The 72,089-nt window shown below is 32.4% G+C and overlaps 6 protein-coding genes and 1 non-coding gene across 7 annotated transcripts; 1 reads left to right on the top strand and 6 right to left on the bottom strand.

The window, feature by feature from the left end:
• Positions 1-9,426: 9,426 nt before the first annotated feature.
• On the bottom strand, positions 9,427-10,489 carry SUFE2 (sulfur E2). The gene has a single exon (XM_016326448.3). It carries the CDS (start codon positions 10,351-10,353, stop codon positions 9,649-9,651), a length of 705 nt encoding a protein of 234 aa, XP_016181934.1. The 5' UTR covers positions 10,354-10,489; the 3' UTR covers positions 9,427-9,648.
• A 12,927-nt stretch (positions 10,490-23,416) lies between these two features.
• On the bottom strand, positions 23,417-24,769 carry LOC148579278 (uncharacterized). The gene has a single exon (XM_088489333.1). The coding sequence runs from the start codon at positions 24,767-24,769 to the stop codon at positions 23,417-23,419; it is 1,353 nt and encodes a 450-aa protein (XP_088345459.1).
• A 13,078-nt stretch (positions 24,770-37,847) lies between these two features.
• LOC107624052 (large ribosomal subunit protein P3z) lies at positions 37,848-39,389 on the bottom strand. Its single transcript, XM_016326494.3, has 2 exons — positions 39,093-39,389; positions 37,848-38,179 (listed from the first exon to the last, which is right to left on the bottom strand). Exons 1-2 carry the CDS (start codon positions 39,288-39,290, stop codon positions 38,015-38,017), a joined length of 363 nt encoding a protein of 120 aa, XP_016181980.1. The 5' UTR covers positions 39,291-39,389; the 3' UTR covers positions 37,848-38,014.
• A 74-nt stretch (positions 39,390-39,463) lies between these two features.
• On the bottom strand, positions 39,464-39,535 carry TRNAK-UUU (transfer RNA lysine (anticodon UUU)). Its single transcript has one exon. It is a non-coding gene; the product is annotated as a tRNA-Lys (tRNA).
• A 966-nt stretch (positions 39,536-40,501) lies between these two features.
• On the bottom strand, positions 40,502-46,414 carry LOC107622485 (Melibiase family protein). Its single transcript, XM_016324402.3, has 15 exons — positions 46,023-46,414; positions 45,863-45,950; positions 44,942-45,101; positions 44,581-44,838; positions 44,219-44,393; positions 43,682-43,743; positions 43,434-43,597; positions 43,213-43,310; positions 42,922-42,980; positions 42,683-42,817; positions 42,161-42,408; positions 41,905-42,064; positions 41,537-41,612; positions 41,353-41,403; positions 40,502-40,879 (listed from the first exon to the last, which is right to left on the bottom strand). The coding sequence occupies exons 2-15, from the start codon at positions 45,907-45,909 to the stop codon at positions 40,626-40,628; spliced, it is 1,947 nt and encodes a 648-aa protein (XP_016179888.1). The 5' UTR covers positions 45,910-45,950; positions 46,023-46,414; the 3' UTR covers positions 40,502-40,625.
• A 6,594-nt stretch (positions 46,415-53,008) lies between these two features.
• On the top strand, positions 53,009-54,484 carry LOC107620245 (uncharacterized). The gene has a single exon (XM_016322436.1). It carries the CDS (start codon positions 53,009-53,011, stop codon positions 54,482-54,484), a length of 1,476 nt encoding a protein of 491 aa, XP_016177922.1.
• A 9,654-nt stretch (positions 54,485-64,138) lies between these two features.
• LOC107622486 (O-fucosyltransferase family protein) lies at positions 64,139-69,293 on the bottom strand. The gene is made up of 11 exons (XM_088506480.1): positions 68,676-69,293; positions 68,449-68,499; positions 68,265-68,355; positions 67,622-67,698; positions 66,964-67,052; positions 66,552-66,671; positions 65,959-66,075; positions 65,734-65,877; positions 65,521-65,644; positions 65,222-65,413; positions 64,139-64,948 (listed from the first exon to the last, which is right to left on the bottom strand). The coding sequence occupies exons 1-11, from the start codon at positions 68,988-68,990 to the stop codon at positions 64,589-64,591; spliced, it is 1,680 nt and encodes a 559-aa protein (XP_088362606.1). The 5' UTR covers positions 68,991-69,293; the 3' UTR covers positions 64,139-64,588.
• Positions 69,294-72,089: the final 2,796 nt, after the last annotated feature.

The following is a 72,089-nucleotide window of genomic DNA, read 5'->3' as shown; positions in this document are numbered from 1 at the left end:
AGTTCTCTCTCACGCGTATGCGTGGATGACGCGTGTGCGTGGCCATGAATTCTCTAAATGCTCATTTCTTCATGAATTCTCCACTTTGCATGCTTTTCTCTTCACTTCTTCCATCCAATCCTTGCCTTATGAACCTGAAATCACTCAACAAACATATCAACATCGAATGGAATTAAAGTGAATTAGAGTTAGCTATTTTAAGGCCTAAAAAGCATGTTTTCACTCTTAAGCACAAATTTAGGAAGAATTACAAAAGCATGCTATTTTATTGAATAAATGTGAGATAAGTTGATAAAATCCACCAAATTCAACATAAGATAAACCACAAAATTGGGGTTTATCAAACCTCCCCACACTTAAACTAAGCATGTCCTCATGCTAAACTCAAGAAAGAGACAAAGAGCATCAACATTTATTCAATGCAAACTATCTAAATACACTCTATCTACATGCAATCTATCTAAATTCATGCAATTAGTTGGTCAAAATAAGTCAATTTTCAAGAAAACATATATGAACACAAGAGCTAAAGCAATTACAATAAAATCAAATCCACAATTGAATTGAGTTATTGAAAAGAATTTACAAACTTGCAAGATACGAGATGATCATAGGTGAAAACATGTAATTGAGCAATCGAACCCTCACCGGATGTGTAGTCGCTCTAGTCACTCAAGTGTATAGGATTGATTCACTCAATTCTCCTCTAATCATGTTTTCTAATATTTGTTTTCATCTAACAATCAACAATTATTCAATGCATGCATACAAATATCATGAGTACTTATCCATGGGTTGCAATGGGGCTAGGGTCAAGGTAGGATTGTATTTAGTTAGATGGACTAGAATTTAAATCTTTGATTAACTTAAACTTCCCTCCTAACCTATGACAACCCATTTATTCACTTTTTCACACACTCATACATTCTCTTTCACTTCACAATCCATATGCATTGTTATTATTACTTTACTTTGGGGCATTTTGTCCCCTTTTTATTACTTACTTTTTTTTCGCTTTTCTTTTTTTTATATTTTATATTTTTTTCTTTTTCTACATTTTTTTATTTTATTTTTCTTTTGGTTTTTCTCTTTTTTTTTTTCTTTTTGATGAATTATATACAAAAGTACCAATGCATATGGTTTAAACATTTAATGCATGAGTATGTACCCAATTCCCAAAATTTTAAACAAAAATACAAAAATATACTTTTATCTCACCCAATGTTCCCAAATCTCCCACAATTGAATGATAAACACTCTTACTAGCCTAAGCTAACCAAAGATCCAAATTAAGGACATTTATTGTTTTTCGCTTTAAGGCTAGTAATGTGCTAAATTTAAGAACAAAAGGGTTTAGCATAGGCTCAAAATTGGCTAACAATGATAGATAAAAGGTAGGCTATTTGGGTAAGTGAGCTATTTGAAATAACGGCCTCAATCATATAAATGTATGTATACATAGAATAATGGACATAAAGAATCAAACAAGTCAAAAATTACAATCATAGAAAGAGAATAATACACACAAAGAATAATAAATTCTACCACTACCCAATGCAAGGAAATAACAATAACAACTCAAACAAGCAAGAAAGAAACATAAAACATCAAATTGCATTAATTGAAATTAAAAGTACCAAGAGTGTTTATAAAACTAAAGTGATATAAAAAGAAAAATTAACAAAAAGAACTAAGAGAGCAAAGATGTAATAACAAGAAATTGCAAGAAAAACTAATTGAAAACAAGAATCAAAACCTAAATCTAGAAGGAAATTAAACTAAGAACCCTAATTTCTAGAGAGAAGAGGGAGCTTCTCTCTCTAGAACTAACCTAAGGCATGTTTCCTACACTACCTAATTACTCCCCCCTTTCTCCTTCTTGAATTCTACATCAAATAGCCTCAGAAATGAGTTTGATTTGGGCCTAGAAGGCTCAGAAATCGCCCCCAGCGTATTGCCTTTAATGAGGTCACGTGCCTAACGTCACGTGTGCGCGTCGTTAGCAAATTTTCTCCTCATGCGTACTCGTGGGTGATGCGTGCGCATGGCCTTGACAAAGTTCCCTCTCACGCGTATGCGTAGATGACGCGTGCGCGTGGCCATGAGTCCTCCAAATGCTCATTTCTTCATGAATTCTTCATTTTGCATGCTTTTTTATTCACTTCTTCCATCCAATCCTTGTCTTATGAACCTGAAATCACTCAACAAATATATCAAAGTATCGAATAAATTTAAAGTGAATTAGATTTAGCAATTTTAAGGCCTAAAAAGCATGTTTTCACTCTTAAGCACAAATTTAGGGAGAATTACAAAAGCATGCTATTTCATTGAATAAATATGAGATAAATTGATAAAACCCACCAAATTTAACATAAGATAAACCATAAAATTGGGATTTATCAGGTACTTTACCCTAATTTTTATGCATATAAAAAATATGACAAACAATTCTAGATTAGTATAAAATTGTTTGAAGATAATACTTATAACATATAAACTTCTAGCCAATGAGTTATAACTCAAATGGCATAGTCTTTTCATACTCACCTAAGAGGTTATGGGTTCGAATTTCCTCATCTTCGGTATATATATATTTAAACTTCTAATCTAAGGATTAATTTTTATAATAAACTATATAATTAATAAGTTATTTAATTATATAATATTTTTTTATTAACATCAATGGCATTTGATCCTAGATAATACAAGTAGACATATATTTTTATATAAACTTACATATATAGAAAAATGCTAGTCAGAATTTATACAGGAAATTGTTATTGGGGACCAAAGAAATTAAACGATTAAGGTGGAATATGAGTGAAATTAGGAAGAGAAAAAAATGGCTTGAAAAGACGGCTTAATAACAACCACATGCACCTATTTACACTTTACAGCACCTATTTTTGTGCAATAAGCATCAGAAAACTGACATCTTCCATCTCAATTCTTCACCATCGGTGATGAATCTGTCATAATAGTCATCATTCGACAAAACTCAAACCACATACAAATATAAGAGAAAAAAAATCTTCCGGTTCTACCTTACTCTTAGTACTATTTTTAATTAATTTTTGTTTTAGAGTGAATAGCTTTATTTTATACCTTGCACTTCTAATTCGGAGTTTAATAATTACTCTTTCAAAAAACGTAACTAACCCACCGTGATCATTTGCACAATTAAAAACTACAAGAATCCAACAAGAAGTAGGTCATAGGCATAAGAGAATATTCTTTAGCCAATCGATATACGGAAGTTGCTTTGTTCTTTGATTTCTTTATTGCGCAAACAGCTCTAGTAAGTAATCCATACATGAATATTCTTGTAATTCTCTTGCATGAGATATAATATAACTTAAACATACAAACTAACAATAAATATTTTGTGCTAAGGAGCTGTAGTTCAAATAACATAATTTTTTTATATTCACCTAAAAATCGTAAATTTTAATTTTATTCTTGACTTTAGAAAAATAATAAATGTTTTATTAGTATTGTCTGCAAATGGAATTTAACTTATTTAAAATATATTTTTATTTATATCTAGTTAAAATGAGTCTCCCAATATCTTGTCGCCAGAAACCATAAAACTAAAACTAAAAGTTGAATCTCGCAACTTGAGTAATTGTTGACCATAAAAAAGAAAAGAGAAAAAGGTAAACTGTAATAAGTAGTTGGATATTAAGATCCTCTCAACAACCATTTGAGAAATTGTCAAATGCTTTCCTAACAAGGAAATGCTTTATATAATTTAGAGTATATACCCAAATTGGTCCCTAAGGAATTTTAAAGTGGACGTTTAAGTTCCCAACTAAAATTAATCACTCCGTTAGTCCTTAACATTTTGTGGCGTCAGACAAATTGATCCTTTTTTTCTCATCTCCGTTAACCACTAACGGAGGGAGGTGATGTGTCACGTGACTGTGATGAGTCAGCTGTTAATTCCATGTATTTCATTAGGACAAATTGGTCCCTAGACGGATTGATACAAAACGTTGCGGTTTGGAATAGGGGATGACGTCGTTTTATGAGAGGAAGAGTCTATCAAAACTAAAGAATCTCTTTGCCTTCCCTTTACCAAAACAAAATTACTCTGAACTCCTTCTCTTCTCCTAGGTTTTACTAAGAAAGCCACCACCACGTCAACCTGTAGTCCTCCAACCACCTCCGTTGATATTGTCGACGCTAGGGTTTGAACGAGTCAGAGTTATTACAGAAGAAGGTACTATGAGTGTACCGCTCATCACTGCCACTGCTCGAGGTTAGTATAGTTATTTGTTTATCTATTAAATTGTTGATAGTATAGTTGATCATTGTTGACATTGTTTACCATGCAGTAGCTGTTTCTGTTAGAATACTATTAGTTGCTAGAAATAAAAGTTGTTTTTGATTCTTTGATACTGTTTCACATGGATTACTGATAAGTGTTGTGGTACATACATATATGAGGTTAACATGAAAAAGACACAATATTTCATGATAAACATATCGTATTGATCAATTAATCTGATTATGAAATTTTATCCAAATAAGAGAAGTTAGGGTAATGTTTATTATTGATGAAATTTTATCCAAATTTCATCTGATTAAGGGTAACGTTTAGTATTCTGATATTGATAGTGCTATTCCATATTTGTAAATTACAGATGACTGAGTGGGTTACTCCTGTGTTTCAACATGGGGGGAGCTTTGTGAAAGATAACAAAGGATTTCTTCCAATGGATCTGGACTTAGTGAATTATTTTGACTTGAAGAAATTATTTGAAGAGCTCGGCTACCATGAATTCAAGAAGATGTATTAGTATGATCCAAACATGGAAGCATGCTTACACCCTATTTATGGAGATAAAGAAATTAGAGAGATGTGTGATGCAAAGAGGGAGAACAGAGAAACTAATGAGCTATACTTATTTTTTGACCACCTAATTATGGAAGATGTTGAATGATCGAAAGAAGATGAGATGAATCTTGATCAGAAAGATGATGGTAATAACAATATGAATGAAGAACACACTGATGACGATAGAGAGACCAAGATCTTTTTTGATGATCTATTGCTGAAAACAACCCCCACAATTCCTGGTTTACTGCCCTTGTTTAGCAAACTATATATTTGTTTGGATAGGTGTAAAAGAGGATTTAAGGCTGGTTGCAGACCACCGATTAAATTGTTAGTAATTAATGCTACTTCTCTTATTTCAATGTCATTTGTTATATTTAAATTTCTTCATCAAAATTAACTTTCCCACTTTATTTTTTGCGGATAGTCATGTCTCAAGCTACTCTTTATATTGTTGCATATTTATTGGATGCGGAAGCATTCCATGCCAAAAAGTGTGTTACTATTCATGTGATATTATTGGCAAATATAAAGAGCATGTTACACTTCACCTAATAATATCATGTCTATTGTTGCATAATATAATATTCAATTGTGATATTATTGGCAGATATAATAGCATGTTAGCCTTCACCTAATAATATCATGTCTAGTGTGCCTAAATTTATGTTATGTATAGGAAACACGTTCAAAGGAAATGTACCGAAATGTGTGATACTTGAATTAGTGTAATTGATTATACAAGTCTCTTATGCTCTTGTCTTTTATTTGAATTGAACTGAGGTGAAGTTAATATATAGTAGTGTTCTAATAAGGTTTCGGGTGGATGGAAAGAATTAATCTGTCTGATAAATGATTTACTTAGGGGTCTATGTGTCTGATAAATAAATTTTTTGGGGACTTTACTGCCTGATCTATGATTTTATTAAAGAAGTCTGTATATGTGTTTGTTCATTTTGATGTTTTCTGCAAAGTTTTGCTACCTGCTTTACATGAGGTGATGCCGAATACACACCATAGAAATTATGTAAGACACATTTGGAAGAATTTTTTGGAACATTATTTTTGTGAATGCATATGATTCTAATTTTGGGTAAAGAAAATTTTATTAGACAATTTTGATAGACTATAATATTCGCAGTTACACTTTGATCAATTGTTCAATTACAATATATCCATACACTATAAGCACCTAATTCCCTTCTTTTCCTACCTAGCTATATCTTTCCTACAAAAATACAAACCAAAAAACCTTGCATAAAAAAGAACACACTTTTACATTGACTGCTCTATTCCCTCCTTTTACTTACAATTTTAGTCTTTTTTAATTCATCTACCAAATCTTTTAACTTCTTCATTCTCTCTTCCAGTACAACATTATGCTGGCTACTTTGCATTTCATGGGAAAAAATTTTGTCAAACCATATAAAAAATTCACAGTGTGAAAGATTCTAACTTTGTCTGTGGAAATTGAAGGGAAAAATGCACAAAATCAGAGTTAACCGATGAATTTTGCAATGCAAAAAGAAGATACTATACCCAATGTTCCTTACCCTATAATAAGGATATCCAAAGAAAGGTCTTCTTAGGTTCTTATCTGTTCCAAACTCCACAACAATGGCATAAGCTCCGCAGTGGCATCTTGAATTCTCCCCTCTTGCAATTCCAAATTTGAGGCCACTTGAAGCACTGCTAGCACTACCATCTCCGCTATCTCTAACTCGTCGACGATAAGAGCTTGACGAATTTTCTCCACTTGCCATGGTTACATGTTTTCAGAGTAGCACACGAAGATGATGATGACCTTCACGCCGTTGTTTTAGGATTTAGGGTATCATACAAAAGTGTTCTTAGTAAAACCTAGGAGAAGAGAAGGAGTTTAGACAAATTTTGTTTTGGTGGAGGGAAGGCAAAGAGATGCTTCAGTTTTGATAGACTCTTCCTCTCACAAAACCTATTCCAAAACGCAGCGTTTTGTATCAATCCGTCCAGGGACCAATTTGTCCTAATGAAACACGTGGAACTTAACGGCTGACTCATTACAATCACGTGACACATCACCTCCTTCCGTTAGTGATTAACGGAGATGAGAAAAAAAGGATCAATTTGTCTGACGCCAAAAAATATTAAGGACTAACGGAGTGATTAATTTTAGTTAGGGACTTAAACGTACACTTTAGAATTCCTTAAGGACCAATTTGGGTATATACTCTATAATTTAAAATATTGATTTAGAGGGTGTGTTTAATTATTGTTATATATTGATGGCTATACATTCCGTTAAAAATGGTGTGGTGTCAGATAGACTTTCAAATTTCAATCAATTGTCCTGATTATTTTTTTAAGTATTCTGAGAGTAAAACAAAAAGTTTTATTATGTCACGCACATATATCAAAATAAATTTGTTACAAATACTCATTAGTAATTTTTTATTTAATTAATACATTAGTACCAAAGTTATAATTTGTACAGGGAGGACTTAATAATTTTTCTAATAATAATAAGCACTTTTGCTTACTATAATTTCTAATTAATTAATAAATACTAGATTAAAAATCTTAGGCTGGACAGAGGTGATTTGATGTCCATATTTTTTTAAAATATATTTTTCACATTTTAAAATAAGTAATTTTAATGTAGTAAAAATATAAAGTTATACAATAATTTAACGAAATCAATTACCTGGTCTTTTCTTTTAAAAGAAATGTGAGCATAAAACTTCTTTCACTACACTATGGTATGCATCAAATTTGAATCTATTCGAATACCAAATTGTGGTCGGTATGCAGATTTAATAAAACAATTAATGTAATCCACTAAAATATATTAAAAATTGATGTAGGTCTATCCAATGAGAAATGGCAAGAAAGAAAAGGATAGATATTTTTTCAAGAAAAGTATTCGTTTCAATCTCGCTATAATTCGTACTTGCATGGATCATCAATTAATTCATTTTTCTAATTTCAAATGATAATCTTCATGCCTAATCTCTACTTCTTCTTCATTTAACGGAAAAACATAAGAGAAAAGATAAGAGTTAATAAATTTATTATAAAAAATAAATTTAACAAAATTTTAACACCAAATAACCATGCAAGTACCATAGTAATTAGCTCATAATTCATTGGTCTAAAAACTAATAACACAATACACTTATCCCGATTCCAGAAAGCTTTTCATTTGCAAGAACACCACCAACATGGCCATCATTATTATCAACCACCATTGACGAACGAAAAGCCTCTTCCTTCAGTTTTAAAGGTAGCAATGAATAAAGTAGGATATAAAGTCTAAATCCAATTCTAACTTTATTAGTGGATTAAAAACATGTCAATTCTAACTTTATTCGTACTTAATTCGTGAATATCCAATCTTATTTGCGAATTAGCAAAAAATACAATATTATTATATAACCCAATGAATATACAAATTAAAAATTTAACACAAATAATATTATCATCCCACAAACAATACAATTATAATACAAATATAATATCAATAGTCTTTTCTTAAGATTAGGATTCTTGTAGTTTGAAAAGACTTGGTTGAACATTAGTGGCTATAAGTTCTTTTTCTCAAGAATATGATTCATTGGAGACATCTTAGACAATCCTAAAACATTCAAATTAAAACTTATTTAATACAATATTAAAACATTTAAAGATAATAGAATCACAACAATTTTACAAAATTACAGTAATAAACATTAATTTCACAAAACCATAGTAACAAATATCAATTTTACAATAAAGCAAAGAAAATTCTAAAGAGAATTTTAAACCATAGAAGTTAAATCCTAAACTCAATTTCATAGTAATCAATTCCAAACTCTAAAGTAACAAAATTCTAATCCTAAACCCAATTTTACAATAATCAATTTCAAATTCTAAATCCAATTTCACAGTAACAAAATTCAAATCCTAAACCCCAACTTCTAAGCAATTTCATCAAATTGAAATTAAAATATATATTAAAAACAATTTCACAACAAAATTCAAACATTAATTTCAAAAAAATCTAATAATAGAAATGGCAAACTTACTTGCAATGGAGGAGGTGGCCAACTACATAGGAGATTCCTCATCGTGGAGCAGAAGCAGTGCAGATTTTTCGCGGAGCAAAGGTGCAGCTGGATCAATGTCATGTTGTGATGCAAAGACGTGGTTTGAGCGAATTCGTCATCGCAGAAAAGAGGCGGAGGTGCAGTTGGGGAGGCAACGTTGGTGCAGGCGACATAGACACTGTGAGCAGCAAGCAGCAAGTGACGACATTGAGAGAGAAAGGAGAAGGTGAGCATCGGCGAGGGAGGAATGCCAAGGACAACAAGACAAGAAGGTGATGGACGCCGGCGAGGGACGAAAGTGATGGACGCCGAAGGGGGTAGTAGCCTGGACGACTGATGAAGTGACGTGCGACGAATTTTCGACAGAAAATGTTAGCAAGGAGACATTGAGTTGTAGAAAGATTGATAGGAGAGATTAAGGTTCTCGGGGGCTGGTTGCTAGGGACTATGATCTGAGAGAAGAGATTAGAGTTGTGTTATAGTTTGATATTTATATATCATTGGATAGAATTGGTTAGTAACTTTTTACTCCAAATAAGAAGTCTTTGATTCAACTCTTATTTGTAACATAATTTTATACAACATAATATATATATATATATATATATATAAGATGTGAGTTGATCAAGTAGGATTAAGACTCAACTCATACTCTATTTAATCTACACAAGAACTCATTCCGCACTCAATCCTATCCTCTCATACCCTATTTAATCTATACAAGAACTCATTCCACACTCAATCCTATCCTCTCAAATTGGATTGGATTGAATATTCACGGATAGGATATATACAACCACCTTTATCCAATTCTGTCCTAAATAACAAATCTTTAGTGGCCTTCTGCATTCCGAGAAAGAGATTATGCCACGTGTTTATCCTCGACTGGGCTTTTAGACCCGATCCCAAGAGATCCATGTGGCACAAATCTTTCTCGGTAACATGCAACACTTCGACGGGATACGTCCCATTGAGGGCCGACACGAGACACCAACAGAATCCCTTCGAAATCTCAGAGTCACTGTCAGCACGAAACCACATCTTGCCATCGTTGTCCATGGCAGAAACAATCCACACCTGCGTTGTGCAGCCCAAAATCCGGTTCTCTGGAACTCGATCCGAATTGTCGAATGGTGGAAGCAGTGATGCGTAATGTAGAAGTCTCTTCACGCGTTCTATGGGTTCTGTTAGGGTGTTGAATTCCGAGGCCAGACGGTTAAGTTTGACGGTGATGGAAGACGGCGAGGATGATGAGGTTACCGGTAGTGACGGCGCCGTTAGGATGGGGTGGGTTTGACTTTGAATTTTTATTGAGGAGGAAGATATGATTGGTGGTTTGAGTTGTTGATGTGTTTTTCTGGTGTTATGTTTTGAGGAAAGAGAGGGATTATCATTTGATGGTTGAGTGAATGAGGTGTGAGATGCGGTCATAAACGTCGAAGAGAGCATTATTTTTGTTTTGTGTATTGGTTTTGGCTTTGTATTATTGAATTAATTTGAGATTGTGGAGAATGAAGAAGAGAAAAAGGGAAAAAATGGAGGGAAATTAAACGGTGATGAGAGTGAAAATGAGATCCAAGAAGAGGGGAAAAATAGAGTGCATGTTGGGGGGTTCATGAGGAAGATGGAGATATATAAGCAGGGAGCAAAGCAGAAAGCACAGAGGAATCTATGTTATGTGTGTTCGAAAGAAATAAGAATTAATATCTTCTTTAATTCTTATAAAAATGAAAAAGGAAAAAGAAACTGAAGAGAATAAAATATTCATTTTTCGCAACGCACTCAGCAGCCTCCACAGTGTATTTGGTTATTAGGTCATTCTCACTTCGGTTGAGAAGGTTATTAGGTTACGACTCACATGTATGATAAATTTTTAAAAAGTTTAATTTTGATAAATTTTTAGTAATTTTTTGTTGTTACCAATACTCATGTGTAGTTGTCTTAATGTAAAATTAATAATTAAAAATTATTAAATAATTTAATAAATTTAATTAAATTATATTTAATAGTTTTTAATATCAATTTCATATTATAATTTGACAACTGAATATAAATTTTCATCAATTTTTTAAAGTTATCAAATATTTTTTTAAATAAATATGTGGTAGATAAAAAAAATATTTTTTAAATATAACAATACAAAATTAGATAAACATTCAAATATTTTTTATTTTGTATATTTTTCTATAGGTAACCGAAAAATATAAAAAAAAAGCCATACATATTCTAAATAATCATTTAAATATATTTTCATAAAAATTCATATTAAATACATAAGTTATTTGTTAGAATAAAAGTTGATTATCACTTATAAAAAATAATATATTTTTTTAATTTATCTTTATAGTAATAAATTAATGTAAAGAAAAAATCAAGATTCTTTCTTCAGTGGTATAATATAAAGTAAGTCACGGTATAGTTGTTAACAAGGCTATGAAATATTGATCACATGATACTATATAACATACGTAAATTTTAATTTTTTTTATAAGGTATTACACACAATATATATATATATATATATATATATATATAATATAAAGTATTTTAGATAAATTAAAATAATATTTTAATATTTTTAATTATATAACATATTTAAAATAATTTTTTATATTAATAAATAATAATATATAATTTTTAAATTTTTTAAAAATATAAATTAAAAATAAAATTAAACACAATTAAAATATAATAATATTTAAATATATCCAAAAATAAATAAAAAATATAAATATTTTTTTATTAAAATACAATTAAACATAAAAAAATATATCTAATGAATATCAAATAAATACACACATAGCAACTCATAAAAAAAGTATACCTGCTTCACAGTCAAGTGGTAACAAAAATGTTACACGCCCCACATCGAGAGCCAAATAATAATAATAATAATAATAATAATAATAATAATAATAATAATAATAATAATATATTACTTAAATCCAAGATATATATTTCCCAGCCCCACTGCTAGTTGACTAGTTCTATACGGGTGACATTTTTTCTTTAAAATTAATTTGTGGTGACATTTTTTCTTTATATACGGGGATTTTTCTTTTTGAAATTTAAAAATATTGAATTTTTCTTATTTTACCAAAATATGAGGGAAAAATTATAAAACTGAGAAATGTCTGCGATCGGTGTGTTTTTAAATATTAAAAAAGTGAAATCTCTAGAGCAATTTGTTTATTTTTTTAATATAAATAAAAAATTTTAAGCGTGATTTGTCTTTTTTTAAAATGAAAAAAATGAAATCTTTCAAAATAATTTGTGTTTTTTTAAAAAAAATAAAATAAAAAAATTTTTAGAGCCAATTTTTTCTTTATTTTTAAGGAATTAATAAAACAAAATATAGAAAAATAGAGGGCGCTCATTAAATTTTTTTCTCTAATTTTGGATAGAAAATAAAAAAAAATGTACCAACTTATTATATTTTAGTATTATCTTTTCTTTTTTAAAAATATATTTTAAAATATATAAAAATAAAATTATCATTTATATTATGAATTCAAAACATATATATATATATATCACTAACATATATGTCAATAAAATAAATAAAATAATCAGAATCAAAGTGGCTGGATATTTTCAATTTTTCATGAATCATCAGTTCTCGGAAAATTTCAAGATCCTGAGCACGCCACTAGATTATACATTAAAGGAAATTACGTGTTATATTATTCTTCTCATTATTTACATTTATTTTATTTATCATGTTAAATTACATATCTATGGGTATCTTAACGGCCTATATCCGCTTTGCCTCGGACATAATATATATCTTTTGTCTTTTTCATAAATTTTTTTTTTTTGGTCTAAAATATGATTTATAACATACGAAAGTAATTCAGTTAAAAAAACTGAAAAGATTATATTTAAATTCTAAATAATTTAAGAAAAAAATTCATCAAACTAAATTCATCAGATTCAATGATCTATCTCGAATATTTATTTATATATGTTTAGAATGAATACAAAACGAATAAAGATGACGATTATCCATATCTATTCTATACTTAAATAATTATCATTAGATATTATTTATATCCGTTTTAAAATCTAACCCACAGTTTAAAAAATAGATATTGTCCAAGGCATAATATCTCAAATCAAGTTAAGTAAGATCAAATTGTCATTTATGGTAAAGTAAGAGAATGAATGCAGCTCAGAAACTGTTTTGTTTTCAACTTCTTATGCCTTCATGAAATTCAGATATAGAGGAATTCTTAAAATAAATTATGGGTGAAAATTTAAAGATCAATTTGAGTAGCTCATAATGATAATATATGGGTAATATGTAGATAAATTATATTGTAACACATGATATTAAACTAACACGTAAACAAAGTGTATTATAATATGTGTGATTATCGTTCATGTCAATATATCATATGTAATTAATAGACATTTTCTTATTTCATTTCACATGGCCAAACCTTATATCCAAACACTTGGCACCTGTTTACTTCAGCATATCACATTAAAATGACATTAACGGACATCACTCCGGAAATTAACATGAGTTATAAAGTGAAAATCTAAGGTTCAAAATTGAGATAATTAAAAATTTAAAAGTCCATTTGAGACTCTAAACTAATTTTAGAGATCCATTTAAATATTAACTCTTATAAAATATATAATATTTCATTTATTCAGACTTTTTCAAGTAGTCACTCCTTTATTAGATTTTTCCTTTTTTAATAATGTATTAGCTTTTCAATGAAATAAACTATTTTTTAGACTCAAACTAAAAAATAACCAACTGATGAAAAGATTTAATATTCATTTGGACTGTTTTCTTTTTATTTAAGAACTTTTATTATATGAGAAAAATAACAAAAATGTCCCCAAAAATTTATACACTAACAAAAATATTCTAAAAATATTAAAATATGATAAAAAAAAAATAACAAGATATATATCTAATTTGTATTATCAAAAGGGGTTTTAGATATTAGATTAAAATAAAGATTTTTACAAACATGATAATATTTTCTTCTTTAGAATTTAGAAATTTTACGATAAGTGTTTTTTTTTTTTCTTCTTTTGGAATGTTCTTAATGGCCAAGTTTTTTTATACCATAAATTTGTGTAGAATTTTTGCTCCAACTTTTTACATGTATTTTCTAAATGGCTATTCAAATGTTTTAAAAAAAATCTAAATCAAAAGCACAAATCATTTGTCAAATATAAAAATGTTTGTCACTTATAAAAAAATAGGTTTTCTTTGTTATTCTTATTATTTTTTAAAACTTTTGAGATATTTTAATCATTTTAATCTTTTGTAATATATTTGTCAATACCTAAATATTTCAAAGATATTTTTTATAGTTTGCTCTTATTATATTTTGAAAAGCCTATCCAAACTCTTGCGAGAATCCGATGTGTTTCACAAAAAAAAAAAAAAAAAGTAAGGAGTTAGTATAATAAAAATTATTTTTAATGACAAATTTTTAGTAACAATAACATAATGGTCACTATTTATCTTATTTAATTTGTTTTTTGGCCGCAATTGTATATTTATTGTTATTACTATATCTTATAATGATAATTATATATTTTTTGCAGTCACTAAAATGGTTTTTATCGGCAATTGCATAATTTTTGCTATAATCTTTTCGCGACAAAGCATAAGACGACCAACCTTTAATTTCAGTAAATATATTAACGATTAATTTTATTGCTGCTAAAAGTGATGTTTCTAGTAATAAGTGTAGCGGTTTTTAAAGTCTAAAGCCTAAATTCTAAATCATAAAGTCTAAAGCTTAAATTGATCCGGAAAAAAAATATAAACCTTAAATCTCTGAATTCTAAATTATAAATTTTAAACTCCAAATCTAAACTATTTATGTAAAGTATAATAAACAAAGAGTTAATATTTTTTTAATTAATATGAAGCATGAGAGTAATTGCAATGGAATACATTTTAAGTATCACTAATTAAAACTTCTATTGAATACAATATTTAAAATAATATTGGTATAAAAAATGATAGACCGTATCATTTTAAAGAAAGACAAGTTAAATGCTACCACATCTATAACCCATTAAACGAATATTTGAATGTTGTCATTGTAACATTGTGACAAAAGCTCAATCAAAATATACTCAAATAAATAAAATGTACTTAGTTGTATTAGCAAGAGTTACGAATAGAAAATAAATGAAGATCATAGTTTTCTATTAGTGAAAGTTCTAAAAAGACAAAAACAAATATTTTTGGAGTATACTCTTCATCATCAAGTCCAAAAAAAGAAGAAACTAATGAAGTTGACATAGATTCTCCAGTTCGTCCAATAAGCACTAAAGCGATGAAGAAGAAGGATAAGAAAAAACTAAAAGTGTAAGAGAATAACTCCAATTTACTGTCATAACTTGGTGAAATTAAGTTTAATACTTCTAGAAAATTAGAATTTATGGGAAACTTTAAGATTATTGAGGAAAGGAAAATAGTGGCAAGAAAAAAAATTAGTAGCTGCAAAGGAGATGGAAGTAGAAATACAAATCCTTAATGCGGATACATTTTAAATAACTAAAGAATGTTGAGCCATTCATGGTAAGATAGTGGAAAGAATTCGTGCAAATTATTTTTAGGTTACTGCGTTTACTAGCTTATTTTTAACTCTCATGTTTACTTTTTCTGTTCAGGTATTATTTATCTTGTTGTTTGAGTGTCGTTGTAATTTTTAATTTATTTTAATATTTTAATATTTTAATTATATAATGTTGGTGATAATTTGTTAAGTTATTTTGTTAAATTTTTTCTATTTAAAAATTATCTATTTGAAATATTTGTTAAGTACTAGCCGTTTGATATTAGCCGTTAAATACTAGTTGTTTGAAACAAATCATTAAAAAGCGGTTATTGAAAACTAGTTAAAACTAGCCATTACAAACACCAATATAAATATGAGATAAGTTCTCTATATGTGCTCACACTTCTTTTTCTGACTTTTATAATTCTTTGGTCATATCTACTCCTATTATCTCCTTTCAAAATATTCTTTTATTTTCTATATTCATTCAAGTTTCTGTCGTTAACCATGGATGGGAAATATAATGATTTCGATGACAAATCTTTGGATGACTTGGCTGAGGAAATTGTGTTCAGTGACTCAGACGACTCTGATTGAATGAATATGAGTGATTAGATTAGGAAATTTTAGTTTGATGACTCAAATGAATGCCAACTTGAAATTGTTTTGTAATTGTATGAGGAAGGGTTCTTTGCTAAAAACTCGTAGAAGGATAGATAGAGGTCGTGAAGATGGACATGAACGACTTTTCAATGATTACTTTGCACCTAACCTGGTATACTCTGTTAATATATTTCTACGAAGACTTCGAATGGAAAAATATGTCTTACTTCACATTGTGGAAGCCCTTTCTAAGGTAGATCTATATTTCCTTCAAAGAGTCTCATATGATATTGTTGACGACTACGTGTGAATAGGTGAAAGCACTGCAATTGAATGCTTGAAAAAGTTTGTTGAAGATGTAGTTTCAGTTTTCGAGTGTGAATACTTATGTACCTCAAACTCGAATGATGTATAACGCCCTCTAAAGATAAGAGAGTACTATGGCTTTCTGGGCATGATGGGAAGCATTGACTGCATGCATTGGAAGTGAAAAAATTTATCCAAAAACTTGGAAAGGTATGTTTTTAAGTGGTTACCGTGAAGTTTTCACTGTTGTACTTGAAGTTGTTGCATCTTCTAACCTTTGGATATTACATACTTTCTTTGGAGTAGCTGGTTCCAATAATGATATCAATATGTTAAATCGTTCACCGGTATTTCACGATATTTTACAAGGTCGCGTTCCAGAAATAAATTACACTAGAACCAGTAACTTGTACAATATGGGATACTATTTATCAGATAGTATATATCCTAAATGGGCAATGTTTGTTAAAACAGTATCCCGATCACAAGGAAATAAATGAAAATTGTTTGCACAATATTAAGAAAGGCAATAGAAGGATGTACAATGAGCATTTGGAGTGTTGCAAGCTCGTTTCGTAATCATTTGTGGCCTAGCAAGATTTTGGGATAAAGAAAAGCTTAGAAAGATAATGAGAGCTTGCATCATATTGCTTAAACAGAGGGGTAGTTCCACTTAAGATTCTCTCAAACTCCTCCCAAGGGTAGAGAAGCACCACTTGATGGAGTTGTAACCTTATCGTCATCTTTGCCATGGTGTCCGCCACAATGTTTGCATCTATCATAATCAAACAAAATTCAACACGCCAATTCCAATACATGATATCTCTTATTTTGAACATCAATTGATCAATAAACCCAAATCCATCTTGATGATTAGCAGCAAGATTAAACACCTCCACACAATCTGTCTCACAAATAATATTTCATTGACCCACATCCGAAGTTAAGAGATAACCTCTCCAAATAGCAAATAATTCTCCTTGAAGAATACTATTACTCTCAATCATTCTCAAACACCCCCTTTGCCAATACCCATTACAATATATGATAACACAAGCAAAACCAACACTATCACCAGAACCAGGATAACTAGCATCACAACTAATCTTGAAAGTACCTATGGATGGAGGATTCAAGAACTACTTATAATAGAGGGAAGGGACATACGTTGTAATTAAAAAACACTCTTAAGCTCTTTTTCTGAAGCTAAAGCCAAACAAATCACCTTTTTTGGAGGCCAAGTCTCATGAGGATTAAAGATGTCATTATTCTTTTCTCACCATATTCACCAAAGTCCCAAAAAGGACATACGTTGTAATTCAAAAACACTCTTAAGCCCTTTTTCTGAAGCTAAAGCCAGACACATCACCTTTTTCGGAGGCCAAGTCTCATGAGAATTAAAGATGTCATTATTCCTTACTTGCCATATCCACCAAAGTCCCGAAAAAAATCTGAACGAATGCTCTCCGCTATGATACAAGAACTAGTTCTTCAAATCCAAAGGATGACAAGAAATATCCAACTTGTGCCATACAAGCTGAGCTTTCGGACAATCCTGAATATAATGTAAAATTGATTTCTAGCTAGAAAGACATCTTGGGTACCTATCCGATGACGACATCCATCTTCTGAAGCGAAAACTTGCAATAGGAAGAGCCTCCCTAAGACACATTCAAGTAAAAATGTGTGCTTTTTCGAAACAAGTTTGCGCCAAAGCCAAGGCCAATTTTTCTGTTCCTCCCATCTAAACAGTTGCTTACACACCCACAATTAACTATTGCGTGAGTTATAAACTTTGGATGTAACCCTAGACCAATACCAACCCACTCCTGAATCTGTTTGCACGTTTGGATTGTAAGAAAGAATGTTACCTTTCAGATTTTAAGATAGAGAGAAATAAAGAGTCTCCAAATGCCACTTATCAACTGATCAAATATGCTGTATCTAGAGGTTCGAATCAGAAATGTGAACATAATCCATCTCATTAGATAGCTACCCTTCTCTCCTCCAGCTAGAAAATAAAAAATTCTAGTTCAAATTCTCAATACACTAAGCAAACCCATCTTTCAACACTTTCTAAACTTACAAAGACTCTTCCAAACGTGAGAGTCCTTGTTCCTAGGATAACCAAAACAATCACTTTGGTTGCGTTTTTTTTTTAAGAACAGGATAGGACAAGACACTGAGAACAGGACAGAACAAGACATTGATGGATAGAGACACAAAATTGTGTTCTTGTATTCTGTTTGGTGATAAACTAGAACAAATTATGAAAATTCAATTTATTCTCATTTTTTTTCATTCAAAAAATTTGAGATGAAAAATATAGCAATAAAAAATATAATTATGAAAAATTAACAAGAATAATAAAAGAAAAAATAAAAAATAAGTTGTGTCCCTTGTTAGTGTCTCCATGTCCTTCCTGTCAGGATGGACACAAAATACACTAATTCAGTGTCTCTGGACACATTGTCTCTGTCCATGTCTCCTCTGCCAAACACGATTTTGTGTCTCAGTGTCTCTGTCTCAATGTCCTGTCTTTGTAAACAAACGCAGCCTTTAAGATGATTGGTATTTGGCATCCAACAATTGGACCCATAACTTGGTTGGATGATGGAAAAAAGTCCAAACTATCTTCCTAAGAAAAGCAATATTCACACAATAAGGATCTCTAATCCCCAAACCTCCATATTTTTTTTGGAGTAACCAGCACCTTTCAACTAACAAGATTCAATCTTCTTTCATCAGCCTGTCCTTTCAAAAGAAAATTCCTATCATAGACTCCAGTTTACTAATGATCCCTTTGGAAAAAATAGAGTCTTGCATCTGTTACGTGAGAATAGCGGCTACAACGAAATTGGCCATGTAGACTCTACCTGTCCACTTGAGCAAACTCTATTTCTAACTTGCTAGCCTACCCCGAATCTTATTCAGAACACCATTGAAAGTTGAACGGGTCACCCTAGAATGGTTGAGGGTAACCCCAAGATACTTGCCCAAGTCCTGGCCAAATTTGATGGAGAACACCCCGTGAAGATCTCTTCTCTTGTCGCAGAGACATTCTTGAGTGAAGTGCTTTAAACTTCTCCACATTAATCTTCATCCCAGATGCTTTGCAAAAATTCTCCAAAACTACCATTACATTTCACACTTGTCTCTTTGTAGCTTAACAGAATAAAAGCAAATCATTCGCAAACATTAAGTGGGATATTCTTGGTCCCCCTCTAGAAACAGCAACCGACTTCCACAAGCCCAGATCAACCTAATGACTAATATAGTATGCCAATCTCTTATACACAACAAAAAAAGATAAGGTGATATAGGGTCTCCTTACCTAAGACTCCGACTAAGAGTCAAATCATTCAGACGATTTCCATTCCAAAGAATAGACAAGCAGAAAGTAGTGACACAATTCATAATCAAATTAATTGTAGGACTGAAAAAACTAAAGTTCTGAAGGGTATGAGCCAAAAATTTTCAGTCAACTCTGTCATAAGTTTTCTCCAAATCAATCTTAAAGGTCAAGGTGCCTTTCTTGGATTTAGTCTTCTTTATAAAGTGGAGAACTTCTTGTGCAATAATGATGTTGTCAGGAGTTCCTCGTCCCGGAATAAACCCGTCTTGAAGCGGGCCAACAATCTCCGTAAGATGAGGACGTAGCTTATTAACATGGACCTTCATGATGATCTTGTAAACCACATTGCAGACACTAATCTGCCTGAAGTCCTTCGTAGATACTGACTTTTTAACCTTCGAAATAAGAACCAGTAGAGTCTCTATCATCCTTGTATCAAGAACAATATCGAAAAATGCCTGCTTAATCATATTCCAAACATCAGGACCAATGATCTCCCAATATTCTTTGAAGACAAAAGCTTGAAACCTGTCAGGACTCTGAGCTTCAAAAGAATTCATGTGAAAGCACAATATGATTGTTAAAGAGAAAAGCGACACATATTTTAGTAACTTTACTGAATTCCCTGCTAATGATGATGTCAAAAATGACATTTTACAACTGGAGTTAGGCGAAGATCTTTTTACTCCTGAGAAGTTCATTCAAAAAAATGTCGAACTTCGTAATAGATAAAAATATCATAACTACAAGCAGATTTGGTTGAGCATATCTCGCAGTTCACAATGCTTAATAAGTTAAGTTTAGGGTTTTATTATATATTATATTGTATTTGTTATTATTTTATTTATGTAATATCTCAAATATGCTATGTGTTTTTTAATGTTGTTATGCTTAATTAGATAATATTTTAAAGTTTATTTTATTAGTGTGTAATATCTTTTATATATGATATATAATTATTAATTCTATAATTTTATATTTTTATTTTAGTTAAATTTTCGTAATTTAATTAAAATTATTTGAAATAATTAAAAATAATATAATTTTTAAATTGAAATAAGATCGAGCATTAGAATGACAAATCTTATATTGAGTCTAAAATTAATTTTTATAATATATAATTTTACAAATATTTGTGTAATATTTTATGCGACTTAAAATAAAATTGAACTAAAATTAAACATTAAAAATGTTTTAAGAATGACCTTCAAACTCTGTTTATTCTTCTAATCTTTTTTCATATAGTTTTTTTTTTCTTTAGAGGTTAATGGAAGGTCTAATTATAAGTAAAACACTAAAAGAATACTAAAAGTAAAAGAAGTGTGTGGAGGCAGAGAATTTTAGTTTAGTGCAAGATCTACTTATAAGTAAAACGATTAAAAATTAATCGTAAAAGAAGTGTGCGGAGGTGGGGAAAAAAAATCCTTCGTCGCTTAGTTCCATGGAAAGGAAAAAGATATTCTCTTGCGAGCATTATTATTAGGGTCTATCTAGTGTACAGATGTGTTTTGGTACAGATTTACAGATTTTTGTTTTTATTTGGTTGTTTATTGATTTAAAAACGTATCACTAAAAGTGTTGCTTAAAGAGAAAGTGTTACCCTTAATCGTTAACTTTGGCTCTGATACTAATTTTACTCTTTTTACTTCGAATAAGTTTATAATTTGTATAGATTTGAAATAATTTGCAAATTCATAAAAAATGTTGACCATTTCTACTATTATTAGTATTTATAATTCTGATTTCATTTTTATAGTTTTTCAATCTTGTTTTAGTTTATAATATTCTTTTTTGCATGGATTATTGTATATAAAATATTTTATCTGTTTGTCTTTTTCTTTAATATAATTTCTCAAATCTTCAAAAACTTCTTTTATTTCTACACTTTCTGTTGTTTCTAAATATCTTTTTAATTTTTCAACCTCATTCTCCATTTTTTCTTTCAACAGCTTTAATTCTTTTAAGTCATAATATGGTTTTCTAGGCATTTATAAATTTTTTAAGTTTAATTCCAACTTGTTTATATTTATTCTTATTTCTATCCTTTTTATTATAAGGTCATCAATTTCGATCTGAAGATTATTTAATTCCTTTTTATACTCCTTTATTTTACTTTTTAATTTTTTCGCTCTTTTTCTTTTTATTTTATTTTCTGGTCTTTCAATCTTTGTATGCTTCATTATTTATTTTAGAATTTCTGTAAATTCTATCATCGCTTCATCACTATTTTCTAGAGATTCTATTAATTTTTCTAGCTCTTCCACTTCTCTTTTTAAATTGTCATAGATTATTTTTAGAGCTTCAAATGCTCTTTGATTTATTTCAGAAAACTGCAAAAAATTCAAACGATTTTCTCTTTCAAAGAGCTCTTGTTTCTTATTTTAATAAGTTACATATATTTCTTCTTTATTTATTGTCATAATTTAGTATTTAGGGTTTCATTTAATTTTTCGACCTTTTTTGTTAATTCTTTTATTTCAGAATTTTCTTCTTTAATCTTTAACTTAGATAAACTTAAAGGGCTATTAATTCTAGATTCTCTTATTTGAAAATTTGGTGAGACCAATTTTCCTGATGGTTCTTTTAATAATAGAACTGAGTTTTCAATAGCTTTATATTTTGGTATTTCTGTTTTTACAATTTTCTGAAATAATTCATTGACATAAATTCTTTCTCTGTTTTTAAATATTATACTATGATGGCTATTTGTTAAAGCATAATTTATTGCATATGTAATTGAAAATGGTTCATCATCTTGTTCCATTAGATTCTTTCTATGAAATTTATAAGCCAAACTTATAGATCTTCCAAGATTTTCAGTTGATAAAGGTATAGCATATCCAATTACGTTTGCCAAATTTCCATGAACAATTCTAATTATTTGATCTATTGGGTCATCAGTAATTCTTTTGTCACAGATTGCTAAACTTATTGGTGAATTAATTCTTTTCATATATGTAGATTTGATTAAGACTTGTATAGTACTAATATGAATCCATCCAATTTTAGATCTTTTTTGTTGATCCTTAATTTTCTCAATCTGTTTACTCAATTCTTCATTATTTATCAAGGCTATTTCAAGTTCTCCATTAGCAGATTTTATCTTTATAGGAGCTTCAAGTTGAATTTTTCCATAGTATATTATATTTTTTCTATTAAAAACTTCTTTTAAAAGATTTTGTTTATTAAAATTTTCATTTGATTTGAGATTTAATTCTGTTTTTAGAACAGCCTGCTTTTCATTATCTAATAAAGCAGTTAATCTATAATAATCAGATTCTTCTGTTAATTCTAAACTTTCTAAATAATTCATAATTGAAAAAATAGAATGAAGATGTACCTTTCTGGAGAAAAACTTCCTTTATTTAGTATATTTTACATAAGGGGTTTTTATCTACAGAGGGGAGATTGTAGATACTAACTCCAGAGGGGAGTTTAGAACTATTTTTTCCTAAGGGAATTCTTCCTCAGACTATAGAATCGCCTCGACAGCTTCCTCCTTGCTCTCCTAGCATATGAGTACTCTTAGCCTCCTGCTTCCTATTGTCTGATGCCTTTACAATTGCTTAAGCAACCTATTTATAATAGTTGGGTTTGATGGACAATTCCCATCCTTACCCTTCTTATGACGTCATTGCTTACGTCATTATTTGTTCTCTTTTACCAGATACATTGTTGGTGCTCTATGACCTAAGTGCTTACGTCACTATACAATAATGTTGAGAGATGCTTCAGATGCACTGTCCTCTTCTTTTATCATGTGACCGTCAGATGCATTGTCTTCTTCCTTCATCATGTGAGTTGATTCCGTTTCATTATTGCTTTCTTCAGATATCTCTGAGGCACATAGCTGGCACTTGTGGTCTTCTCTGTCTTTTATCAAATAGTAGAGATTCCTCTTTATCCTCTCAGGGAGTTTTTCTAAAAGTCCAGATAAGTTGTAGAATGCTGATTCAAATTCCACCAAGAGTCTAATCTCTCTTTCTTCAATTTCATTTCTTTTACTGGACACAAGCAGAGTATTTCTACTTTTATAATTAATCCTTGTGTGAGATTCCTTCGTTATTTTTTGAGTTCTTTCAAAGACCCTTGCTAATGTGCTGGCTAGCCTTCCTTCATGACTGTAAATTGTTAAATCTTGAATCTGATCAATTGGTTGAAAATTTCCTAGGAAGACGGACATGAATATTACTTGGTGTGCTGGAACTAAGCATTCTTCTTCTTCATTAAAAATAGGTTGACTGTTTGTAAATTTTAGGGATATATCCCTTGGATTTACATTGTCAATCATATTTTTAAATCTCTTTACTGCATCAACGAATCCTGCAGGAAACTCACTAATAATTTTTAGATCATTAAAAATTAAAATTGTATCAATTAATCCATATTGGAAAAACTGATAGGTGTCAGATGGGGAAGCATCTGGAAATATAACCAGCTTTGTTAGCTGTTCTTTGGCAATAGGATAATATCCCAAAATTGCCCTTTTTTCTTCAGTCCAATTCAGGACTATGTTAAGGGTTTCTCTGAGATTTGATCTACAGACCCTTTTCTTTTCCTTGATTTCAGCCCTTGTAGGAATGTTTCTGATTATCCCTCTTCTCTGGATTTGAATTGGAGCTTTATCTGCTCTTTTTAGGGTTTGCTCTGGATGGAAAGCTTCATATTTCCTGAAGGATTCCTTTGCTTCTTCCAGTGTTAGAAACCCTCCTTTATGAATTATCCTTGATTGATGTGTGAATGGTGCTGCTTTTTCCCAGGCATCATATACTCCCTTCATGGGGCCATTATAAATTACATAATATTTTTTATCTTGGGTGGATTTTTTAACGATTTCAGCAATTGTTTTATTTTCTGAAATTTTTTCTTCACCTGATTTGTCCACCATGCTCAGCTGGCTGAACTCTGATGGTTTTGCTTGTTGTGTTAATTTCATTGCTTCAATGGCCTTCTTGAGAGATTGGATCTGTGTCCTTATTTGCTGACAATGCTTGCATTTTTTGAGTTCTTGCTCATATTTTTGAATTTCTTGATCTAATGCGTTGTAGACGAACTCCATTCTCTTGTTAATGTATCTGCAATAACATTTTTGTCATCCTTAATATATTCAATTTTTATTGGATATTGTAACAAAAATAATTGCCATCTTACCAATCGTCCATGATTATAATTAACTTTTAAATTATATCGTATGAAACCTGTTAGGTAACTTGAATCTGTCCTTAATGTAAATTCTCTGGGCAGTAAATCAATTTTCCATGTCTTAAGAGATTTAATTGCTGCTAGAGTTTCCTTTTCATGAGTGGTATATCTCTGTTCTGTTGGAGTAAAAGTCCCTGAAATATACCTGCAAAGTAATTCCTTTGGGGAATATTTAGAATCTAGTGATTCTTTTTCTTGTTCCAAACTTTTTATAGCTTTCTTAGCTTTTTGACATCCTGACCAGGTTATGTCTGAAGCATCTGTTTCTACTATTAAGTAGTCATTTTCTTCTGGAATATAAAGTTCTGGAAGTTTTTCACATAATTCTTTAATTCTTTGAATTTGTATACTATCTTTTTCATCCCATTTTCATTCTTTTTTAGTACTTATTTTTGGAAATAAGCTTTTAGTGTATTCTGTTATATTTTTTAAAAATCCTTGATCAGAAATATAATTTATACACCCTAAAAATCTTTGTAATTGTTTTCTATCTTCTATTTTATTAGGAAATAAATTTACCTTTTCTAGAACATTTGGTTGAAACTTTAGCTTTCCTTGAGTGGATAAAATTAATCCAAGAAACTCTATTTCTTGTTTTGCTATTCTTGCTTTCTTTTTGCTAAGAACTAAACCTTTTTCTTTACATCTCTCTAAAACTATTAATAATTTTTGAAGATGATCTTCTTTATCCTGTTTTGTAAAAATTAGTATATCATCAATGTATACTAAAACAAATTCATTTAACTCTTTTAGATTTTCTTTCATAAATCTTTGGTAAATACCTGGGGCTTGTTTTAATCCGAATGGTAATACATTCCATTCATAGAGCAACATACTTGTTGATTCTTTTGTTGGGCAAGTAAAAGCAGTTAATTTCTTTGTTTCTTCGTCTAAACGAAGTTGCCAATATCCTAACTTTGCATCAAGAGATGAAAACCAACTTGCTCCTTTGATTTTTTCTAAAATAGAATCTTTTCTTGGAAGTTTATGAGCATCACCAATAGTTACTTCATTCATCTTCTTATAGTTAATAACCATTCTTCGTTTTTCCTTTTTAATTTCATTATTGTTTTCGACATAAAAGGCTGGAGCCGCATGAGGACTTTTACTTAATCTTATAATTTCTTTTTCCAAAAGATCTTTACATTCTAATGAGAACTCTTCTCTATCTCTTGCGGAATAAGGAATTTTATTTGGAACATTTATCTCTTTTGTAGGATCTTTTAATTTAATGCTTACTAATTCGTTATTTGTATTTTTAATATCTAAAGGATTTTCAGCACAAATTTCATCCAAAAGTTCTTCTATCTTTATTTTAAGATTATTTTTTGGGATATTTATCTGAAAGTATAAATTTAAATAACATGCCTCTAATATAGAAAATATTTTAAATTTTAAGATCTTATCTATAGTAGTAGTTGGTATTTTTATACATTTTGATTTTTGATTTATTGAAGAATCGTGTGGAGCTTTTAAAACTAGATATGTTAATTCTTGAATGAATGGATGATATAGCTTTAAAAAGTTATTTCCTATGATAAAATTCATTCCAGAATCTAACATATATATAGATGGAACAATGAACCTATAATTTTGAATAAAAATTTCAGCCATCTCTGCTTTTTGGTCAATTTTATGTATTGATTTGTCAGCTATTCTAACTCTTAATGGTTTCTTTAATTTTTTCCAATCAAGTTTTATATTTGTACTAGCAAAGCATTGTGTTGCTCCAGTATCTATGAAAGCATTTATAAACTTTTCTGATATTTTTATAGTAATAAATGTGGCATTATTACTCAGTCTCTGAGTCTGTTTCTGAGACATATTCAAAAATATAGTCTAGGTTATCATCAGATTCTTCTAATGGTTCCATGAAACAGGACTTAGCAATTTCTATTTGTTTGGTAAGATCCTTTTTATCCTTCTTTTTTGGACATTCATTTGCATAGTGTCCTTCTTCTTGACAATACCAACACTTACAATTTTCTTTTTTATTTCGGCAATAGTCATTTTTTGTCTTTTATTTTTATTGTTATTTCTCTTCCTAAAATACCTCTTTTTTCTCCAGTTTGGATAGTATTTTCTTTTTCTAAATTGATATTTTCTTTTTCTTTGAAAATTTTTATTAAGACCATATTTTTGAGGTATCTCTTCATTATCCTGACAACAAATTCTAATTATATTTGCAAATCTTTTTTGAGTTGTTTCTTGCATACAACGTTCTTTTATTTCCTCTCTTATTGCAGAGGTTGCTCCACCAAAATTATTTTCAATTGTCCCTCTATTTATTTCTCTTATAAATCCTCCCATTATAAATTCATTAGCAGGATATGGAAGTTTTGTTATATACATACTAAGATAATAATTTTTATCTTCTTCTTTTAATTTGTAATAATGTATTCTATATTCACATATATAAGACTCCACATTACATAAATCATATATCTGAATATTAGCTAAATGGTTTTTTGCTTCTTGATATTCTTTATTATAGACTTCTTGTCTATGATCTATAATATTTTTTCCAAAAAATTCTTTATATAGAATCATCATTATATATAATATCTTATCGTAAGCTGTTGTTTTTGTTGCTAATTCTTCTATTATTTGGTTTTCTATTGATGTCATATAATATCTTATAGTTCCTTTAGTATGAAACCCTATGTAATTCCAAATGTCTCTTCCAGATAATTCACTAAGTTTTGGATTAGTAAAGGCTTCTAATAAGAAGGAATTCAACCAGTTTTCGAAAATTTCTTTTTCATTCTTTTTACAGTCTAAATCGAGCATTCTTTCTCCTTCCATTTCCTGGATTTTAGGAACGTATTTTGATGGTATTTTTGTATATTTTGAATCTTTATTTATAAACCTTTTTTTAAAAGCATAATTATCAAAACCTGTTTCCCATTTAAATTGAGATTGATTATCCTTAGATGTTCCAGCTTCATTTTTTACTTGTATTGGAATTGCTGGTTCTTCGTCACTTGAATAATCTAGGATGTGTTCTTCATTTTCTATATTTTCAGAATTTACTAATTCTTCTTCTATTTGAAAATCCTGTTCCATAATATTATTTTCTTGAGCCATTTTTAATTGTTTAAAAAGCATTGTAACTTCTTCTAATTTTTTTTCAATATTCATAATTTTAGTGGTGGTTTTACTTTTAAATCTGTTATGTTGATTATGTTTTGAAATTTTTCTTCTTTGGGATTCTCTTTTTTCTTATTTCTTTGAAATTTTATGAATACTAATATTTCTTCAAGCATATCTACTATAGAATTTAATTGTGGGTTAAAAGTATGATAAAGATGTGGGGAATCATTTCCATGGTAACATTTTTTAGAAATTCCGTGTGAAAAATAAATTTTTTCAGGTTTTTGAAGTCCTTCAATAAAATTTATAGTAAAATAAAGATTTTGAGAAAAATCATTTTATATTGATTTTAAGAATTCGGTGTCATTACAGTTAACATTAGTTAAAATCATTAATTTTTGATCTATTAATTTTGATAACTTAATTATTTCTTCTCTTAAATCTTCTAATTTACTTTTTTCCATTAGGTGACGCTTTTCTTTGTGAAGAGCTACGGTTTTAAGTGAAAAGTGTGGCTTTGAAAAGTGTAGTTTAGTAAAAAAATCTTTAAATCTGTATGACTTTTGCTCTGTACCCTATAATTCACTTTATTATTATTATTATTGGAAGAGTCCAAGTTTGACTATTGCACTGTTTTCTTATGGGGCTCAAATACGTACCCAAACCAAGAAAAGAAATTAACGCCAAATATGTCATGTACAAAGAAAAGGCGCGTTTTCTTGTTTGGATGCAGAAAGAAAGACAAGAGGAAAATGATGATAGGGGTAAAGAAAACGAATATGAATTTTGATTTTGGTACTTCAGAGTGGTTAAGATGTGTTTACAACTTTTCATTAGCCAAGCTTGACCAGGCAACGTCAATAATGCATGAACCTATTCTAAGTGACCACAATTTAGTGGATACAATTTCCGTGTAAGACAATGTGGTTCCGCGTCACTCGTTATCATAGTTACGAGAACTGAATTGATAATTGATATGATCGTATAACTGGATCATCATATCACTAATTTATTTGGTTGTTTGAATTATAATTTAATAAAAATATAAAATTAAAAAAATAAATTTAAAACTAAATATAAAATACATCTCTCTACAATAAAATATATTAGCAAAATTCAAATATTAATATTTAGATATAATTGAAAAAATAAATAAATTAGTCATTAATATAAAATACTTTTTTAATTTAAATGAATAAGAGATAACAAAAGATAACACAATTAGTTTCTACGTGTCTGTGATGAAGACATTTTTAAATTAAAATTCTAGCCAAAAATAAAAAGAAAAATTCATCTAAAAAATTTTTAACAACAAATTCAACAATAAAATTCAACTCAATAATGATTTTCTAAAAAAAGAAAAAGTTTAGCTAAGTGATTATTTCAGTAAGTCACCAACACGTTTAAGGTTCAATGATAATAATGAGTAATAAATTCATCTCTAATGATTTTAGCAATAAATTCAAGGTTCAATTATTAACAAATATTTCACTAACAAAAGTTCAATCACTAACAAATTTAACTTAGTGATGATTTTCAGCAACAATAAAAAACTAGCTCAATAATATTTTCAGTAACAAATTATTCAAGGTAAAAAATTCATGTCAGTGATGATTTTCAAAAAAAAAAAAAAAAATTAGTTCAGTGATATTTTCAGCAACAAATACACCTTTCAGCAACAAAATCAAAGTGCAGTGATGAATTATAGCAACAAAATTGAAACAAAAAGAATAGGAAAATTTTTTGGAACTCACTAAATCGGGTCCTGGTTGTGTGAAGGAAGCTGACGGCAGGGAGGAAGTTGGCAGTGAGGAGGAAGCTGACAGCGAGACTCGAAGCGAGAAGACGACAATGACAACCAGTCCCAGAACCTGCTGCTTCTGCCTCTGGCGATGACAGCGCAAGGAAGGTCCATGATTGAGTGAGAGACGGTGACGAGACAGAGAGCGATGAAGACGACCAGTCCCGGGACCTTTTTCTTCTGCCATGGGCAACGATGAGCGCAGGAAAGGCGCGCTAGCATGACCAGTGCAACAAGGTGACGATTGACAACACAAAAACCGATGACGAGCTTGAGGGGAGACTGGAGATGAGAGAGGGAGAGAGCTTGAGTGCGAGAGCCAGTGACCCATAGTGAAAGAGATGAGAGAGCTCGAGCTTCATGCCTCAAAGAGAGAGTGATGAGACGAAGGAGGAGAGGGCTAGGTTAAAAGCGTTTGAACTTTTGATGAAGGAAAACGGCTTCATTTTCAAAATTAAAAAAAAAATTAAGCATGACCTAGTCCGGATTATGTAAACCAACCGGATCACCGATTTTGATGAAAACCACATGAGTCAAACCGATTTTAACTGGTTCTGTTGCTTGGATAGTTTGAAGGGTGACTCGGCCGACCAAATGACCGGATGATCGGGTTTTCAATCGAACCGATTGGGTTGGGATGGGTTTGATAACTATGTTCCTTATTACATTTATACTATTTTAGAGAAAGCACAAGAGCAACTCAACAGGTAGAAATAGATAAGGTCTTGCCACACTTTACTCTTAACATATAAGTCTAGTATATAGTTCGTTATAAATCATGTTTTAAGTATTAAATTTGGCTTGTTATTGAATTTAACCTGACTTAAAACTTATTAAAAAGTTTGATATATACAATTTTTTATTAAAAATAAAAATAAAAATAAAATTTTTAATTTTAATTTTAAAAAATGATTTATATGCACTGCCATCATGGCATCACGATTGAATGATTTAGACTACACATGTTGAAACAATATGTTAAATCAAGTAATAATGAAATTATATTTCAAAGACAAACGAACCAAATAATAAAATGAAACAAGTTATATACCAGCCTGACCTTTGTCTTCATCAAAGTCGCTGACCCACCAGTATACTTCGACGACCTAGGCGATGCCTTATTGGCTTTGTTTGTGAGACGACAACGCTTGAACCCGTCATCAGTCTCCCAATGGACGTACAATGCCTTCTTAATGTTCGGGGGGAGCCAATTAGTGAGGTGGTCACGCCTCTCACGTACGTCCTCTATCATCTACTGAAGCCGCATAATCATATGATGGTCGAAGATCATTTTTATCATGGTATCGTGAGTCGTGTCCTATGTAAATTTCTCATGTTCAAAGAAGTATTTATCACTAGTTAATTGAAGTATACCATATTAAACAAAATAGAAGATGTAAAGTAGCTAAGTCTTAAATATGTTTGAGTTCTCACCATCTACTTCTGAAACCATCGCTCTCTTGTCTTAGCAGGAATCGTTTTGTAGCTCGGTCATGGGTGGTCGTACATCAACTTAATGATATTGGTACACTCCTGTGTATATGCATTGTTATTTGGCATAAACCTATTAATGAAAAACTTAAGATTAGTAGTTTAAGTCAAATTTGAACTTCAATCATATTTAGGATTTTTAAAAATTTCGACAGAGTTTCGTCTATAATTAGAAGGCGCCTAAAACTCTATCCGTCAACAATTCGCTTAAACAATTCACAAACAAACCATTATGGCAATATACAACACAAAATCAGCAGCAATATCCATCAATAATCAGGAATTCTCAAACACTTTCAGAAGTTTAAACCTACTAACACAAATCGAACCTATCTTAACAACCTAAATCCACTAAAATTAGAAAAATAAATCTAACTAAAGTAAACTAACTACATTGTATTTAAAACACATTAAAATAGTACACAACCCGTCAAACCATCAGGCCAAATCATCATCCATACGACAGGCGGTGGTAGAGGCAAATCTGGCTGGGATCCGTGAGACAAATCCGGCACCGCGATGTCTATCGCTGGAGGTGTCATCGCCATCGAAGTCGTGGGCTGCTGAGCTGATGGAGGTGGTTGAGGAGTCCACACTAGTGAAGTTGTCGGACAACTTCCTCGTGGTGGGGGTGGCGCAGCAGACGGAGCCATGTAGTTGGGGTTAAGGACCAGGATGAATGGCTGATCATATACCCCTATTGCCTGTGACATCCTAGGGATAGTTGGCGTAAAGTGCGACGACTGAGAAGTCCTGGAGGTACTAGTAGACACCCTCCCTTTACCCCCAATCATGAGGTCGATTCGTGACACATCTGTCTGTCGTCGTGTCTATAAAGAATTGGAAAACAAACACATAGGTCACAAAAACAATATAAAGGAAAAACAAGAATATTCGCAAGTTAAAACAAACAAAGAAGTCAACAAGACGTAAAACGACATTCATGCATCATGATCGAGTGTTAATGAAGTGGAACGATGAATAACAAACAAAGAAGTATATCAAAGCAAAGCGCACAAACTTAATAATCAAAGCAATAAGCAATATGAACAAGCATCACCATGTATTGGTGTTCCTACATCGATAGTATCAAAGGAGTACAGTATTCATTTGATTTGTTTTTAAAACAAACTTACATAGCATAAAGTACAAATTCTGGGTACACTTAACAAATTATGAATGTGTATTAGCTGAGTTTATAAAATAAACAAATTGCAACAAATATCCAAAAGCATGAACATTTGTCATTCACTATAAATTTCAACAATTTCATTCTCAAATCCAATTTTATGTGGACCTATTATGACTGCTTAGCTCTTTTCCAACAAAAGCTAATCAACATATAATGAGAGATAAGGACATTTTTTTACCATAAAAAGGACACGCACGTAGATTATTATTCATTGACATTTCAACTCTAACCCTTTCCCAATCTACAACAAACACTTATAAAGAACCCCGACAAGAATAACAGGAACCAGGCTAAGACCAAGTTCAAAGATCCCAAACCTTAACTCATTCATTAATTAAAATCATGTCAACAAGAACACCCTAACAACAGAAAATAATATACAATATAAAGAGAAAACAAGAAAACCTAGAAGCAGAAAAATAAAAATGAAAAACGAATACCTAAAATGACAAGGGGTGCTTTGGATAAGCGTGACGTCACTGCCATTCTTGGAGGTGTAGGAGGTGAATGTAGGACGGTCACTGCGGCTATTCCTTCTAATGTCGTTGATGCAAGACGCTCACCGTCGAAGTTGCGTTGAAGCTCGCCTGAGAGGGGGCTGCCGAATGAAGGGACTGCTACCGGAGATAGGAAAGGCGAGAGGGTTAGAGAGAGTGAGAAGCGAAAGGGTGAGGAGAGATAGTCTAATTCGAAATGAGTGGGAGAAGGGGTTGCTGGAGGGGGCTGTAGGAGATGGGAGAAATGAGAGAGAGAGAGAGAGATAGAGAGATTGTAATTCAAAATGAGGGGGAGAAGGTTCCCGACTCAAATTCAGTAAATGACCAAAACACAACGATCCATTAATTAGGTTTATCATCGGAAAAATCCGATAGTAATTATCGCGTCAATTTTTCTTTTTTTTCCTTCCATTATTACTGGCAAATTTATCGTCGAACACTCGAATTCATCAGTAATTGTTTTGCCCAACGAATTTATTGTCAAATCTGCCGATAAATCCGTTGCTAACTTGCAACACTAAATCCGACGGTATTCAGCGTTATCCTTGTAATGATCTCCCCTCATTTCTTCTTCTTCATTCTCTTGAAGTATCACTTTCAACAATTGAACCCCTCACCCCATAACTACTGAGCTCACGCAAAACATTAGGAGAGACTAAATCACAAACTTAACCACTAAATACACACAAGTTATTTATTTATTATTGTTATTATTTAGTTATTGTAATTATTTAATTTTCTTAAGATGAAATTATTAAAAAATAGTATATAATTTATTAATATTATTTTCTAGCTTTGATTAGTATTAATCAAACTAGTTGTTAGTTGATTATGATTAGTTAAAAAATATGATTTGTTGTAGTAACTGTAGTCATAGTACTAATGTTAGTGTTAGTTAATTGTTGTTAGTATATATTATTAATTAATTATTAGTATATATTTTTAATAATTTTAGTTTTATTTATAATTCTTTTTCAAAAACAGAATTATTTAATAGTTGCTATTACATATTTTTAGTGATTTAGCTTTTATGTTAAAAAAATTATTAAAATATATTAACTTTGGTTATTATTAACGATTAGTATTTATTTTTAGAATTTTTTATTTTACATAAAACATTAGAAGTTTCAATTATTATTAATTTATATTTTTAGTTATTTTAGTTTTATCTAAAATATTTATTAATAAGCCAACGAGTTATAACTCAATTAGCATAGTCTTCTTATACTCATTCAGAGGTTATATGTTCGAGTTTTCCTATCTTTAAAAAAAAATATTTATTAATAAAATTAAACTATTATCAATTGTTACATATTTTTAGGATTTTGTCTGCTATTTTAATTATTTATTAAGAAAACATAATTATTATTAATTTTAGCATATATTTTTACTAATTTTAGTTTTATTCAGAATATTTATTAAAAAAAAATAAATTTCTTATTATTAATGGTTAGGATATATTTAGTAAATTATATTTTATTTTAAATCTTTAATTAAAAAACAACAGTATTATTAATTATTAACATATTTTGTAGTATTATTAATTATTAGCATATGTTGTTCAGTAGGGTTAGTTTTACTTTCAATATTTGTTAAAAAATAGTAATATTATTAAGTGTTATTCTTAGCAACTATTAGGGTACATTTTTAATAATTTTAATTTTATTTTGCATATTTATTAGAAAAACAAAATTATTATTAATTTTCAGTATATGTTTTTATATATTAATTATAAAAGATTAATTATTAGTAAATAGAATAGAGTTATCATTAATTATTAGTATAAAATTTTTTATTGTAGAATTTTAAAAAGATAAAGATGAAAAAACGTGATACATGATGAGAACTACATTATAGAATATCTTTGATATCTTGTCTATATAAGTAATTTTCGTATTTACAATAGCGGTTAATATTAACAATTAATTTAGTAATACCATAATTATAGATGTTACTAAAATGAGTAGTTAGTAATTAATATGAATATTAATTTATAGTGGTTATTTGTTAGTTACAATTATTGACTGTTAATTATGATTTTTGTTTCATAGTACAAGAAATGTGTAGAACAGATACCTAAATTAAATAGACTCATATAATGTTAAGTTGGAGGAACAATTAAGAGAGAGTGGATTTTCCGGAAAAATTTAGGGGTCAATAACTTTATTAAATTTTGGCCAGTATGTAACCAGCAAAAGAAAAGTGAGTAATTCCATACTATTGGATGAAATCTCACACCATTAAAAACATCATTGATGGCTACAAATCACAAAAGTTGTTGACCCCTTATCACTCCTCTTTATCATATATCTCATATTGGGAGGATTATAAGTCACATAGTTCGACGATAAATGCATTGGTTGAAAGGTGGCGTCATAGGACCACACTTTTCATGTTCCACACTACAAGTGCACGACCACACTTTTCATGTTCCACACTACAAGTGCACGATTGCATTGGAGGATATCAACATGATCCTTGAATTCTAAATTCATAGTTTCCTGGTGACTGAATTAACTTATCATAACACAAGTGGGTTAGAGATTGAATACATTAACCAATTTGATACTGCTCCTGGACCGAATAACCACAGAAGAAGTGAAATCAAGTTGTCATGGTTTCGCAACTTAAAATGGCGCCTACATTTGACTAAGTGACTGAGTAAGAAAATATATGTGAAATGCCACAAAATATTACTATTTGGTATGATATTATTCAGTGCCAAATTTGATATAACTGTGTACTGGAAGTATTTTCCATTCCAGTGCATGTATATGGCATCAAAATTCAATGTATGCATAAAAAATGGTCTATTAATACATTTGCAACATTTGCCACAATGCATAAAAAATGGTCTACTAATATATTTGTAATATCTACCATATCTCCCTCAACTATTATGTTATCTTCCTCCACATTTTCAGTTGGACCAATAATTTGATAATTGTCTTCAAATTCTTTATCGTTTTTAGTATTATAAACCGTCAAGTCTACGTTAGGTTTCGAAAAGTGAACATTAACGATTTTCTCAAACTCAATATATAATTGAATAAGTGAAGCTTTTATGCTCTAGTTTGATGATAGGTCGAAAATATCCATTACATACTTGTTTCATTAGCTACATGCATTATTTAAAATTGAACGAGACTACTAAATAGTCAAATACTAAGACAAGTTGCCTGTACAAAATATTTGTCACTCTCTTCAACACTTGATGGTCTACACTTTGAGAAAGGACACTCTTAAGTCCTTCATATATTATTAAAAAATAAACATCAATAACACATGACCATTATAGTATATTTTTAAACTAACATAATCCTCTATTTTATACATTTATTTAACTTATTCAAAAGTTTTTCACTCTCTCAACATGCAGAATAACTCAAGACCTCTTTCAAAATGAAAAACAACTCTACCTCTATTTTCCAACAATGCATTTCTGTACAACACCATCACTTTTTTTATAGTTAATTTTATATTTTCTTATATATGCGAACACAAAATACTATTGACTTTTTCACTTTTACTGCATATATGTTAGTGACATTTTAACCAATTTTTATTTTTAAATTCATTAAACTAACAAAATGAATTTAACCACAAAAGGGCAATGCCATTTTTTATTATAAAATTTTTAAAAAATGTTTTCCTATGCAAAATGGCGATGTCGTTTTTTTTTTAATTAATTAAAAAAAATGCTTCACACAAAACAACACTAACGTTTTGTGTCTTTTGAAAACTGAAACTTTTTTTCTACAATAGTGTTAAACTAACATGAAACAAAAAACAACGTAGAATACACATCTTTCAGCAATATCAAAAAAATTGAGCCATCATTTTCTGCTTTGACTAGCATGATTATAAACTTGGAATGAAAAAAAAAAAAAAACATGAAAGAGAATATTTTCCAATATATATATATATATATATATATATATATTGGTTAACTCAATGTATTCATATAATGGACACTATAAATGACGCTTGAAACCAAAAGCTTTAGTATTGCTATCCACTGAGCCGCTGGATAAGGCACTGAACAACATTGTAGTTTTGTACCAAGAAACACTTGGTACAAAGACCTTTATATAAAATGAGTCTATTTAAGTTGTACGCTACATGCCTATAATGTAACTAATCCACATTAGCTTAGGTTCAAAACCCATTAGTATTGTTTCTGGTTGTAGCCATAGCAACTAGCAAGCTCCTTTAGATTTTAATTCCGTTACCTTAAAGGTGCATTTTCTGTATAAAGTATAAACAATATGGCATAAATCCGTTTCTGTTTTAGTTTATCACTAAGTGCCACCATGATCTAAATGCGACAGTTTGCAAACACAATCATGCTGTTAGTGCCCTCTTGCTACAGAACCACACCACTATTAGAATTTGGGATTGTTTATAAGAGTTGGGCTCACCACTACTTATTGAGCATAAGCTAAACCATAATGTATCTTTCTCAAAGCAACTAGAAAGTAAACGAGGGATTGTAAAAGCGAGATGGTAAACATCATAAACTAAGTTTTTTTTTTTTTTTTAAATAAAAAATAAAAGAACAGGACAACTAAATCTCTGAAAAATTGTGTAAACCACTAATACATCTTTGATCTTTCTGTTAGTCATTCTTTGACTTCCGTCAAACTCATGCCTATATCTATGTGTGTAAACTGTAAACACATGGACTTGACAAATGTCGATGGAGGACTAACTAAAGAATGTGACATGACCAACGTTAACAATCCCTAGGGACTCAAATGTCCTATTATTTTTTCAGCAGACGTAATATATTTCACAAAATTCTTCAACGATTTAATTGTCTTATTAGTTATTACTCCTTTTTTCCCCTTAACCCCTGCGATTAAAAAAGGCACAATTCTATTGATGTCTCGCATAGAAATTCTATTAAACCCAAAAGTGCTCTTAATCAAGCGCAATCGAATACATCATAATACATAGTGCAAAATTTCTACCATAGATTGATAAAAGCAAAGCTGTTTCCTTGAAGAAATAAGTAACCATAAGACTCTAATCAAAAAGTGACATTCCAAAATCTTCATCGTCTTCTTCCTCAACCTTTTCTTCCTTCTTCGCTGCAGCCGGGGCGGCCTCAGCAGCTGGGGCAGCTCCTCCTGCGGGAGCAGCTGCAGCCGCTGCACCACCTCCAACAAACACCGCACCACCCACAACCACCTGAGTAAAAGAAGGTCAAATTCACATCCTAACATTATTCATCAAGCATATGCACACAGAACAGACTGCGAATTGCACTTCCAGTTATACAGGAGAATGAAAAAAGGACAAAGGAACAAATATAATACACACAAAAACAGAGCAAAGGAAACCAGCTTCTCTATAGCCGTAGAGCAGTTTTTCGAAAATGTGGTGTAGCACCAATATGGCAGCTCTTTGACAACACAGTTGATTTTAAATTGCAATTCACACCACAATCCAAATTTAAAACCATCCCAGTTGCAGTTACCAAAACTGGACACAGTTGCAGGAGAAAACATGTATAAACAAGTCAAGATTTTAGGAGTGATTTGGATAAAAACGCACCGGCTTTCACAAGACAGTTCTACTGTGCCTAAAATACTAAAACTATTATTATCTATTTGGTTCTAAACTTCAATTTCACACCAGAGGCATTCCATTCTATTCCTATGAATCCTAAAACATGACACACAAAACATAAGAATACTTCTTACTCTTTTTTCACTTTAAAGATAGCTCATACTAGTAATTTCATGACACAACAAAATTCACCCAAAAAAAAGTTTCATTCTTAGTCCCTGAAATTTTGAAATATAAATTTAGTCTCTGAAGTCACATTTCACAGATCAATTTGGTCCCTAAAATGACCCGTGAAAGGACTAAATTGACCTGCAAAGACTAATTTATCAATGCTTCATAGAACTTACAATTTATCTACGATTCACAAAATCCATCAAATCATCAACGAAAATCAGCATGATAAAAACCTAATTAATCTTTTTTCCCAAAAAAGATTCTAAGAATCAAAACCAGCTAATAGAAACAAAAAAAAAGGTTGATTGATTAAAATAGAACATTCGAGAAGATGCTACACGAGATCGAGAAAGAGTACCTGGAAAACGGCGGAGGAAGGGGTAACTATGGAGAAAGAGGATTGAACGGCGCCGGATGAATCGACTGCGCAGACGGCCTTAACGAGCTTTCGTTGGATGTCGAAGGTGTCGGAAGACGACTCCTCGATGTCGCCGTTGTGCTGCTTCGCCGTCCATTCTCCGCCGGATTTGCGGAGCACGAAAGTGAAAACTCCCATTGCTCTCTGCTCTGTTCTTTTGCGAGAAAACGAAAGAAACCTTCTCAGTCACAGTGTTACGCCTCTCTCGACTGCGGGTTTATTATGAGGGAGCTCTGCGAACTGGGAACCCTAATATATTGAGGTTAAATGACAGTTTAGCCCCTAGTTTCTGTTGAAGAAAAAAACATAAACGCCGTCTGTGGGGATCGAACCCACGACCACGTGGTTAAAAGCCACGCGCTCTACCGCTGAGCTAAGATGGCTCATGTTTCTATTTAGATTGTTGTTTATATTTGACTCCAACATTTTCATGGGCCTGTTAAACCCAACTATTAGAAAACGACCTTCTGTTTAGATTTAGATTCAGAAGAAAATACATTTAATTTTATTATATCTTGTAAATATAATATTCAATATTTATTTGTACCAACTTACAGATAAATGCTCAGAAAACAAACTTTGAACAAAATGAATTGAGTGATAATAAACTTCACCATACTTCAAAGGAGATTATAGTAGTTTATGTTCTTGGGGTTAACTTCCAATTTCCACTTAATTTGTATTTTATTAAAAGTGAAGACCGAGATAAATTTCATCATGGTGATGATAATTAAGTTCACGTGCACTGTTTTAATTCAAGTGAAAAATAAGTAAACAAATTCAGAAGATATTGAAAGTTAGGTAGCTGTTTACCATCTTTGACATAAAAAAGAGACAAGCTTGCGCAATGATTATTAACTATGTGTCTCTTGATTTATTGTTAATGATAGAAGATATGTTAAGTATCCTATTAGGATTTCAAGTACTCTGCTAAGGTTAGGCAAGAGTAATTCTAATTATTCAAATTTCACAGTCTCAATTGACTGATCAGTCTAAGTGTCGATCCAAACTCAATATGGCCACGAATGTTGTTCACAGAGGCAGACAGAGAAGGAATATGAAGGAAGAAGAGGATATTGTCAACGTTAATGAAGAAGATAATTTAAGTTGCGGTAAAAAGATGTTTAAGAGTCTTCTTGAAAGGATTCTTGCAGACCGATCTTTCTCAAGAGACACCATAGAGGCAACATGCAAGTTATATGGAGACAGTAAGAGGGGTTTAGGGTTACGGATCATGGAGGAAATCTATTTCAATTTTTCTTCGATGATAATAAAGATAGAGAACACAATAATTAAGGTTCAAATTAGCGTTGACATCACAAAACCGGGAATAGTTGCTGCCAAATGCATCAGCCCATAATCGTGTTAATCACCCCATCTTATATAACTCTGAAAAATACAACTCTTTGGTGACTTGTCTTATTTTACATTTCAAATTTTCGGAAATAATTCCAAAAAAAAAAAAGGAAGAAATTATGCATCAGCAGTGACAACCATTTTTATTTTGTTCTTGGGACTGCAGCTTAGTACAAATAGCGCATTTCCATGCGCTTCAACCGCCGTTGATAACGCACCCTGTGATATTACCACGTCACTTCCACTCCACAATTCAGTGCCCTCACAAGAACTTAAGTCTGTGCCTGGAAGAACTTTAGCAATGTCTGATATCTGGGCAGATATCACAGTCTTCTGCTCATTTAGATTGAAGAAAGCAACATAGACTTCTCCTACACATAGATTATACAATATAATATAAAATAGTAGTTAGAAAAGATTGTTGAAAGCATAAACCAATCTAATTTGAGTATTTGACCAAGTTTTTGCTAACACCTACACGGGTAATATGGTAATATGCAAAATTATCTTTTGGCAAAACTGGAAAAAGGTAAAATATGTCATTGAGTTGTGATTTTCTTCAAAAATACTTATAATGTTTAATTTCATTCAATTTTCTCATTAACGTTTTCTATTCGTGTCAAAATTACTCCTAAACATCAATTCCATCTAAAACGTTAGAGATAAAACAAAAATATTCAAGAATAATTTTGACACGAATTGGAAACATTTGGGACTGAATTAAACTAAATGTTTAGGGATATTTTTAAAAAAATTACAAACATTACAAACAAAAATATATTTTACTCTTTGGAAAAAATTTATTTTGTTTAAGTGCTTGTATTTTATTTTGGCAGCAACAAACCATTTCTTCCGGTTGCAATCCAAGAGCGAAGCCCACCGGAGTTAATAGTAGCTGCAAGAATGACACACTTGCTCCATGAATAATAAATATAAAAGGAAAGAAAAAATCACAACTTGAACAACTAGCACAAATCATAATCATTATAGAAAGTGCTTTCTATATATATATATATACAGATTTTCACCTTTGACAGGCTCCATTGTTGCACATAGGCCAGAATAACTATTTTCCAGCGTCCCATTAGGGTTCAGTTCCCACATCTGTCAAAGACTGCATAACTCAGCTTCCAATAGAATTCACAAATATGAAGAAAATATAAAAATCAAGGCTATTTAATGGTCAGAGGAGAAAAAACTAACAATAAAAAACAGCAGGCATGATTGGGACAAAAATCGCAGTACACAAAGACATGATTATCCAGAGAAGAGTGCAGTAATTGCACATTGGCTAACAGGTTACGAGATTCTTACCCAGGAGTATTCCTAAAGGAAAAAAGGACGTGCATGTTACAGTTGTACAGATTAAGTGTGGAGTGTGGACTATATAATATACCTGATATGCATCCCATTTGCACGGAGAAAATGGGCGTCTAACGAACTCGTTAGAAGTAAGCTTTCGTCTAGGAGAAGCATCCAAGCAAAATTTTATTCTATTGGTTGCAACTAAATGATATTTCCTTCCAAGGTTCAGTTGGGACAAACTCTCTTCAATACTGTAACCAAAATAGAACAATAATGATGCAGTTAGTAATAAGTAATAAAAAATCAAAGTTGAGCACATGGAACAGAGAAGACTAAAACATGATTACAATTTGAAGTGAAGTTTTCTCTTGTTTACACAGAAAGCTGCCAAAGGCTTGTTTCTCAAAGTCCCTTTCCAACAGATCCTTTCAACATCTTGGTCAACAGTTTCACTAGTCCAAGCACTTGCCTTCGGATCAGAGCAGTTAGTGAGACCTAATGAATGTGTATATAAGGTCTTTGTTTCTTTGATATATCTTCTCATTTGCCCTCCAAGATCTTGACCTTCACTCCTCAAGCTTGTGATATAAGGAAACTGTCGTCATAACAAAAGTGATATAATGATAATACTCGAGAAATGCTAGATAAACAAATCATTTTTACAACCAAGCCCAACCAGGTCTTTCTTCTTAAGAAAAACAAGCGTGAACTCACGCTCACATGTGTGGGTGATTTTTGTTGTGCCAATAAACTATTGGACCAACTTGGTTGAACTTGATTACCAAAATGACTTGTTTATGTAGCATCGCTGATCATACTGATTCGATCTCCCATGATTATACTAATGGGTAATCAGAAGGCTCACATGCCTCCATATTGTTTGAGCTAAAAGAGTTGATCTCCAGAAGAGTAGGGTTTGTGATAAGGCCATATGTTGTAGGATCAATTTTTCGCAGATCCCCTCCATACATTAGGGGAGACTTTGCTATCGCCCAAAGTGTTATCTGTAAGTCAATACAACCAGTCAGTGTGTACCGATAATACATGTCACACATCAAAATTTGCATGACAATATGGGAAAGCAACTTAATTGTGCTTTTACAAATACCTGTGTCTTTTGCTCTTCTAGATTGAGTCTACAATACCTGTGTGGACCTTCATTTACACCTACAGGATTTTGATGATCATCAACATTACCATGAGTATCATTTTTAAAACGAGTTTGTAGCAATTATCAATGATAGATGATTTTAAACATCTTTTGTGTTTGTAAACATATAGAATCAGTGAACCAACAATATCTTCATATTAACAGAATAAATATGTCTGATGAGAATCCTCCATCGTTCTAGTGCTTTATGATTCGGGTATCTAACAAAAAGTAATTTCTATATAATACCAGGATCTGTTAACCATCCAAATGGAAGCATGTCCAAATCAGGCCAGGATTTCCCATTTAAGCCTGTTGCTCCTATCAGATTAGCAGTTGCAAAATCCCTGATTCAGAATTGAATAAACTAACTTTATTGTATAGCCGAGGATGGAGAAGAATCATTATTAAAAGGTAATACGAAGTGATACAATGCAAGCACCCAAACTGAAATAGATCAATTTAATAACCTTGTTACGTTGAAGTGACATTTTACATCCCACCATGTATCCCAGTCATCTCCTGTAATACGATACATGTTGACCAGTCCAATGACATCCTTGGCCATGGCTGGGGTCACACTAGTTCCAGGAGACAAGGAATATACAATGGAGCGATCAAGCTTCCTTAGAACCTGAAATGACATGTCACATTGTAAATTGGTCAATGAATCTGCCAAGATATTTACTGATCAGGAGTAAAGGAAACTGCATAATACCTCTGATACATAGCTTATTTCACTTAAATCCAAGTCATCACCAAATACACAGTCATGTTTCACTGCAAGTATAAAACAAATTACTGGTTGCTAAATTTTAAATACCGTTGAGTAATTTCTTCATACATGAATAAACAAATATAATCTTCTTTACCTTTTTTAATTCAGAGTATCCCCTAATTAGTACATCAAAAAATAATCAATCTAATCTTCAAGATTTACTCACCTCTCTAACAAATGAAAACATAATCCATGGTTGACTATTTTTAAAAGTGTGGCCAAAAGATAATCTTTTTCTTAATTTTAGTTGAACCAGAAGCTTTGAAATTTGATATATGAAAACACTGACTGAAAGTTATAGAACCACTAAAATATCAACTCTATCTCACTCTTCCTAAACAACAATCTCCCAAAAACAAATAGTGCACATAGTGTATAGAAGGAAAGCTGATGCATTATATTGCTTAAATTTATCCGAGACATGAGTATGATGATATATCACATACTTAAACTGACTATAAATTGTATATCAATTACCAAAATCAACACCCCATGAAGCATATTGCTCATAAAGGGATCTCAAAAAAGCTTTCCCAGCTCCCAATGATGTATTTACACTCATGAAACCATGAGGCATCCATGCACAAGCCCTTGCTGGGATTGCTATGTCTTTGGCACCCCAAACTCGACCAGATTCTTGATAAGCACCTCCCTTATAAATTGAAGGAAGAGGAATTGAAGGTCAGCAACAAAATTTAGCTTAAGGTAAAAACAACATTCCCAAATCTTTTTTTCAGCATTCGTATCAGATGTTAATGAATATATTACAATTTACAACATTCCATTATTTACCAAAGTAGGAAAGGATATAAAGTTATAGCAGAAACAAAAAGCAATACCGTTGCTGTATCTAGGATAGCAGTGTTTGCATTGACGGCTTGTGTGCTTATCCCTCTCATAACATGAATCCCAAATTTCAAACCCATGCTATGTACCTTATTAGCAACTTCAATGAACCCTTTTCCACCTAGGGAAGAAGGCCACCTTCCAGGGTCAGGAATCACTCTCCCCCATTCATCAATCACATCAAACCCAAGAGAATCATGTCCAGCGCCATTGACTTTCCTTCTATACCAAAGGTAATCCACCACAGCATACTACAAGGGTTTGAATTAAATAAATCAAATGCTCATAAGATTGAAAGAAGTACAAACATATTCAAACACATCAATAAGTGACAGTTCCATGGAAAACCTATACCTCATATCCATGATCATGTAGTGTTCGAGACACTATTTCAGCATTTTGTAAGAATTCCTGTTCAGAAACTGTCCAACAAAAAGAATCATAGGAATTCCAACCTCTTGGTGGGATGCTAGCTTGCTGTAGGTCACTTCCGGATACATTTTCAGATGATACACTGAAATGACAGACTCAGATATTATGTTTGAGTTATGTCTAATTGTTTGTACATCTCAAAGTAATGGCAAAGTAAAGTCGCAAAAGGTTAAGGCAGTAAGTATTCAAATCAATGCAGCTTTTGTGATGCACTCCTCAAAAACACTATTAAAAATTTTAAAGCAGCTTATAAAATCAACCTTTAAACACACATATACACAGAGCATAGAAAGAGGTACTTTCTTGTTGTTTCCTGTTTTAAAGATTTTGTACAGAAGAAGCAGAAAACAGGAACAAGGCTACTTTTTAAAAAAAAAAAAAAAATTCCCTTCACAAATTAAAAAGCAACGGTTGAGTTGTCTCCATGTAACCTCAAGGGCACGGGTTCAAACTGTGGAAACAGCCAAATTATCAGGTTAGGCTGCGTGCATTGCGTTCTTTGGATGCGGCCCTTCCCTTAATACGGGATGCTTGCGCACCGGACTGTCTTTTTTACGAAATTAAAAAGCAAGCAAAAGAGAAAACAAACATAAAAACGATCTCTGTAAGTGAAAGCAAAGTAATTACTAATTAGTAAGTGAAAATGGAAATAGAAAATAATGCAAGCAATAGCATCACTCAATCCATTTTTTTTATTTGAGTATTCGACAATACTGATCGAGCAGAAACATCACCTAAGAATTAGTCACTAATCATGTTTGTTGTAAAAATAAAAACAAAATAAAGTAAAAAAAAATAAGGAAAAAAAAACAAAAGAAGAATCCCGTGATAACAGTAACATACCTCTGAAAACAGAAACAAATAAGAAGGCAGATAGAGAGGAAGGACATGGAGACACACTTGATTCGCTCACTTTTGTTAATCAATCAATCTGCGACAGAATTAGCAACATGAAGCAAGGGTTAATGATGAGAGCTTACGCTAAAACTGAAGCAGTCCTAACCCGTAAGGAAGCACTTCTGGGAAAGGGAAACCTATCTGCTGCTGCTTAGTGGTCACTGCTTGGAGCCTTGAAGTTTCAACTTTCAATTCAATTATTAAAAAATAAAAAAAAATAAAATAAAAATAGTTTCTTTTTTATTTATTTTTATTTATTATTGGCTAAGGTCGTTTGAAGAGTGTGCAGAGTGAGCAGACCGGTTAGATAGATTAGATGGAGTGATGATTTGGGTTGAACGACTTGTTTTGGTGTTGAAGAAAAGTGTTTTGTACTTTGGTTTTGGCTGGACATTTTGGTTGAGTCAACACTTGAAGAATCTGGGTGGTGATTGTTGAAGCTTGAGAAATGACTAACGAAAATAACGAGCGCTGGCTCGTGGGCGCACAATCCCCGTCGTAGACTCGTAGGTGCAATTACAAGTTTACAACCTTGTCAAGCGAATCGAATAACCTATGAAATAAGTGCACTTTGTTGAGTTAGTGTGAATATGTGTCTGTTGAATATAACATTTATTGATACTCATTCAATATCTGTGTGTTTTGTTTAACTATATCTTAATAAAAAAATAAGAAATTTTACTCTTAATATATTTGGACAAATTTAAATATTATTATCAAATCTTATTTTTAGAAATAATATATATTATTATTTATTAAAATAAAAAAATATTTTAAATATTTTATATAATTAAAATAAAATATTAAAAACGTATAATTACAAAAATTAATTTATATTTTAATATCAATAAAATAATAAAATATTATTATAATTTATTTAAAAAATACTTTATATTTTATATATATGTTTATCTTTATATTTTATAAAATGTTAAAATTCGTGTGTCAATGTATTCCATATCGTATTGTCTATCGTGTCTATATCAGTGTTTGTACATCGTAGCGAATAATTAATAAGAGTTATTTGGAGGATTTTTTTAAATAAATATTTTAATTCTTTTATTTACCAAAATACGTAATTTGGCAGAAATTTATGTTTTTAGGTCACATTACTTATTTCGTTTAAGTATACACATATCTCGTTTATACTGTTTCATCTACTGGAGTCTCTGGTGCAAATTCTTCATTTTCAGAAGAACCATTTTCATTATTGTTAGCGACGTATTCTTCATCTGACTCTTCACTATCGACGATCTGTGTTATATTGGACTAGCACACTGTCAAAAGCAGAGCCTCACGTAAAGAAATGGGATAATGGTCAACCTAAATAGCAGTTTTCTTTTATAAATCATATAAAAATTTTAATTTAGCCCCCAAAAAATATTTAGTTTAATATTGTTGATCGAAAAATTATTTTCGATCAGAAATAGTCAAATCGAAAAATATCAAGAATGGGTTTTTCGAGAAAATGTGCTTAGGAGATTAAATTTGGGAGTTGCTGACGCGGAAATTGTTTCCAATTACTTTGTCGAAATCGAAGAAGCTAAGTCGAGAGGGAGATTCGATTTGAAGGATGACTTTCGGAGATTTAGTCGAGTGGTCAAAGAAGTGAGAAGGTTAGTGGATAATTAATCACATGGGGAATATCTATAATCGTGTAGCGGGAACAGTTACCAAGGACAGTTGTGTTTCAAAATTGTAATTTATTTTAATTATAATTAATTGTAATTAATGTGATTCAATTTACTGTTATGTAAGGTTAGATTATAAATACTAGGAAATTTCAGTGAAAAGGGGTTGGAACTTTTACTCAGAAAAACACTCAAGCACACTCACAATCCAAGAAATTCCTGAGTCTGCAATCGAGTAACTTTTCTGTAGGGTTCCTTCCACCTTCCTTATTCTTTCAATTTATTCTTCTGTAAATTTAACATTTCAATTGATTTTATCTATTAAGTGTTCTTTATTTTATTGTTCAATTTACCTTTCTGCGTTTAAATTTTACATGTAGAAGTCCTTTGCTTCAAACGAAGGCAATTTATTATTTTCCTTTAATTTCTTTGAAAAAAATTGTTGATTTAGTTTATAAAACTTTAATTTCTGAATTTTATTTGTCAATTCATAAATTTATTTTATTTTAATTTTCAAATTTAGTCTAATCGAAGACACTTTGATGCACTTCTAGAAAACTGGTACTCGCACAGAGGAGTAGGTTTCGCTCCCAGATCATTAGATATCGAACCACCATTGATTTGCTAAATATCGACAAAACAAATTGGCACGCCCGGTGGGACGGTTTTTAAGTCGAAGTGTGTCAAAAATAACTACTTTCCAATAATTTTTTAGTGTATGCGATTACGAAGTGGGAAGATCATTCACATGGCTGATGAATTATCAAATGTGAATGGTGGTTTTTCCACTAATGATAGTATACCGGTATCCGTACAACAAGCCGACGTGTCTTCACGTTCGGAAGGTGCAATCGGAACTGAAAGCATAGTCGTCCCGACTATTCAAATTGGAAACGTTGGATGTAATACACGTCCACGTGGCTCTATGCCACCGTTTCAACCTCCATTAACCGCTGGTTGGCCCCCTTATGGTCTTCCTGCTGGTTACACCCCACTTGTGGGTGGGTTTGTCCCGCCTATCCGTTTTGGAAATGCAAATGGAGTAAATATTATGCAAAACCCACAACAACACTCTGAGTATTCTCGTGAGTATCATGTGGACTCCACTTCGAATGTTGCGGGTTCAATGACAACGTATCGACAACAAGTGGAGGAAAGTCATCATGACTTGGTTAATTTATTGACTCAGCAAATGACTACAATTCTGAATCCTATGATGGCCGATCATGAATCGATATTCGAGCGTCTTGCTAGACAAGTCGAGAGGATCGCTCGAATCGTCAATTATGAAGGTGAAAGGCATAATGCTCGAGGAACTAATGAGGGGATGGAAAATATTTTTCAAAATGAAAATCATATTCCAAATCGAGAAAATCCTCGCATAATTCATCGACATGAGAATGCTGATAATGTTTTACATGGATTGCGTGGTGATCGTTATCAGGTCACCCGAATTATAGAAGAAGTGTTAAATCGGGTTGGATTGAATGTTGGTTTTATGAATCAGCCACATTTTGTCTCGGCTTTTTCCCAACTAGTTCAAATGGCTGAAGTGTCAAGAGGGGTAAAAAATCCGAAAATAATTGCAAAATTTGCTGGAGAAGTTGGAGAATCAACAACTGAACATGTTGCTCGTTATTTGGTCGAGATTGGAAACTTAGCAAATGATGAAAATTTGAAAATGAAATTTTTTCTGTCGTCATTGACGAAGAATGCATTTACATGATTTTCGAATCTTAGACCAAATTTGATTACAACATGGAATCAGTTGGAAACTGTTTTTCACGCTCAGTTTTATCGAGGGGAAATGAACGTAGCAGTTACCGATTTAGTAGCTTTGAAATGTGAAGATGGTGAAACCATTGATGATTATTTAATACGTTTCAAAAATGCTAGAAGTAGGTGCTATGTCACATTACCTGAAAATGAGATAGTGAAAATAGCAACTATGGGGTTAGGATTCTATATGCGCAGAAAGTTGCTTAATGTGCATATTCCTGATTTGGCTCATTTGGCTAAAAAGGTTCGGCAAACTGAGTTAATGAAAAAGGAAAAAGAAAAACATAGAACAGAACAGAGGTCGAAGAGTAAACCGTTTACTCGAAAGGAGAAGGTTGCTTATGTAACCATGGAGTCCTCAGAGGAAGAAATTGATTTCGAAACAGAAGTCGATTTGGCCGAACTTAAGAAGGGCCCTCCATATGTTTGTTCTTTGTTGAAAAAACTCCCTGGTAGTGAAAAGTCGAATGATTCAAAACTTAAAAGTGGAAAGAAATATAGTTTTGATATTTCAAAATCTGATCAGATTTTCGATGTGTTGCTTAAAGATAAACAATTGGTTTTGCCTGAGGGTAGAACATTACTTTCCTTGAAGGATTTGAAAGGAAAGCCTTACTGCAAATTTCATCAAGAAACAAGTCATTCGACTAATAATTGTGTTCGTTTCAGGGATTTGATTCAAGAGGCAATAATGGAAGGACGGTTAAAATTTGATGATGGCAAAAGGGAAATGAAGGTTGATGTAGATCCCTTTGAAACTGATGCCAGTTATGTGGAACCCTGCTTTGGAGTGAATATGGTGGGGATGTCTTATGATTTTGATGTGGCTCTTGATGATTTTGAGTCACAAGTAAGAGCTGTGTACCCTAGAATAGGGGATGGTTTGTTGGACTTCTTGGTTCAACAAAAAATCAAAGACCGGGACGTATCTTTGTGTCCACGGTGTAACGCTGTTTTTGATGCTGAAGCGGCGGCAATCTTTAAGAAAAGAATGAAGAAAGAATTAGCCCACAGGGAGGAACAAGCACGTCAGAGACAACCAATTCGACGTGTAGAAGCTTCTAGTTCAAAAATTTCTCTACATGATGTGGATACACCTTTGAGCCGATCTCAGGATATTGGTGTTCAGTGGATCAGAAACTGTCAAGAGTTTCAAAGGTGTGATCACTTATATCGACGCAATCCTCAATGGGGACATAGAGCGCCATCTCGAAATCAGTATGCCGCTTTTCGAGGACGAGCCAGAGGATACCCGAGAGGAAGAGGAGGAAGGAGAAGTTTCCATCAGAATAAGAAACTTCAAATTGATATAGGGAAGGAAGCAAGCAAGGGGGCAACTCCTTCGGTGCATTCCCGAATTGTCTTTCCTTCTGATGGAGAGACTTATCCTAAAGAGATTCCATCACCAGCCAAGATGGACAAAGGGAAGGTAATCGCTCAGTCTTCTGGTGGGGACGATTTTGATAATCCCTACCGAGTACCTTGGGGAGTGTGAAGGTAATCTAGATGAGGATTACGATCAGGAAGACGAAGAAGCTTTTTCTTTTATTGGCATAGAAGATGAACCAAGTGTCTTCCTTCGCCCTACTGAAAAGCAAATGTCTCATTTGCATCCTCTTCACATTGTTGCTGTTGTGAATGGTTACAAGATAAACAAGGTACTGATTGATGGTGGGGCAGCAATAAGTCTTTTGCCTGAAAGGATGCTAGGAAAAGTAGGGAAACATGTTAGTGAGTTGGTCCCTACTAATATTGCTGTAACTGATTTTAGTGGGAATTCCACGCCAGCAAGAAGGTTGGTTACCTTAACTGTAAAGGTGGGGTCATCGGAGAGACACTCAGTATTTGTGGTAGTGCCATCGAAGGCAAGTTAAAACGCCTTACTTGAGAGAGATTGGATTCATGGAGTAGGTGCGGTGCCATCTACGGTGCATCAAAGTGTGCTTCTATGGACTGAGGAAGGCAAGCCTGAAATTGTCAAAGCAGATTCGAGTCTTTATGTCGAACAAATGCATGCTGATTTTAGGATATATAATCGCAAGCTGAAGCCTTTAAATGTTGATCGATCTCTGAATCCTTACAATTGTGAAGGTTGTTATTTGACTTCGGAGGGACTGTCGGTGAAGTTGCGCTACCCAGACATGCCTATGAACCAACAGGTTGGGATTGTGATTCTTGAAGGCCTCGAAGGCTGAACCATGGACCAGGTTGAGGAAGTTTTCGATTACCTGGTAACTTTGCATAATTATTTAAATAATTTTCAAGCTTTAGAAAATAAAGATGATTCTTCTGATAAAGTTGAATCAGATAGGATTAATAGATTTGTTGGTAGTAATATGTTTGATTCGACACCTCTAGTCGAATGTAGTAATGATCTTTTTATTACTTGTAATGAAGTTAACGATATGAGTCAGACTGTTGATTTAATAACAGAGGCTCATTGTTTAGAGAATAAAAGTTATGATGATTCAATCAAAGATCAAGTTTCTACTCTTTCTCATGATGTTATTGATTTTACTTTTGATTGTATTTATGATTTGGAACCTTTGAAATTTGAAAAATGGACAACTGAAGATGATCATTATAAGGGGTTTGGATCTCAAGATCATTTAGAAGAAGTTAATTTGGGTACTCATGATGATGTTCGAATTACATATATTTGTAAAGATCTTATTGATCCTTTTCAAACTAATCTTATCGATTTGTTACATGAGTTTAAGGATTGTTTTGCATGGGACTACCATGAAATGCCTGGTCTTGATCGATCGTTAGTAGAACATCGATTAGCATTGAAACCCAATGATCAACCTGTGAAACAAACCCCTAGACGTTTTGCTCCTGAAATTAATGTGAAAATTAAGGAAGAGATAGAACGCTTGATTAAAGCCAAATTTATTCGAACCGCTCGTTATATAGAGTGGGTGTCGAATATAGTTCCAGTGATGAAGAAAAATGGAAAATTGAGGGTGTGTATCGATTTTCGAGATTTGAACAATGCTACTCCAAAGGATGAGTATTCATGCCAATTGCAGATATGTTAATCGATTCTGCAGCAGGAAACGAAATCCTAAGCTTCATGGACGGTTATTCTGGATATAACCAATTTTTTATTGCGGAGGATGATGTGGCCAAAATTGCTTTCCGTTGTCATGGGGCGTTAGGTACATATGAATGGGTGGTTATGCCTTTTGGTTTAAAAAATGCTGGAGCGACATATCAACGAGCAATGAATGCCATTTTCCATGAGTTTATTGGAAAATTTATGGAAGTGTATATTGATGACGTAATGGTCAAATCCATTTCTGTAAATCAACATATAGACCACTTAAGAAAAGCATTCTTGACTATGAGGAAAAAAGGATTGAAAATGAATCCTTTGAAGTGTGCTTTTGGTGTATCGACAGGAAATTTCTTAGGCTTTGTCGTTCATAAAAAGGGGATAGCTATCGATAAGAATAAAACAGATGCAATATTAGCTTTGTCTGCACCTAAATCGAAAAAAGAAGTACAATCGTTTTTGGGAAAAATTAATTATCTTTGAAGGTTCATTTCGAATCTTTCAGATCAAACCAGGGTGTTTGCGCCTCTAGTAAAATTAAAGAATGGTTCAAAATTTGAATGGACTAGAGAACATCAGTCAGCATTCAACTCGATCAAAACTTATTTGGCCAAAGCCCCGATTATGGCAAATGTTCGTCCATTTGAGCCTTTAAAATTATATATTGCAGCATCTGAGAATTCGATTGGATGTATGTTAGCCCAAGATGATGAGAATGGGCATGAGCGCGCAGTTTATTACGTTAGTCGAGTCCTAACTGATATCGAAACAAGGTATTCACCGACTGAAAAATTATGTTTGTCATTATATCATGCTTGTATGAAATTAAAGTGTTATATGGTGGCTAAATCGGTAAAGGTGATAGCGCAGACTGATGTTGTTAAGTATATGCTTAGTTTCCTTATGTTAAGGGGGCGCTTGGGAAAATGGATGTTAACATTAACAGAATTTGATTTGCAATATGTCCCAGCGAAAGCTGTTAAAGGACAGGTCATTACAGACTTTTTTGTGGATAATTCGAAAGGTTTGAATGACCAGGGGGCAAATATTATTGATATAGAGGTCAATTATTGGAAATTATATTTTGATGGATCTAATCACAAAGATGGTGCAGGGGTTGGAATCCTTATTATTTCACCTGAGGGTGTTCCATCAGAATTTTTGTTTGAATTAAAGTATCCTTGCTCTAATAATGTCGCTGAATATGAGGCTTTAATTTTAGGTCTTGAAATTTTAATTGACAAAGGAGCTTTAGAGGTTCAAATTCTAGGAGATTCACAGTTGGTTTTAAAACAGTTATCAAAGGAGTTTAAATGTAACAATGAAACGTTACAGAAATATTTAGTAACTGCTTGGAAGATGTTAACTTCTTTTCAGAAGGTTTCTTTGGTACATATCCTTAGAATTCATAATAAAATTGCTAATGAATTAGCCCAAATTGCTTCAAGATATCGGGTTAGCCCGAAAACTATTAGAAAATTTTCTAGTATCCATCAAATTTTAGTGCCAGCAAGTGAAAGAGAAGTGCTGTGTATGGATGAATGGGAGGATTCGGATTGGAGAAGGTTTATTGCTCAGTATTTGAAAGATCCCAATACTGCAGTTGATAGAAAAATAAAGTTACAGGCAATGAACTTTGTTTTATTGGCTGATGATTTGTATAAAAAAGGGATTGATGGAAGTTTGTCGAGATGTTTAGGTCGAGAAGATCAGAATGTTGCTCTGGGCGAGGTTCATAATGGAATTTGTGGTGCTCATCAGGCAGGAAGGAAAATGAGATGGGTGTTATATCAAAATCATATATATTGGCCGTCTATGATAAAAGATTTTATTGATTATGCAAAAGCATGTCAGGAATGTCAGAAACATGGCTCGATACAACAAATTCCGGCAGCTGAGTTACATTCGATAATAAAGCCATGGCCATTTAGAGGTTGGGCTTTGGATCTAATTGGCTTGATTCATCCTCCTTCATCAAGACAACACAAGTTTATCTTAGTGGCTATTGATTATTTTACGAAGTGGGTTGAGGCTATTCCGTTAGTAGAAGCTGGACAAACTGAGATAATTGACTTTATTGAAGAAAATATTATCCATTGATTTGGAATTCCTCAGACATTAAGTACTGACCAAGGAACTATGTTTACTGGTCAAAGAATTAAAAACTTTGTAGCTTCGAGGAATATTAATATGGTCACTTCGAATCCTTATTATGCACAAGCTAATGGCAAAGTTGAAGCAGCAAACAAGATATTGATAGGCTTAATTAAAAAGCATATTGGGAATAGGCCACGAACATGGCATGAGACTTTAAGTCAAGTGTTATGTGCTTATCGAAATTTTACCAAGAGGTTCGACAGGAACCTCATCTTATAAATTGGTGTATGGCCATGATGCAGTATTACCATTGGAAATTAATTTGAATACCTTGAGGGTATCGAAACAAAACGAGCCGGTCGATGATTATTGGAATGCAATGTTCGACGAGTTAAATGAGTTAGATTCAGAGTGAATATTAGCACTAGAGAATATAATTCGACAGAAAAAAAGTATTGTTCAAAGTTATAATCGTCGAATTTTTAGAAAATCTTTTCAAACAGGCGATTTGGTTTTAAAAGTTATTTTACCAATGAAAAAGAAATCGAGATTTCTTGGTAAGTGGTCCCATAGTTGGGAAGGTCCCTTTCAAGTGATAGGGACATATTCTGGAAATGCTTATCAAATTAAAGATATCGAGTCAGGAAAGGTGATTAGCTCAATTAATGGAAAATATTTAAAACTTTTCTATTGTTGGCAAATATAGAAAATTTAGCATGCATAAAGTTTAAAAGAGACAAAAGTCATTACAAAATAAAAGGAAAAGTTTAAGGCGCCAATAATTTAGCCAGAACAGAGCGCAGTTTTGTCCTTTTGTCTTCCAGAGTTGTGAGCATCCAGTTTGTTTAGATTTATCAGTTTGGATCTCCTCAAGCTGTTGTTCGACTTTCTCTCGCTCAGTGTCAATCGAGACAAGTTGTTGGATAAGGAGATGTTGTTCTTGCTGAGCTGCAACCAAAGGTCTAGCCAAGGTGGTCCGATTTTGGCGTAGAGTAGTGAGTTGTTCTTGAATTAGAGCCAATTCTGCTTCGAGCCTTGCTTCTTCTTGGTCATGAAAGGCTTGGACAGAAATAGCATGGGCAATCTTTAAATCAAACTCGTCACGAGCAGCTTTGATTAGTTGAGCAGTTGCTTGGTAATTTTCAATTCTGGATACGACTGTGGCTTCTCGATTTTCAATTTCTTGGAATTGAAAATGGAATGCGAAACTTTCTTCGATGAGTTGTTTAAATCCTCGAATTAAATCAAAATTGGGAATGTTGGTTGGGAGTTCAAAAGAGGAGTTTAAAAGAGAGGTTAAAAGTTGATTAAGGATTGGGTCATTAACCCATGTGGCAGGAGGATGATCCAAGAGCTTGATGAGCGATCGGAGTTGTTCCCGAGTATCAGGATCCAATTCGATTGGAGGTCTTGTAGAAACTGGACTTGAGATGACTGGAACAGGTATTGGCACTTTGGTTCCCTGGATGATTTTATTCAAAATAGAAGTCAAGTCATCCAAGGTAGCACTAGATGGAGTTGTCGGAATAATTGACGTGCTTGGTTTTGGTCCTGGAGGAGTCTGAAGTTGTGCCAAGTTTGAAGGTGTTGATTGCAATTCTGGTGGAGTTTCTGAAACCTTGGATTTGGAGGAGTCTGAATTGGTAGTGTCAGCAGCCTTGGAAGCAGAATCAGAGTCAGGAACTAGTAGATTCTTTTTAGAAAGAATAACCTGATTGTCTGGTGAAGTTGATTCAATCCTTTGAGTTTCTGCTGGGGAATGTTGCAAAGGATTGGCTGTTGGATCCACTATTTGTGTTGTGTGAGAAGAAAGTGGAAAAGTGGCTGGAATTACTCTGGGTCCTTAAAATTGAATCGAGTCGTGTGACGTTGACTGTTCTTGACCGTGTTGCTGTGGCAAAACTAATGGGTTAAGTTCTTCAGCAGAAGTGACTGAGTGAGTGATGTGGGCAGGCTAGAACAAAAAGGTACACATTTGTGAGTATAAATTTTACGTTAAAATAGGTAAAGTTTGTAGTGACGATCGTGTTACCTGAGAAGTTTTGGTCCTGCGGATCAATTGAGGGCCAGAATCAGAATCGGCTATATCTTCTGATGGGGAAGAGACAGCAGGAGTGTCTTTGTTGGCCGGTTCGATTTCCTCAGAACTCTCAGTTGATGAAAGCAGTATCAACTGATAAGAAATCCGGAATTAAGTGTGATTTAAAAGACAAAAGTTGAAATATGTTTTAAATAAAGAAAGGAATTATAAAGTTACCTTTCGAGAAGTTTTAGTGGGAGTTTTCCTGCTTTTCACTGGTGGTGGTCGAGCAGTTTCAGCTTTCCTTTTCTGAGTTCTTTTTGGAGAACTCTCAGCAACAGGGGCGGTTTGGATTGCAGTTTGTTGAATGTCTTCTAAGGTACGAGTGTACCTAGAATAATAGGCATCTCACCATTCAACACATGACTTGGTAATATAAGAACTGCATTCATACTCCATGAAATTAAAACTATCCCTGCGCTGTTGATTCATGGCGAGGCAAGAGTCGAAGTCTTCTTGGGTAGTCAGAAGGAAGTGACAGAAAGGGTCATCGTTTCGAGGTTGAGGTTTGGGAATGGCTTGTGAAAATCCTAATTGTCTGGCGGACAGGTGAGGAGCATACAAAGTTATCTTGAATTTTTCTTTTTTCTGTAAAGATAATCCTGTGGGGATTACCTGAACGGCTAATAGGTGTGCCCAACTTCGTTTGGCAAGTTCACTTTCTTCATATGAGTTTGGAAAAAGCAAACGATCTAACCAGGCAGGGCCTCGGTTGCAGCGCAAAAAAGGAGTGAAATTCAATTGTTCATTCTCAATTTTTACAAGAATGAAAAAGGGTGAAAACCGCCCAAAACCTATCCTCATCTAATTGTGCATTTGGAAAATTGGATTTGTACGCAGATAATCGAAACCCTTCAATATACTGCTTGTCAGTATGACCACTCTTGGGTTTGGTCATGAAATTCTCAAAGATGGCGTTGAGCCATAATTGAAGAAGCCATAGAGGGCCTCCTGCACTTATTATTTTGTTATCTCGTAGGTCACAAACAAATTGGCCAAGTTCCTCGAAGATGTGCCCCCAAAAGAAGCTTAGCCAGGTTGAAAGTTTTACCTTCGTGGAGAAGTATGGCCAAAGAGAGGCAAAGTTTTGACATTTGGACGCTACGAGAACAAAATAGAATTGCATTTAACCAGTAGAATAGGAAAGCTACATGTTCATTATTGGTGATTCTGGTACCTTCTCTACCCATGTTATGGGCGATGAAATCACTGTAAGAGCTGCTCAGAACGACGTTGTATTGACGTTCAGGTTGCATTTCAGAAGTATAATCTGGTAAATTGATGGGAAGTCCAGTGATTGCGGCTATGTCGAGAAGAGACATTCCAATCATTCCACAAGGAAGGTGGAAATTATTGGTGGTTCTGTTCCAGAAGCATGTAACAGCCCCGATCATCCAAGGATGTGTAGTCAAAGAAAAATGAGAGTATCAGCAGTTCGTGAATCCCTATAGCTCCCCAACGGGCACTTTTGGTAAGTTCGAGACGTCGGTACCAGGCTGTAAAGTATATCCTCGTGGGTTGATTTTTGAGTTGTTCCTGAACGTCTTTTGGTTGATAAAATAGGAAATATTGAAAGATTGGTTTATTAGTAAATCTTCCCCTTCAGCACTGGGGAAAGAAAGAGACTTCCTGTTCACCTTTTTCAGAGACTCAATTGGTCCGAGGAAGCAATATGTGTCAGTTCCGATTGTGAAAAGAATTAAAATCATATTATCACTGGACTAAATGTGAGGATCATCAATGATTTCATCATCGATCTGATTGAGAATGCGAAGAGCTGGTGGAGGTGGTGGTATTGATGCATGGCCTTTACCTTTGTCAGAAGAGGTGATTTGTGAGGAAGAGCCCGCCATTCTCAGATTGGAAAGTTTTATGAAGAGATTCAAGGTTGTAAAGAAAGCTTAGAGAATGATGGAATTCAGGAAAATTGAATGGAGGTAAGAACGGTGAATTTAAAGTGTTATTGTAACCGTTACTATAGAGAAAATGCAAAAAGAGGTAACTTCTTGAGGAAGATGGAATGGTGGAGAGAGAAGGCGTGACTCTTGGGAGACGTGTCGAGTGGACTGGTGATAATGGAAAGTTTAAATGACAATTATTATTAATTTGAAAACTGACGTTTTTGGATTAAGTGCTTTACTTTTCGATAATGATACCAAAGGAAACCACATTAATCCAAGGGGGCAATTTGTTGATCGAAAAATTATTTTCGATCAGAAATAGTCAAATAAAAAAATATCAAGTATGGGTTTTTCGAGAAAATGTGCTTAGGAGGCTAAGTTTGGGAGTTGCTGACGCGGAAATTATTTCCAATTACTTTGTCGAAATCGAAGAAGCTAAGTCGAGAGGGAGATTCGATTTGAAGGAGGACTTTCGGAGATTTAGTCGAGTGGTCAAAGAAGTGAGAAGGTTAGTGGATAATTAATCACATGAGGAATATCTATAATCGTGTAGCGAGAACAGTTACCAAAGGCGGTTGTGTTTCAAAATTGTAATTTATTTTAATTATAATTAATTGTAATTAATGTGATTCAATTTACCATTATGTAAGGTTGGCTTATAAATACTAGGAAATTTCAGTGAAAAAGGGTTGGAACTTTTACTCAGAAAAACACTCAAGCACACTCACATCCAGGGAATTCCTGAGTCTGCAATCGAGTAACTTTTCTGTAGGGTTCCTTCCACCTTCCTTATTCTTTCAATTTATTCTTCTGTAAATTTAACATTTCAATTGATTTTATCTATTAAGTGTTCTTTATTTTATTGTTCAATTTACCTTTCTGCGTTTAAATTTTACATGTGGAAGTCCTTTGCTTCAAATGAAGGCAATTTATTGTTTTCCTTTAATTTCTTTGAAAAAAATTGTTGATTTAGTTTACAAAACTTTAATTTCTGAATTTTATTTGTCAATTCATAAATTTATTTTATTTTAATTTTTAAATTTAGTCTAATCGAAGACACTTTGATGCACTTCTAGAAAACTGGTACTCGCACAAAGGAGTAGGTTTCGCTCCCAGATCACTAGATATCGAACCACCATCGATTTGTTAAAAAACGACAAAACAAATATCTTCTATATTACAAAATTAATTTTTGTCCCTCCCTATACACTGTAGAGGTGGTGATGAAAGAAGTGGGTCATCTTAGACAAAATTTGAGTGTCCAAAACCACCACCACCTACGTCACCAACTTCTGCAAAAAACTCCATCACTTGCTGGGCTTTGATTTTTCCGTGGACATCAAATATCCAGCGCACATGCTCATCGCCATCTAACCAAAAAACACGAAATTGAAATACTTTATTTTTCATTGGTACTAACAACTTATATCCATCTCTTCCAACCTCCTTTGTCCCATTAGCACCAAAGCTCATCAATATTAGGTTCTTCAACTTAGAAAAAGAACCTAATCAACGAGTGCGTAATAGGATAAGACTATCACACTCGAAGATAACCCAATCGTCACTGTTTCTCATGTGACAACTAAGATATACATTCACAAAAATATATTCATCATTAGACATTTTCACTAAACCTATTGAAAGAACAGAGAAAAAAAAGGGTCAGAAGAAGTGATATATTTGCAACTAAGACTAATACTTGCAAATTCTTTTATAACTTATTTAAATTTGTCATACTATATTTTATTTACAGTATAAATGAAATTATTATGTCCAATAAGTATATACATATCTCATTTACAGTTATCTCATTTACACTGTAAATGAGATACGTTGAAGTCTTCATCTGACACATGTCACGTGTACACCCATTTTCTTTATTTAAGAAACATGTATTATCCTATTTACACGGTAAATAAAATAAATAATGTGACTAAAAACATAATTTTTCTCCAAATTATATATTTTAATAAATAAAAAATTAAAATATTTATTTAAAATAAATTCTTATTTAAAATGTGAATTTTATTGTGCTTTTCACTATAGTTTTTAAATGGTCTATTTACTTTTAAAAATAAAAAAATTAAATATTATTAAATATTATTTATTTAATTTTTTTAATAAATTAGGCATAAAATTAAAAATATCATAGCATTCATGTATTTTTAATTGCTATATTCTATTAAATTAATTATGCGTGTTAAATAAAAATTTAGTTAATTATCACATATATTTAATTATTTAATTATTTTGGTAGACAACTGACATATATTTAATTATCATCTTACTGTTCGTGTGTGTATATATTGTATTTTATTGTATAGCCATCTGGATTAGGATTACATATCCATTTGTTTGTCGTCCTTTCTTGCCACTGTTATGGGTTTCTACATTTTTTCCTAATCTTTGGTTGTTCTTCCACCTCTTTCTCTCTCACACACACACACAAATATATCTAGGGTAATTATGGTATTTTATGAAATATTGCTAAAATTAAAATAATATTTTTTTATTATTAAAATTTTAATTTCCACCTTTAAAAATTTTAATTTTTTGTATTCTCACTTTTTGGAAGTATTAAAGAGAAATAAAATTTTAACACAATACTAAATTCAATATCCTGGTTGCTACGTTAGATACATGAAAAGTCTTAGATGTGTGAATTGTTTCATGTTTTGCAAGATCCGGCCTTTGAATTTGTCTAATGGATACTTGTTAGAGACTTAAGTAGTTTATTATGTATAATATTTTAAACATATGATCTTATTAAGGGCAAAAAACATAAATAAGATAAGGAGAGAATAATTTTACACAAATTAACCAAAACAAAATCTGATTCATCAATCAATCAAATCACATTTACATGTAGTTCGAACCTACCTACTTTAAATTTGGATTGCATGTAATTCGAATCACATAGATTTGAATTACTCACTAACACTCAAACAAACATAATTCGAATTCAACTGATTCGAATTAGGCAGCAACATATAATTCGAATCAAGTTGATTCAAACTACTTCCATACACGTCCTTCAACGTAATTCGAAGTGGATTAATTCGAACTATACCTGAATATTTTTTTATAAATTTTTTTAATAAATTTATTTAAATTATACCACAAAAAAATATTTTATTCTATACAAAATAATTTTAAAAAATAGCTTAAAAGATATTAAGAGTACTATAAAAATTTGTAATGTCCTAATGACTTAAGATATTAAAGAAGTATTCTACATAGTCAACAATAATTTAAAAATTAAAATAAATATAGTTATAACCAGTATTTACCTAAATTACTAGAATATTACAAACTTTTATAGTACTCCTAACATTTTTTAAGCAATTTTTTTTAAATTGTTTTGCATAGAAAATGGCTTAAAATGGCTTAACATACCCTTTATTCAATGTAAAATAATTTTAAAAAAATGGCTTAAAAAATGTTAGGAGTACTATAAAAGTTTGTAATGTCCTAATGATTTAGGACATTAAAGAAATACTCTACATAGTCAATAATAATTTAAAAATTAAAATAAATATAGTTATAACCAGTATTTACCTAAATTACTAGAATATTACAAATTTTTATAGTACTCCTAACATTTTTTAAGCCATTTTTTTAAAAATTGTTTTGTATAGAATAAAGGGCATTTTAAGCCATTTTAAACCATTTTCTATGCAGAACAATTTGAAAAAATGGCTTAAAAAATGTTAGGAGTACTATAAAAGTTTGTAATATTCTAGTATTTTAGGTAAATACGGATTATAACTATATTTATTTTAATTTTTAAATTATTATTGACTATGTAGAGTATTTCTTTAATGTCCTAAGTCATTAGGACATTACAAATTTTTATAGTACTCCTAACATTTCTTAAGCCATTTTTTTAAATTATTTTGCATAGAATAAAGGGCATGTTAAGCCATTTTAAGCCATTTTCTATACAAAACAATTTAAAAAAAATTGCTTAAAAAATGTTAGGAGTACTATAAAAGTTTGTAATATTATAGTAATTTAGGTAAATACTGGTTATAACTATATTTATTTTAATTTTTAAATTATTGTTGATATGTAGAGTATTTCTTTAATATCCTAAGTCATTAGGACATTACAAATTTTTATAGTACTCATAACATCTTTTAAAGTCATTTTTTAAAATTATTTTGTATAGAATAAAATATGTTTTTGTGGTATAATTTAAATAAATTTATTTAAAAAATTTATAAAAAATATTCATGTGTAATTCGAATTAATCCACTTCGAATTACGTTGAATGACGTGCATGGAAGTAGTTCGAATCAACTTGATTCGAATTACATGTTGCTGCCTAATTTGAATTATGTTGCTTTGAGTATCCGTGAGTAATTCGAATTTATGTGATTCGAATTACATGCTAGGGGTGCACAGACCCGGCCCGGCCCGAAGGCCCGCCCCGGTCCCGAACACTTTAGGGACTAAATTGGTGTGATTTCATCGGATTTAGGGTCGGGTACGGGTCTCAAAAATAGACCCGGTCATTGTTTCGGGTCGGATCCGGACCATAGCTCGGGTCACCCGAAGTCGGCCCGGTGGCCCGGTCATCATACACAATTAATATTTTGTGTTATTAGTGATGGATCATGACTATTCTTATGTGGAATTTAAGTATTGTAAACCTTAATATTTTGTGTTATTAGTCATTATAAGACTATAAGTTAATGTTTTATGTTTAGAATGCATAAGACTTTAGACTAATACATAAGATTGTGTTATTTGTATTGGTTTAAATATTTGGTATTATTAGACAATATTAGTATTGATTGTGGTTATGCTTTAACATTGATTGTGGTTATGCTTTAATTTTGAAGAATGGTTGGTTCTTGTTATATTTTTTTAAGTGAATTTTACTATGTTAACTAATGGTTGGAGTCTTAAAAATTTGGATATTTTTACATGCTAGCTTACAAGAATGTATCAACATAATGTAATGTTAATGACCCGGTTTTCACCCGGTATAATTGTGGCCCGAAAGTGTATTGGTTTCATCGAGTCTAGGACCGGGTTCGGGTTTAATAAATAGGCCCGGTGTATATTTCGGGTCGGGTCTGAGTCACATCAAACCCGGCTTCACCCGGCCCATGTGCACCCCTATTACATGCAATCCAAGTTCGAAGCAGGTAGGTTCGAACTACATGTAAATATGGTTTGATTGATTGATGAATCAGATTTTGCTTTGGCTGATTTGTGTAAAATTATTCTCCCCTTGACTTATTTATGTTTTTTGCCCTCTTATTAAACCTAAGTGTTATATGGAGTTATTAGACCATACATTATTATTTATACTTAAACTAAGACTTTTGGGAGTATGATGATTAGTTGATAAATTTGGTATTTGAACATGTGTTAGTATTACTTTAACAGATTACATTTGTTTGAGTAATATCCTAGGAGCATAGGAGACTAAAAATTATATAAAATAATATATAAGATTTTATATATAAATATATATAAATTACGAATTTCATAATTTATTTTTAGAGTAAGTATACTCTTTTTTAAAATTTCTTGCTCTAATTTAGAACTACAGTACTTTCTCGGGAGTCGTAACAAACACCCCAAAGATTCACAAAATAAAGGTAATTTGCTGTTCCATTTGCCAAATTTTACAGTAGTGGGCTCGTGATACACCATTAAGAATACAGAAACTTGGCAACATGTATAATTCACTAATGATGTACACATTTTTCTGTTAGTACAAAGAATATCAATTTCTTTCGAGGATGACAAGAGAGGGGCAGGGGGGGAAAAAGGGAAAGAGAGAAGGGGAGGGGAAAAAGGGGGGGGGGGGGGGGTGTCATGTGCATGTTAGACAAAAAGAAAAAGAAACTATCGTACCGGTGTACGGGCGAATATAACACCTAGAGGACAACCAACAGCTGAGTCGAGTCTCGGGTCCTGCAAGCCATTATCTTCACTCAAAATTTCAATTACTTTCCCTCCCACCTTGGCGTGAATTAATTAACCCCAGATCAGATTCTCACGCTTACCCTGTGGATAGAACTCATAACTTAGATGGTATATTCCTTGCAAATGCATCGTTGAGTGAAGTCTGAGTGTGTAAAAGTATATATAGGGAAGTCGGTGTAATCAGGCTTTGCACATGCAAGGAGTCAAGGGGTTCTCCCAGAGGTCATAGTTGGGGAAAGTTTCTTCCGGCAATCCTGTCCGCGTTTGATGAGTAACAACCACATCTTCAACAAAAGTAGCCCAACCCATGTATGGATCCCCAAAAGACTTGGACATTAATCCTTTGTCAGGCTTGATTGATTTTAGACGGTGACCCATGTATCTACGGGCGCCAATGATCAGCTTAGCAAAGTTGCCTCCATGGGTCATCACAAACACATCTGACTTCAGGCATACCAGGAAGTCAAGAGCTGCAAGGCTCGTCACATGCTTTCTAAAACCATCCAACTCCTCTTTAGTTGCCAACTCCTCCTTTGTAACCTGTTAACAAAAGTGGAAAGTACTATCATATTGAATCCAAATGTGAAACTATAGAGGAAAAAATTTGATATATTAGCTCAGTTATGTCAAACAAGTTTATATAGAACAAGAACAATGCATCCTAGCTTGATAGCCTCATTACAGACTAGAATCCCATGTAACATCTCTAAAACATTAACAAACAAAAATATCAAGCATCCAAAACATTTTTGAACTTCAAGGCAGTACCATGGTCATTGTTTTTAATTCACATAATAGTTAAGAGGTCATTACCAGATTAGGGAACATATTCCTCAGCGGAGCCATCCGATTCTGTCCACCATAAACTTGTCCAGAAGCGACATAAATTTGTGTTTCCTTTGGATAGCCCATAGCACGAAGTATAACGGCCACTTCTCCAGGCTCTAGAGGACACCGTCCCTCCTTTCGCTTCTGTAGAGCCAATTGCCATAAGTGGGAACCATTCTGCATTTTCATAAAACGCAGTGTGAACATTATGCTCCAACAGAAAGTTCTTGGTTGTTATTTCGATATTTTCTTATGAAAAGGAAAAAGAAATACTAGTACTGCACCTTATACCGTCGAGGCCACTCCTTTTGCCTGTATTCTGCCATTTTAGCTTTCTCTTCTCTTGTCCCCACAAAATCACAGAACGATAGGCCCACCATTCCTTTCTCAAATCGAAGATGCAGAGCCCTGCTCATGTTTTAAACTGTTATATCACTGATACAACAAATGCACCCAAATTCAGCTACAAGAGGATCTTGATCACAAACGATACATACATATAAGGATTTGAACTACCAGTTCGGTTTCTCATCCTTGATGCCAGTAAATCAGCCATTTGCTCTATATCAGGAAGAAATTTCAGAGCATGATAATTAACCCTACATCTCAACTTGTTGATTTCTGGAGGAACATTGTCATATCTGAAATAACAACAATGACAGTGACAACATGAATTACATATAAAATAGTGGTGTCTAGCATATAAATCATCCACAGCCTACCCCAGCCTATCAACAAAAGGTTTTAGAGCCATAATCCTTTTCTCCTTGACTCGAGGCAAAACATTGTCAATGTAAAATTGTGCAGGCGCATATTTTGGAATGTTCTTTACAGTCCTCCTGAAAGACAACACAATTTTTATGTTAGTCAAACAAATCGCCACCAACCACCAAGGCATCAACAACTCATGCCAAGACACAGAACAATCTAGCTTGGCATGCATCATTGGTTAATGTTTCCTACAGCTAAAGGAAAAAATAAACGGTTTAACAAAAAGACAGAAGACAGAAAAAAAAAGGGGTTGGGGGGGAGGGGGGGGATTCTACATCCATACATGAACACATCACATCCCTCCTCCAGCCAAAACTATTATCAACTTAATTAAGATATGCTTAATGAAAGAGTCCACCCATAGCGTTATTTGGCCATAAGGCCAGCATCTAAACCAAATTTTTTATGCCAATAAGTCTACGATCAAAACAGAAACCAAAGTGACAAAGTGATATTGGCTGTTTACATATGCACACCTTTCTTAAATAGCAACTTGGGATTTTAATATTTAACAGACTCAAGAAAGAAAAGAAATCTATCAAACCTTATACTACTGAATAGCTCTGTCTTATCAGTAAACCATTCTGGGATATCACGGACTATACGAACATCATATTTCAGGTAATCTATGAAGTGATCCACATCAAAAATGTCTTCAAATTTCCTGCAATAAAAAAAAGTTTCATCATGGTCCATGGTTAGGACCATCTAAAAATTTCTTAGACAAAACTTTTAAAAATACAAAAAACAACAAAACTAGTGAGGAAGGACAGAAATACAACAAGCAGTCACAAAAGAGTGACCTGAGTTTTAGTAATTAAAATCTATTTAATTTTCAGAAAGAAGAAATATGATATTGGTGACACATACATGTACATACACATGCTTGGCAAATCGATAGTGACAACTAAACTTATTAAAACACCATAAGAATACATTTGGAAAAGAGATCTCACGTTTGGTCTTTCCAAATCTGGTCTTGCTTCAAAACAGGCAAAATAAGTGTGGCATTCATTATTTTGGCCACAGCCACGGCATTGCATATCTGCGTTTTGAAATATGAGCCAAAGTAAATCATTGATAAATAATTCTAAAACCTTTTACATATAGCTAATTACAATGTACAAGACAATAAATCAGCATCACACATCAGTAAAACCAACTATAAACGCAAATTCTAGTTGTTTTGCAAGTCCATTAAATTGGAAACATTAGTGCCACACTACTAGTTTAAAGAGTCTCTGATGATCTTTGAATTATCACTTGGGCATGAATATCCAGAATTCATATTGTCATATCAAACTCTGCAATTGATTCTATAAATAAATTGCACCATAAAAATCAACAAGTATGCAAAATAGAAAATAGATATTGTCCTTATCTTACAGTTTTCTTTGATTTTATTCCTCTCAAACAGGTTAAAGAAGAGTAGGTTCACATATTTGACAAATAGCTGTAAAAAGAACTCTCTACTAGTACTAGACCATACTAGATAATAGAGGCAATGCAAACAAAAAGGTGTAAATAATAAAATGAAATAAGTCGTGGTGAATTTTGGAAGAAGAAAACAATGTAGAATATATTGCATCACAACTTAAACAACTTAGCCCATACCGCAATTCTTTGTTGGTTTAGACCACCTTCAGCATGGATGAATATGTACCCATTTGTTTCATTTTCAGGAGGAAGCTCTACGTAGAGGTGTCAAAGCAAGATTAAATTGCAAAGAAAATAAAGCAACACCCATTGCACTAATATGAATATATACCAGTGTAACATATATGCAATAAATAAGCAACACTATATTAAGAAAGAAACAAGTTAAAATGCTGAGTACTCCATGGAACATAGACTACAGATATAGATAACTCCTGTGTTATAAGGTTCCAATTCAAGGATTCAGCAAATATTAGTCTTTCTTCCTTAAAGAACAGCAAGTCAGCGAGAGCATCACACACACAAACACACAAAAATATAAAAAAAGAATTGTTGACAGATCAATTCACTTCATAAACAAAAAATTTGCACACCAGTGAATAGTGATAAGTGATAACTAACAAAATCTCATCACATATTGATCCAACTATCCTTTTTGTGATTCTAGTTATAGCTATTGCTGAAAGTCTGTTGATGCTTCATACAAATGAAAATTGCATTAAATTTCCCTGACTTGCAATGCTAATGAGATGGTCAATGCACATATAAATATCTGAATCAGGTTTTTTAAGAAGAAGAAGAGAAGAAGAAGAAAGAGGACCTTCTATAACACCATCCCTGCGCTCAGCACAAGGCTTCCAAGACGTCGTGGACGATAAAGGATTTTCCCACAGAGACGGCGATTCTTTCACCTGAAACCAGTACCACACAAGCTGTGAGAATCCACATAACAGAAAGAGACAGAAAAAACGAATCTTTTAATATGATGGTTCATGATAACTTACGTGAGGGCAGTGAAGTGTAATCCCATCCTTTTTACACAGGTAAGGAGCATTCTACAATCATAATAATAAAAAAAAAATTAAAAATGAAAATTCAAAGCCGAATATCAACAATAAGAACCAGCTCAGCTACTATTTACTCAAATTACTTTAAAAAAACGAATCCATCATCGCGGAATCAGAGAGAAAAAGAGAAACACAATGTGTTGAAATCTGAGAGGGAAACTGACCAATTTGTTGACGATTGAGAAGAGGGAGAGAAGGCCAACGAGGATTAGAAGCAAGGTGCAGAAGAATGAGATCCTTGGGGAATGGAGAGGATTGGGAACCCTAGGGTCATCGCCGAAGAAGGAAGAGAGATACTGTAGGGGACGATACCGGTCCTTAAGGGAGTGGCGGTCGCGTTCCTCGTCGTCGTCGGGAAGGTGGTGGTGATGGTGGTCCGCGGTGGCGGAGGGGATGAGAGGTGATGAATCGGCATCGCGCTTCATCGGAGAAGAGGTGGCGCGAGGGCCGAAGGAGGCTGAGTGTCTCAGCTCCGCCATTACCCGACCCGATTTTATTATTGGGAATTTCGATAGATGGTCGGACTCTCTCTCTCTCTCTCTACACTGTACTGAATACTGGTAATTATTAGTGTTACCTACTTCTTCAGAGGGAAGCACCGAGGCAATGTTGTCTTGTGTTAGAGTCCATAGTCCATACTGCGTGCTTGTGGAGTGAATTCAGATCCAAATCGTGTTTTGCCTGTGCGGTCTTAATTCTTAAATTGTTTCTCTTGTCCAAGGAGCAAGGGCGTCTCGGTAATACCTGTATCGTGTGTGGGCATCAATGTAAAAACAGCAACCAACAGTCCTGCATTTGTTTTTTTAAGGAAAGGGGTAAAGGACAGGAGATTTTTTTTGTAACCCATACAAATTGTACCCGAAGCTCTCTCAAAAATGTTCTTGAATTTTGTTTATCGATATAATATTTTTAAATAATTTAAAAACGTATCAAAAAAATTTAATTGTATTTAGAGATACGTTTTATTAACGAAAAAATATTATGTTATTTACTTGTCAATATCAAAATTTCACTTGCCATATAAAAAGTTTTTTTTTTATATTACTATTTTTAGTTAACATAAAAGTCTTAGTTCACATTTATTGATATGTATTTTTGTCATAATTTTTAATAATTTTTTTTATCAAAAATAAAAAATTCGAATATGTGACTTCTAGTCGAATATGAAAAGATTATACTATTTGGGATATAATTTATTGATATAATTTTTAATAATTTGATGACATCTTTATTGATAACAAAATTTAAAAAAATGTTATTAACAATAAAATAGTTTAAGTCTATTTTGTATTTTATCTTTTTTAAATAAATAAAGTAAGTATTGTATTTATAAATATAGATAAGAATTTAAAAAATTTATGTTTTTTTCCTTTCTTTATATATCTCGTCCTCTGTATGTTATGCACATATCTTATCTCCAAAGAGAACGAGATAAGAAAGAATGCATTGAACATGTATCACATGTATAAATGGAAAAAGAAATAAAATTACGCAAACACATATCACGATATACGTTCATAACTATCTCGTCCATAGTGCCTATATATATCTTGTGTAGGGACGAATTGGAGCCTCTCATTTTGTCAATTTGCACATTTTTACATCATTTTTTTTCCTTTTGGAGAAATTTATGTCCTAGTGAGTTCTAATGACACGAGTAAGTTTTTCGGATATCAACAAACTAAATGTAATCTGCTACGTTGTGTGAGCACTCGAACCTTAGGTTGGTACTCATATTAGTTAATTTTTTTTATTTTATTTCTATTAATTTTAGTTTAGTTAATTTTTGGTTTAGTTATTCTAGTAATCCTTATAGTTTTATTGAATTTTTAATTAGGTTCATATATTTTTTTCTTTTTTACTGTATTCCTATACCATATCAAATTTTATAATTAAGTCCTTATCATGAAAAAAATTTTAGAATTAACAGAATATTTTGTTAAACAAAATGAATATACCTAACATTTGATTGAATATTCTGTATAGTTTAACAAAATATTCTGTTAATTCTAATATTTTTATCATGGTAAGGATTTAATTATAAAATCTGATTGGTATATGAACTCAATTGAAAAGAAAAAAAAAACATAAAAACCTAATTGAAAATTTAGTAAAATTATAGGACCAACAGAATAATTAAACCTTAAATATTTTTTAACTTAGGTAATAATGATTTTTTTACTATACAAAATTTGTGTGTTAAGGTAGGTAGCTAAGTAGCTAATTTTTTTTATTTTATTTTAGTTTATTTTATTTTAATTAAGTTTATTTTAGTTAAATTTTTAATTTTAATTTAGTTCTGTTAATTTTATTTTTTTATTGTATAACAATTATGTGTTAAGAATAGTTAGTTGGTTAGTGATATTATTGTTAGATTTTGAATACACTGTTTAGGATAAATTTTAAGGTGCATATTTTTCGTATAATTTTTAAATAATGACATTAACACTGAGCATGTTTTTAGGGGAACTAATTTTTATTATGGTTGTATATGCAAGTTGGTTTTGCTATAAAAAAAATTTTAAGTCATACATTTTTATAGACTTAGGGTGCTTCAACCGAAGCGGATTAGTCACAATAACTACTTTCGGAGATTTTGATGCCATACCTCACGGAGCCAGCTTCAAACATCCGGCGCAGCTTAAGGACTTCTTTTTTGGATAATACCTTAATCTCCGCCTTTATTGAGAGTTGCCACCTTGAGACACACACATTCCACCTATCATGGGAAGAGTGTATAATCACACTCCAAGATATGACCTATCACCTAGGGATGCACATAGACAAAGATCTGATTGGTGGGTGCATGAGGAATTTCCAACCTATCATTAGCGTTTGATATGCGATTGGGTGGAGGAGCTACTTGGAGCCAGGCCACAGTAACAGCCCGAGGCCAGGAAGGAAGTTTTTGCCATCAAGATGACATAACTTAGATAGAGAATGCATCATATTCCTACTGATGTTGATCCTCACATGCTGTGGTAGTTTACACGATGCTATATCAAGATGCTGAGTATGGGTTATCTAATGACGAAAGCCCAACGTCCATATTCAATGGCTTCCCCTACCAGCAGCAGACTTCGATAGTTGCAGGAGGTTATTTTGGGGGGTCGATTGTGCTAGCTTCGACGTATAGATCCTTCAGCAATGCAGCTGATCGGGATACTACAAACATAGCTAGATGCCTCCCTCTAATTATGAGCTTGATATACCACAGGTTTTCTTCTTGGAGACCTAGATGTGAAGACAGCCTGACTTTCTCAATAACCTTGTACTCTACAGCCCGTGGAATACTATAGTTCTTCACCCCCCAAATGCACGGCTTTCCTACTTCTAAATCAGTGTCCCACCCTAAACTCAATGTCTCTGTCCAAGTTGTAATCATCTCTTACACTACCAATGCCGCAAAGTAGACCCTCCTCCATTGCCTTAAGGTCTAGTATGTGAAAATGACTAGGAACACTGGATAGATCTAGCACAAGAAGCAGTGTGGGTAACAAAAACCTAAATCCCAATGAAGCATCTGCTACAAACTCATCCTCCTCAGAGCTACCAGAGGACTCTTCGGTGTTAGCAAT

Source organism: Arachis ipaensis, chromosome B10, assembly GCF_059453495.1.
Source record: "Arachis ipaensis isolate K30076 ecotype BB chromosome B10, ASM5945349v1, whole genome shotgun sequence".
In the NCBI taxonomy this organism is placed as follows: domain Eukaryota; kingdom Viridiplantae; phylum Streptophyta; class Magnoliopsida; order Fabales; family Fabaceae; genus Arachis; species Arachis ipaensis.
This window is presented reverse-complemented; position numbering and strand designations above follow the sequence as displayed.

What these genes read in the sequence shown, in the direction of transcription:
- SUFE2 (XM_016326448.3), bottom strand. Translation starts at nt 10,353, where the DNA reads ATGCTCTCTTCGACGTTTATGACCGCATCTCACACCTCATTCACTCAA.
- LOC148579278 (XM_088489333.1), bottom strand. Translation starts at nt 24,769, where the DNA reads ATGGAGTTCGTCTACAACGCATTAGATCAAGAAATTCAAAAATATGAG.
- LOC107624052 (XM_016326494.3), bottom strand. Translation starts at nt 39,290, where the DNA reads ATGGGAGTTTTCACTTTCGTGCTCCGCAAATCCGGCGGAGAATGGACG. An exon ending in CTTCCTCCGCCGTTTTCCAG is followed by an intron (nt 38,180 to 39,092) that starts GTACTCTTTCTC and finishes TCTTTTACTCAG; the next exon opens with GTGGTTGTGGGTGGTGCGGT.
- LOC107622485 (XM_016324402.3), bottom strand. Translation starts at nt 45,909, where the DNA reads ATGTCCTTCCTCTCTATCTGCCTTCTTATTTGTTTCTGTTTTCAGAG. An exon ending in TAGAAGAGCAAAAGACACAG is followed by an intron (nt 42,818 to 42,921) that starts GTATTTGTAAAA and finishes ATTGACTTACAG; the next exon opens with ATAACACTTTGGGCGATAGC. An exon ending in AACAATGGAGCCTGTCAAAG is followed by an intron (nt 41,404 to 41,536) that starts GTGAAAATCTGT and finishes TCATTCTTGCAG; the next exon opens with CTACTATTAACTCCGGTGGG.
- LOC107620245 (XM_016322436.1), top strand. Translation starts at nt 53,009, where the DNA reads ATGGCAAATGTTCGTCCATTTGAGCCTTTAAAATTATATATTGCAGCA.
- LOC107622486 (XM_088506480.1), bottom strand. Translation starts at nt 68,990, where the DNA reads ATGGCGGAGCTGAGACACTCAGCCTCCTTCGGCCCTCGCGCCACCTCT. An exon ending in CAGGGATGGTGTTATAGAAG is followed by an intron (nt 67,699 to 68,264) that starts GTCCTCTTTCTT and finishes ACCTCTACGTAG; the next exon opens with AGCTTCCTCCTGAAAATGAA. An exon ending in TAAACCAACAAAGAATTGCG is followed by an intron (nt 67,053 to 67,621) that starts GTATGGGCTAAG and finishes TTCAAAACGCAG; the next exon opens with ATATGCAATGCCGTGGCTGT.